Source organism: Coffea arabica, chromosome 9c (assembly GCF_036785885.1).
Source record: "Coffea arabica cultivar ET-39 chromosome 9c, Coffea Arabica ET-39 HiFi, whole genome shotgun sequence".
Lineage (NCBI taxonomy): Eukaryota > Viridiplantae > Streptophyta > Magnoliopsida > Gentianales > Rubiaceae > Coffea > Coffea arabica.
This window is the reverse complement of record NC_092326.1, coordinates 7,593,526-7,665,614: the sequence shown is the minus strand read 5'-3', so window position 1 is coordinate 7,665,614 and position 72,089 is coordinate 7,593,526. Positions and strand designations below refer to the sequence as shown.

The following is a 72,089-nucleotide window of genomic DNA, read 5'->3' as shown; positions in this document are numbered from 1 at the left end:
ATTTTATGAATTCCGACTAGCGTTGAACTAGCGGAAACGTATATTCATCCATCACATTCAATCATGGCTATGAAAAGCGAGTACACATGCCAAACACTCATAAACACATAGCACATAACATTTAGCATGCTCGACTAGATGCAAGGCCCTAACAAAGCAAATTAACACGTAGCAACTAAGCATGCAAGACACATAAGACAATTAAAGCCCTAACTATTACATTTGCTAGCTAGGCACATGACTTCGATAGGTTTTCATTGAATGCTCCTCCAAGCCCTATCTATTACATTAGGGAGACCCTACTACAATCTAAAAGGGGGAAAAGGAATAAAGTAATTAAATCCCTAACTATTACAAGCCAAGAGGTGTACACATACCCCATAAAGAATAACTTAAATAAAAAGCAAAAGTAAATGACATAAATAAAAGAAATTAAAGAAAGGCTAGGAAAGCAAAGTAGACATGTATTTCTCACGTAGCACGTTGGTTCACATAGGAGAGACAAAAAAGATAAAAGAAGTTATACCTCCCTTGAATTGATGCCCTAATGAAGTGAACTTACTAATTTACCCTCCAAAATAATAAAAATGTCAAGGTACCACTGAAATTATCAAATAATCATATGAAATGGAAATAAACATGAAATAAACATGAAATTTCAAATAGAACATTCAAATGAAAGTGAACGACCCCTATTCATCAAATTGAAATAAACAAGAACCTAATTAAAAGAAGTAAAAAAAACTGGAGGCATCATTATTTCAAATATTATGGGTCCCAAAAAGCAACTAGATAAAAATCAAAGGCTCATGGTGAGATCTACAAATCAAATACTAAAATTCATAAACATAAGTGATAACTAATTTACTACGATGAAACAATGAAAATTTCCCAAATTTTATTAAACTCCAAGTCGAAATCATGGATCTATCGAAATTTATTAAACTTCAAAAAATGCATATAAAATTCACCAATGATCAACTCAAAAATCATATAAAATCAAATAAAAAAAACAAATTGATCTTTAAAGGGACCAAAATGATTAACTTGTCCAATTCTTCGGGCCATGATAGAGTTAAGCAATAATCAAGAGGTCATAATGGAATTATTGGAAATATTCCATGCATGCAATGAAAGGCTAAAGCCTTCTTTACTTCTGCGATTCACGCATGAAGCTTTCATCAGATTTTGATTCAACTACATGTCTTTGGTTGGATGTTTTCCAACCCAACATCCCAATCCTAAACCAAGCAACAGGCTACATAATGATCACAATTCAGATGACCAGAAAACATGGAAATATATCATGCCAAACTTCTAAAATTCATGCAGAAATGGTTTCGGCAGCTTGTTGGTTTGCTTTTCAGCAAAGTGTTCAACATGGTCCAAGCATGCAAATATGCAGCCTCAACATCCAACCTTCCATTGCTTCCCTCCAACACAAGATCAAACATGAAACTGAAGTGCAAAACTCAACTAGCAACCAAGGGAAAGGAAACGCAGCAGAGAAAAGAAAGAAAAAATGCAGCAGCTTTTGCTTGCTGTGTTTTTGAAAGGAGGAACTTTTAAATAACTTGGTAACTTCAGCAATTTCATACCGTGAGTTTCTAACAAACTTTCAGTTTCAAAATACATCAGAAATGGTCTACATTCACGCTAAACTCTGACCCAAACAAATCAGGAAACAAGTCGCAAACTTCTGCATTTTCTAATTACAACATTGCCGCAGCTTTATCTAGAAGAGCAGAAAATTTTACAGCCCAAGATTCACTATGTTCACCATGAATGCACACCTAGACAAACAAACAAGGGATTTCGGGGATAGAGAGGGGCCAAAACATGCATTTTCCAGACATGACAAAGAAAACACCAAACTCCAGCTAATGCGTCAAAATGCAGCGATGGGCAAGAAGCAAATGACATGTTGCGGCAAGCTTTCAAACACAAACATAACCACACTATGATTCAAACAAACCACATAGGCTTATCAAGGAGAAATCTGTAGAAAGACTCCTACAATACCTCATCAGAATTAGATGCTGAACACATAAACGAAACAAAAAAAACTGAGTTGCAGAAAGGCTAAATAAAACCCAAATTCGTTCATGAAGATCCTGCATAAATTCTAATCTCCTCTTTGCAATCCACCATTCGTACGTTAAAACCCCAAACAAAGTCATGCAAAATCTGGGATAATGTTCTGTAACTTCACAACCATGACATTCAAGGCACACACGACTAACAAAATTCAACCAAAGACGTAATCTTTCGAACCAGCACAGCACTTTCTACTACTTCCAACGTCAAACAGATCAAATGTTTCATTCCAACGCAAAATTATAGTAGAAGAGTGGAACTTTTAGCTGCGGAGAAAGATAAAAGAAACGGTTACCTTGAGAATCCTGACACCAGATTTATGGAGACCCGTGAGCTTGCTGCGACCTTGATGAAGAATCCGCTGCTGGTTCCTCCTCTTTACTTACATAACTCTGCTTTCTTCTTTTCCTCCCAATCAGAAACTAGTCGCTCCTTCTTCTAACCCTCAGTCTTTTCTTGCTTTTCTAAACCTCCGCCATCCAGATTCTATGCTCTCTCTATCTCTCGGCCCTTTCTCTCTAGCCCCTTCTCACAGCCGACCCTCTCAACTCCCCAGACTCCCTTGCATTTTTTCTATTTTTTCAACCGTCAGCTTGCTCCCAAAACCTCTATCTCTCTCCTTCAAGCTTTCTCACTCTGTCCGTCCCCTCTCAAAACCTCTCTTGCGGCTGCCTTTCTTTTTAGCTTTTATACCAGAATCCCCAACCCTAAACAACTTTCCTCAAATTGCAGCTGAAGGGCTGCCTGGTCCTCTGTTTGCAAGCTGCGGCAATACGCAGCTTGCAGAAGCATTTCTTTTTTTTTTCTTTTTAAATTAATTAAAACAATATTGATAATAATAAAAATAAATAACAAAATAATTTAATTAACCTTGGATAAAACAAATAAATTAGAAACAACAAAGTGTAACTTTCCATTTTCCTTTTGTTTCATTTTCCTCATTTTTCACTTTTCCTCTTTTTCCTAAATGAACCAAACAAAAATAAAAGATAAATTAAGTAGAAATGACTAAAATAGATAAATAAAGCCAAATAAAACAAAATTTCTATTTTTCCTTTTTCCCCTTCTTTTTTTTCATGATTTTTTTAAATCTTTTTCATGATTTTTCCCCTTTTTTCTCTTTTATGCTAAAATGTCCAAAAATGAGATTAGTAAAATCAAACTAAAATAAATATAAATAAAACTAATAATAAAAAAAAATAAAGTCAAAAATTTGGTGTCTACAATTGAAAGGATACAATAAGGCACTAATGAGACTAAGAGATTATGATCTCTTCTCGAACAGCTCCATAGACAAGTATTGGAGAGTAAGGTAAGACCTGAAAACTCTATATCAAGAAATAGAGTCTCCGTATCTTGTTTTATTCGTGAGTAATGGTAGTAAATTTATGGAGATTTAAGAGCTCACCTATGTTTAGCAGAGAATAGCTAAAATTTATATTTCGGGACGACCTCTAAGCGAAAGAATGAAAGAGTAATATGGCTCGAATTTCCATTATGAATAGCTACTCATTTTGATCTTTTTATTTGCCTGGTAGGCTAGCATCTGAGTTAAGCCAACTGGTGAGATAACAACTTTGGAAGAAATATGTAAGGAAATGGATATTCTTCGAAATGAGGTAGAATTTCAAAAGAAATTGACTGACTAGTGGGAAGGACGGTGGAAACAAGAATACGCAGAGAAAACTGATCTGCTATGTAAAAATATAGAACTGGAGAAGGAATACAAGGAAAATTCTCAAACTGGTCGAGCCGTAACTTTTCACACAAAATGTGGATATTGTGGCAAGATGAATCACACTGAGGACAAGTGCTAGATAAAGCAAGGAAAGTGTCTGTGGTGCGGTAGTATCAAGCATAAGATTTCGAATTGCCCTGGTAACCCTAACAAAAAGAGGAAATACTCAGCAGCCAGCTAGGCTCGCTACAAAGCTATCAAGTGCCAGATGGAAGTAATTAGTACTAATGGTTATGAAGGGGGTTCTAGTAGTGGAAGTTTTACGAGTGAGGATGTTTTGACTACACTCGAGGGATAGGGGTTGTAGTACCCTAAACTAGACTAGCACTTTTGAGGATTTAATCTTTTGTATAAAGGAAAATCTTTTGTTATTTTGTATCTTGGCAACTTGACACGTTTTGGTACAATCTTATTGTTTTCCTTTTCCTTTTGAAATGATTTGATAAACCTATCCCAAATTGATACAACTATTACGATTTTTCCATGACATATGGAGATGTACCTTGTTTTTAATTAATCTCACGGTTTATATATATACAGTTACATTTTGCCCTATACCTTTAGACTGCTAATAAGACATGAAGAGTAGTAGACGTGATCGAGATTGTACATGAGAGGGGTGGCAAACTTGAGATCTTGGAGATGACTTGGGACCGTGACCGAATTGAGAACTTGGTGTTGAAATTGAAACCCAATGTTTGATTGCCAATTTAATGTATTAATACTACGAGACTTGGGTTAGTGAAAGAAATCCTTGGTAGATTTGATGAGCATAATGATTGAGGGATCGGATATCATTTGTGGAATGGAAGCTTGAGGCTATATATATATATATGTTTATATATCGGTTAATCGAGATTTGAACGATGTGACCGTTAAGAACAAATACACCATTGTCTCACATAGCCAGGGATTTTGACCAATGGTAAGGAGCCGTGATATTATTCAAGTTGATATTATTGAAGTTGAATCTAAAGTCAAACTATTGCCGGTTGAGGATCCTAAAAACTGATGTGTTTAAAATCACTTCCAATTCAAGATAGGGACACTTTGAACCTTCAATTACGCCGTTGGGTTGTCCAATGCACTAGCAACAACTATGACCTGAATGCATCGGGGTTTAAATCGTAATTGGATTAACCTGTGGTGGTATTTATCGATGATATGTCGGTATACTCTAGGGTTTGAGAAAATCACGAAAAACGCTTGATGATAGTTTTATGAGTCTCGAGAAAGCACCAACTTTCGTTAAGTTCAATACACGTGAGTTCGATTGGAAGAAATAGCTTTTCTAAGTTATACAATATCTAAGAAAGGAATTGTTATTGACTCAGCTAAAGAAGAAATTGTTTAAGAGGAAACGACCAGAAAATCCTATTGACATTTGGAGTTCTTGGAGGTAGCTGAATGTTACCTTTGGTTTATCAAGGATTTTTCTAGGAGTGCAAGACTTGGCAAGTGACTTGGGATTCTAAATATGAGGAAGAATTTTAAAAGTGAAAGGTGATTAACCGATGCACTTGTGTTAGCCTGCCGAGCGGAGGAGGTAGAGTTGTGATTTAACCAGATGCTCTAAAGGTAGATTAAAATGTATACTAACGATACCGGATGAAACGATTGTGTATGTCTCTAGAAAGTTAATATATCACGAGATGAAGTAGCCAACTCATGATTTGGGATTAGTAGCGGTAATAGTGGCATTAAGAGTGAAGACGTTACCTATGTGAGGTAGACATAAGGCCATTATGTTGTCCTATGACCTAGAAATTTAAAATATCTAATGAGGAAAAATCAAGGTTTGTTTGCTAGTTGAATGAATAGAAATTGTGAAGAATGGGTTGGAGAACATAAGTTGGTGATTCATTTGGTAGACTGAACCGTTTATTATCCCAGGTGTGAATTTCGAGGACGAAATTCCTTTTAAGGAGGGGTGGATGTGAGGACCTGAAATTTTTCTTATTTTTATAGAATTACTGGCTTATTTAAATAATTATTCACTCATTTTCTCCGAATTATTTATTTTTAACCATTTTAAATCCATTTATATGAAACAACGTCTCTTTTATAGTTTTAAAGCGTTTTGTTGGAAAATCTATTTTTGAAAATTCCTTTAGTTCGGAATAACGAGTGCACGTTTTCGAGGCTACACTTGAATCGGGAGTGTATCAACATTGGAGAATTAAGAATGATCAATAATAGATCAAGAAAGATTAATTGAGAAATTAATACTAGACTCATGTGAGAACTCGTAAAATTCTTATTTTAAAAATCCTATTTTTGGCTCATTTAATTATTTATTTGGATATTTGCCCCGAATATTATTTTCTATCCTTATTAGACCTAAATACATGGAATTATAGTTTCATTATATTTTTAAAGTGACTTGTTTCAAAAATTAATTTTTGGAAGCTCGTTTAATGAAAATAGTGAAAACATGTTTGGAAATTTTAACCGATTGAGAGTACAATAAGCTCGAAAATTTGGAGACATGTACAATGGATCTAAAATAGATAATTTTAGGTTTAAGTACGCAAGTGATAGTTAGTGGTACGATCGTTATAAGAATTTCTTGAAGGTTTTACTTTATCGCGCCTAAATTGGAAATACGCATTTTCACACGTGCGCTTAAATGAGGGTCTTTAAACCCTTATTTTGGGACAATTAAGAGTGAATAATATTTGTGTGAATATAAGTGCATTAGAGGTTCAGTGCACTAGTGAAACAATGAGAGAGAAATCGAGCCCAAATGCGCCCTATTGAGAGTTGACATTGGGAATGATTTTGCACCACACATTGTATCTTCCTTAGGAAGCTAATATTGGACCAAACACTCTCTCTCTTAGTGTAAGGATCGAAAACAACCAAGAGACAAACAATGCAAATATCATAAACGTAATAGTAAGTAAATAAAAAGGAAGGAATTGCAAACCAATTAACCACACAGCTCCTCTTGAGCTTGTAGATTAATTCAACCAAACTTTTTCAAGTTGATGAATTACAATCACTCTTGTGTACAAAGGAAGGTTCACCTCCTCCTTGTCCCGAACTCCACTCGGTCAAGCCAGGACGTTTTACTATCCCTCAGGACAACCCTCACAGAGTTACACTCATGAAATATTCACTCACAAATGAAAAGCTTACAATGAACCTCACACCACTAAGACTACAAATCTTTTTTGAAGAGTATTTTCTCACTAAAATCTCTCTAGATCTTTTGTATCTTCAGTGTGCCAAAATTGTTTGAAGTGTCTTACCAACCACTATTTATATAGGACCAAGAAAGTGCCTCATTAATGCTTCCAACGGATAGAAAGTAGCTGAACAGTTAACTACCCGTTGGTAGTGTTGGACGTTCGATAGCCCTGTTTTATGCGTCCGACAGCAGGTAGTGAGCTTGAGAAATTTTTTTCAATTCTTTCGGACGTCCGGTAGGTTGGTTTTCTGCATCCGAAGGTATGATGTAAAACTGGAAAATTTTCTTCAATTCTTTCGGACGTCCGGTAGGGTGGTTTTCTGTGTCCGAAGTGACGCAACGATTATCGGACGTCCGATCCTGACTTCTTGAGCGTCGACAGCTTCAGCATACTTTGTCCCCTTTCAATTGCACTTGTTCATGGAATCAAATAACTTCAAAACTGAAAGTATATCTTGAAGAAATATTAGTATCATCCATTTATTTTGTAACCATCAAAAGATAGGGATCAAGATCAACATTCTCCCCCTTTTTTATGATGACAAAATAATGGATGGAAAGAAACAAAAATAAGTATAAGCTCCCCCTCAATCATCGCATCCAAAACTTATAATTTTAGAAAAACTCCCCCTTACACATAGCATCCATCTCTCCCCCTTTTTGTCATTATAGGATGAGAGTAAAAAATCAACCATCATAATCCAGCAACTATAACAGAGTATAAAAATAGAAAAATGATAGCAATCACCAACATATCACAGAGAATTTGATATCAAAAGAAAAATCAACATATGACAGAGAGTTTTAACAAAGCAAACCATTTTTAGATCAGAATTGTTCTTTTCTTTCCCTTTTGATATCATACAGATTCAGTAAAATTTAAAAACTCAGATCAAAGTATCAGAAATATCAAAAAAAATATCATGAACAAGAATCACTGCAATGATTAACAAAATCTCCTACTTGTTAGAGTTAGCATCATGTCTAACTATCCACATGCATTTCATGCCTTTTTTTATATTCTTTCTCACATAACAATCACTTTTCATGTGACCTTTTTGACAACAGAAATTACACATAACCAAAGAGTTATTCACATGAACGGGTTTAATAAATCTGACTTGCCTTTTCCTATGGATAGCAAATTCGTTGGAATTAAAATTTAACATATTATTTTGAAAACGGACTTGTTTCTTGTGTTTAAGCAACTTATTTAGACCATTCATTCTTCTTTTCAAATCACCTTTTTCCTTTTTGAATAATTCACAAAGTTTTATTTTTCTATCAAGTTCAAAATGTAAAGTAGTCTCACTCTTTTTGAAGTAATCATTTTCAGCTTTCAACTTTTTATTTTTGTGAAAAAGATTTGCATTATCTCGAAGCAAAAAACTAATTTTCTGTTTTAATTCCTTGTTTCTAGCATAGGATTCTTTCAAACTATCATGCAATTTTATAATGAAAGATTCAAGATCATTATCAGTTTCATCATCACTTTCAAATTGAGAGTTACAAGATGTTACCTCATCACCTCCAATGGCCATAAAAGCCAATTGAGCAGATTCTTCATCCTCTTCAATTTCACCATCGGAGTTGCACTCATTCCATGTGAATTGAAATTTGTTGAATCTTGATTTTCTTCCTTCTTTCTTCTTCATCACTGGACATTCACTTGCATAGTATCCAGGTTGGCCGCATTCAAAACACTTATCAGTTTACTTTTTGTTAAAATCTAGCTTCCCTTTGTTTCTTAGGTTGTTGAACTGATTTGGGAGTGAATTGCTAGGTCCACCTTTTCTGAATCTCCACTTGTTGAGTATTCGTTTGAAACTTCTTGTGATGAGTGCGATATCATTGTCATCACCTTCTGCATCTTCTTCATCTAGGGAGGTAGAATCATCTTCATCTTGAGATGCCTTTAGAGCAATGCTCCTTCTTACTTTCGCATCCTCATCCTCTTGCATTTTGGATTTAAACTTCAGCTCATAAGATGTTAGAGAATTAATAAGAGATTCAATAGGCATGGTATTCAAATCTTTAGCCTCCCCAATAGCAGTCACTTTATTTTTCCAATCATTGAACAAGGCATTCAGGATTTTTCTATTTTTCTCACCAAGAGAATATTCTTTTTCAAGCACCTCCAAATCCTTAATAAGGTCATAAAATCTACAATACATCTCATCAATGTTTTCATGAGGTTGCATCTTGAACGATTCATACTTTGTAACTAGAATGGACTTTTTTTGTTCTCTAACATTCTCACTACCTTCATGAATTTCTCTCAGTTTATCCCAAATTTTCTTAGCTGACTTGCAGCCTTTGACTCTAATACATTCATTTGAGTCTAAAGCACAATATAAACATTCATGACTTTTGCATTTAATGTGAGATGAACTCTATCCGCAGCAGTCAGTTCACTTCTTATTTTTGGTCTAGATTTCTGAGTATTTTCATCTATAAGAGAGGCATCATATGGACCTTCACTAATAATAAATCACAATTCAATATCAATAGATTGCAAAAAGATAATCATTTTTTCTTTCCAACTCACATAATTTGACCCATTAAACATAGGTGGTCTAATGACAGAATGTCCTTCAAAAAACATAGCATTATTGGTTGTCATCTTTACTCCAAAGCCGATTGACCTTAATCTCAAGGAGACCAAACTCTGATACCAATTATAAGGATCGAAAACAACCAAGAGACAAACAATGCAAAGATCATAAATGTAACAGTAAGTAAATAAAAAGGAAGGAATTGCAAACCAATTAACCACAACGCTCCTCTTGAGCTTGTAGATTAATTCAACCAAACTTCTTCAAATTGATGAATTACAATCACTCTTGTGTACAAAGGAAGGTTCACCTCCTCCTTGCCCCGAACTCCACTCGATCAAGTTAGGGCGTTTTACTATCTCTCAGGACAACCCTCACAGAGCTACACTCATGAAGTATTCACTCACAAATGAAAAGCTTACAATGAATCTCACACCACTAAAACTACAAATCTTCTTTGAAGAGTATTTTCTCACTAAAATCTCTCTAGATCTTTTGTATCTTCAGTGTGCCAAAGTTGTTTGAAGTGTCTGACCAACCACTATTTATATAGGACCAAGAAAGTGCCTCATTAATGCTTCTAACGGATAGAAAGTAGCGGAACAGTCAACTAGCCGTTGGTAGAGTCGGACGTCCGATAGCCCTGTTTTATGCGTCCGACAGCAGGCAGTGAGTTTGAGAAATTTTCTTCAATTCTGTCGGACGCCCGGTAGGTTGGTTTTCTGCATCCGAAGTGACACAACGATTATCAGACATCCGATCCTGACTTCTTGAGCGTCCGACAGCTTCAGCATACTTTGTCCCCTTTCAATTGCACTTCTTCATGGAATCAAATAACTTCAAAACTGAAAGTATAACTTGAAAAAATATTAGTATCATCCATTTGTTTTGTAAACATCAAAAGATAGGGATCAAGATCAACACTTAGTCTCTTTCTTGGCCGAATTCTCAGCTGCAAAACACAACACAAAGTTGTCATTTCTCACCTTCAATTCTTGCACCAAACCTTCATAGATTCACACCAAAATTGAAGACCACTTAGCTTGTCACTTGGAGAGTTCATCTAGCTATCAAAAGAAGGAGTTTTCACGATTTTCTTGAAGCTTCTAAGGACCGAAAATTCGGCCTTGGTTTTCAACTAAATTAGGCAATGATCCAACACTTTAATCTTGGTTTATAGAGGTTGTCTAACACCTTTAAGCTCTTGTATCCATATGGGTGGTTGTGATTGGTGGAAAATTTTAAAGGTGGGCTCTATGAACATCCACCCTTGTCTTGATGGCTGATGTGATGATTAATGATGGGTTAAATGTTGGTTTCGTACTCAAAATGGTAGATTAATGGTGTATTAGTCGTATGAACTTCAAGAGATGCATGAGGGAAAAAGTTCTAATTCCGCCCTGCCTTGAACATACCTATATTTCTGAAATTTTGAGGTTGTAACGACTTATTTATGATGTTTATATGATGTATAGTTGGTGTATAAAATTTCATTGAAAAATATTGAGGTTTGGTTGGTCAAATAAATCAATTACACAAAACTAGTAAATCTGGAACTGTTCCCGAAATACTCTGACCAGTTTTCGTGTTTCGGCCATAATTTGGTATTTCGATGTCGAAATCAAGTGCCGTCACCGGCATTTGAAACAAGACATTCCTACCTTTCCGACGCTATAAAATGCATGTTCTGGTTCCAAGTATGTGTGCTGAACCAACCACTTAAAGTCGGCTATTCTTTTTCTCTGTTTTACTGGAACGAAATGCTGAGGCTACAACTTGTGGCTCGAATTCGAGGTAGTTGTGTGCTGAATTTCCTAAAGATTTCTTCTGTGAAATTTTATCTCTAAGAATGTGTTTTCGAGCGCCATAAACCATGCCCAATTCCGAGTGAAGTTGAGTGATTTGTGACCCAAATACGGAGGCTGCCCTGCTTTCGAAAACCCTGACTTTTGGACAGATTCGATGCAAGGTTTGGTATAGATTTGCTAACTGAATATTTTGGTGCTAAACACTTACCAAATGTACCATGAATGTTCCTTAGGCCTTGCCTATACTAATGAGCCATGTTTGAGGGATTGTTCCTTGACCAAATATTTGGAATGGAAAACAAAAGGGTCAAGGCAGTTTTGTCTTAGAATTTTTTGAAACTTTGGTTGTTTGATTGACTACCTTCCCGAAGGTATTTTTCCATGAAATTTGATAGATGGATACTCTTTATATAGGAGTATTATACTGCCAAAATTTGTAACAATCCAAATCCATTTTGATACCTAACTAAAGTTCCAAAGTTGGAAGCCCAAATCCGGAAATTGTTCACCAGTTATGGATTTTTTCCTAACTTTGAGCGACCGTATCTCGGTGTTCGAAACTCCAATTCTTGATCTGCTTTTTCTGTTATAAACCTTACTTACAACTCTAATTGAGTTACAAATTTTAGAGGCTAGCTCGTAACGTGTGAATTTTGCCGAATTTCCAAAGTTAGCGAAAAACCAACCCAACACAACCTTAAGTACTCTGACACAGTAACTTTGAGCCCATTTTTGAATATTTTCCATTTAGAATCATGGAAAAGTGTCTTCTAAGAAATTTTATTACTTTCAAAGAGATTTTCAACGGTACCAAGTTTTCCAATTTTTGACATGTATAATGTGAGATACGATTTTTCAAAATATCGTATCAAAATTGAAAATTTTCCGAATTCCAAAGGAAGGGAGTTTTTAAGCACTCCTTATTCCTTCGATATTACTTGAACGTTTTATACTTGATTTTTCAAAATGAAAAGTCGATCGCTCTTGTACTTTAAGAAACTCTAGTTGAATCTCGATTTACAAGTAATTGAGATTCGTTTTCATAAAATTTCCTTAGATTGCACTAGTGTACAATCTTTTTTGATAATTGGGATATATGAGTGATGCTTCACTATTATTTACTCAGGCGCATACGAGGACCTTCAAGAGAATCCTACAGTGAACACTTGAACTTTCGAAAAATATTTTTTCTTGATTTACTCGGTGAGTGCCAAGTGTATGACTATTTCAACTCTATAGACTTGATTCATGCTTGACTTACCTGATTACATGCTTAGCCTACCTGGTTTTGAAAAATAGAATCGAGTGTACTTTATCGCACTCGTTCTCATTTGAAACAAATGACTCATGTTTAACATGGTTTGCCTGGTTTACATGACCTGAAATACATGCTTAAACCTGTCAAATACTTGAATACATGACATGGTATGCTATGGCTGCATACGTTGTTGGAGTGAATCTTCTCGACACTTACATGATACATGGGAGACGCCCAAACTCATAGGCCGACCTTGGAACTCGAGTCGGCATGGGTTTGGTCGTGAATCTCGGTGAGCCATGAGATTTACATGATAAGCTTGATCTATTGAGAAATCTTGCTTGGCATACTCGTGGAGTATCGCCTTATAAATGTCGTGCGAGCCCGAAGTGGTGTACGGTGGACCGATGAGAAGTAAGTGGTGATCTACAGTTTGGAAATATCAACCCGGTTGACGGAGAGCCATCACGGGAAAATGTACGAATGAACTCGCAAAGCAAGTGGAACTTAGCTCCTGAGAGCTACCATATCCTTGAATTGTTTCTATTTACATTTTGTTGGCTTTATAAATTACTTGTAATTTATTACTTGATCTGCTATTTGGACTTGTTACCTGAACAACGTTCTCGCATGTGTGTTCTTGGCCTCACGAGCGTTTTGCTTACCCTGTAGATTTATTTTCCTTAACAGATTTGAACTCGGAGGTGTACTGGAAAAACCCTCCTGATGTGCTTTTGTTTAGGATTTCTATTATATTTTGGCTATGCCCTTGATTTTGGGTTGTACTTATGGAATTGAAATATAACTTTTGGGGCGTGATGTATATTTGGAAATTATGTTGTACTTTGAACACCCGACGTGCGGGTTGGATTATGGATGACTATTGTTAAGCTTGAACGCTTCCGCATTTACTGTATTTAAGTTATTTACTTGTGTTGTGTAGATCGATAATAACCTTGAATGGAATTGCTTGAGTCCTGACGAGAGCTAGGTAGGCGTCCCGCGGATACCCTTTGGTTCGCCTTAGGAAGAAGTATGGGCATCACAGTTGGTATCAGAGCTTAGGTTTTAGATCTCTGTAGTGTATCATAGACTTAAAAGTTTAGGATGCCGGACTGTGGAACAGGTTAGGAAGTTAAGTGACAGCTTGTGAAAATGAAAACTAGAACTTAGGTTTGAATTAGTGGATGGTAAGAAGTCTTGATCTTGTGTGATACATGTGAGATAGTACGAAATGATCAGATCTAGTTTATTGAATATATCTGGACCTACATGGGTTTTACTTTTAAGGGTAAGTTATGGAAGGTAAGGGTGATATTAAATGGTCTTGGGATGCCTTCCGGTGGTCCATTATCGAGAAAGACCTAAGGGAGCATTGGAGAGATAATCCAATTCACAGAACTAGGACTTTATGTAATTTTCAAAGGACTTGCTCGCGTCCAAATAATGGGGTGTTAATAGTGGTTGATCATTAAAAATTACTATCCGAGGAAATTAGGGTGATTCGAGGGGATAATCGGAAAATGAGGGCAATTGCGGATGTCTAGACTACTATAATTCTTGAAGTGGAGATTGAGATATTTAAGGAGCGAGGAAGACAAAGGCTCCTTGTGAGAAGTTTTAAAAGGTTAAGACCCGACTTGTTAGGGTAGTGCCTAAAATTAAAGATGAGATGGATAAGTCGATGGTTGGGTGTGTTACCTTGGTTGAACAAATGGAGAATGACAAGATATTAGATAAGGGACATGGGATCTAAAACTCCTAGTGCTGGAAATGAAAATGATCCTACGGAGGTAGTGAAGACTTTTGGCCTGTCAATCACTAAATTAGTGATTTAAACTATTTTAATAGTTATGCCAAAAATAGACGGGGTGACGCTCGCTTAAAAGAGCATTGCATCTTGTATCTTGTTTTACTATATTTCCTATCTTTTGAGGCAATTAAACGTTACTCATGACATGTTTGACTTCACTGCTTTATGAATTCAAATCCATGATTGGGTTGTACACGTTTGCGATTATTTTAGTGTCTTCCCTTTTTCTCTTGTATTTGTTTGGCGTGATAAAGATGTCACTTTTCAAACTCTGTTTATGTGCACTCACTTTATGTCATGCCTTTAAACATGTTACATTTATGGGTGGCCAAAGGAGTGGAAAAAAAAAGATCGAGGGTGAGGGGTTAAGCAACTCCAAACCCAATGGGGCAATTGTAGAGCGACTGCTAGACTGAATCAAAACCCTAGAAATGAAGGAAAATAATCACGTGGTTATTGCTACTAACTGGATGATTGATGTCCTAGCACGATTAGTAGAGCATTAAAGCTCTAAACCAATCAACTACTCTGGGGATCAAGAGAGATGTGAAAATGAAATGATTCTTGATGTCCGCCTATCTACGTTTTACGGAGAACCTAACCTCGAAATAATAAGATTGAATTGAAAGGATACAATAAGGCACTAATGAGACTAAGAGACTATGATCTCTTCTCGAACAACTCCGTAGACAAGTATTGGAGAGTGAGGTAAGACCAGAAAACTCTATATCAAGGAATAGAGTCCCCGTATCTTGTTGTATTCGTGAGTGATGGTAGTAAATTTATGGAGACTTAAGAGCTCACCTATGTTTAGCAGAGAATAGCTAAGATTTATATTTTGGGACGACCTCTAAGCGAAAGAATGAAAGAGTAATATGGCTCGAATTTTCATTATGAATAGCTACTCATTTTGATCCTTTGATTTGCCTGGTAGACTAGCATCTGAGTTAAACCAACTGGTGAGATGACAACTTTGGAAGAAATGCGTAAGGAAATGGATATTCTTCGAAATGAGGTAGAATTTCAAAAGAAATTGGCTGACTACTGGGAAGGACGGTGGAAACAAGAATACGCAGAGAAAACTGAGCTGCTACGTAAAAATATAGAACTGGAGAAGGAATACAAGGAAAATTCTCAAACTGGTCGAGCCGTCACTTTTCACACAAAATGTGGATACTGTGGCAAGATGAATCACATTGAGGACAAGTGTTGGATAAAGCAAGGAAAGTGTCTGTGGTGCGGTAGTATCAAGCATAAGATTTTGAATTGCCCTGGTAACCCTAACAAAAAGAGGAAATACTCAGCAGCCAGCTAGGCTCGCTACAAAGCTATCAAGTGCCAGATGGAAGTAATTAGTACTAATGGTTATGAAGGGGGTTCTAGTAGTGGAAGTTTTACAAGTGAGGATGTTTTGACTACACTCGAGGGATAGGGGTTGTAGTACCTTAAACTAGACTAGCACTTTTGGGGATTTAATCTTTTGTATAAAGGAAAATCTTTTGTTATTTTGTATCTTGGCAACTTGACACGTTTTGGTACAATCTTATTGTTTTCCTTTTCCTTTTGAAATGATTTGATAAACCTATCCCGAATTGATACAACTATTACGATTTTTCCATAACATATGGAGATGTACCTTGTTTTTAATTAATCTCATGGTTTATATATATACAGTTACATTTTGTCATATGCCTTTAGACTGCTAATAAGACATGAACAGTAGTAGACGTGATCGAGATTGTACATGAGAGGGTAGGCAAACTTGAGATCTTGGAGATGACTAGGGACCGTGACCGAATTGAGAACTTGGTGTTGAAGTTGAAACCCAATGTTTGATTGCCAATTTAATATATTAATATTGCGAGACTTGGGTTAGTGAAAAGAAATCCTTGATAGATTTGATGAGCATAATGATTAAGGGATCGGATATCATATGTGGAATGGAAGTTTGAGGCTATATATATATATATATATATATATATATATATATATATATATATATATATATATATATATTTATATATCGGTTAATCGAGATTTGAACGATGTGACCGTTAAGAACAAATACTCCATTGTCTCATATAGCCAGGGATTTTGACCAATTGTAAGGAGCCGTGATATTATTCAAGTTGAATCTAAAGTCAAACTATTGCCGGTTGAGGATCCTAAAAACTGATGTGTTTAAAATCACTTCCAATTCAAGATAGGGACACTTTGAACCTTCAATTACGCCGTTGGGTTGACCAATGCACTAGCAACAACTATGACCTGAATGCATCGGGGTTTAAATCGTAATTGGATTAACCTGTGGTGGTATTTATCGATGATATGTCGGTATACTCTAGGGTTTGAGAAAATCACGAAAAACGCATGATGATAGTTTTACAAGTCTCGAGAAAGCACCAACTTTCGTTAAGTTCAATACACGTGAGTTCGATTGGAAGAAATAGCCTTTCTAGGTTATACAATATCTAAGAAAGGAATTGTTATTGACTCAGCTAAAGAAGAAATTGTTTAAGAGGAAACGACCAGAAAATCCTATTGACATTTGGAGTTCTTAGAGATAGTTGAATGTTACCTTTGGTTTATCAAGGATTTTTCTAGGAGTGCAAGCAAGTGACTTGGGATTCTAAATGTGAGGAAGAATTTTAAAAGTGAAAGATAGTTAACTGATGCACTTGTGTTAGCCTACCGAGCGGAGGAGGTAGAGTTGTGATTTAACCAAATGCTTTAAAGGGTAGATTAAAATGTATACTAACGATACAGGATGAAACGATTGTGTATGTCTCTAGAAAGTTAATATATCACGAAAGGAAGTAGCCAACTCATGATTTGGGATTAGTAACGGTAATAGTGGCATTAAGAGTGAAGACGTTACCTATGTGAGGTAGACATAAGGCCGATTATGTTGTCCTATGACCTAGAAATTTAAAATATCTAATGAGGAAAAATCAAGGTTTGTTTGCTAGTTGAATGAATAGAAATTGTGAAGAATGGGTTGGAGAACATAAGTTGGTGATTCATTTGGTAGACTGAATCATTTATTATCCCAGGTGTGAATTTCGAAAACGAAATTCCTTTTAAGGAGGGGTGGATGTGAGGATCTGAAAATTTTCTTATTTTTATAAAATTACTGGGTTATTTAAATAATTATTCAATCATTTTCTCCGAATTATTTATTTTTGACCATTTTAGATCCATTTATATGGAACAACGTCTCTTTTATAGTTTTAAAGCGTTTTGTTGGAAAATCTACTTTTGAAAATTCCTTTAGTTCGGAATAACGAGTGCACGTTTTCAAGGCTACACTTGAATCGGGAGTGTATCAACATTGGAGAATTAAGAATGATCAATAGTAGATCAAGAAAGATTAATTGAGGAATTAATACTAGACTCATGTGAGGACTCGTAGAATTCTTATTTTTAAAAATCCTATTTTTGGCTCATTTAATTATTTATTTGGATATTTGCCCCGAATATTATTTTCTATCCTTATTAGACCTAAATACATGGAATTATAGCTTCATTATATTTTTAAAGTGACTTGTTTCAAAAATTAATTTTTGGAAGCTCGTTTAATGAAAATAGTGAAAACATGTTTCGAAATTTTAACCGATTAAGAGTATAATAAGTTTGGAAATTTGGAGACATGTACAATGGTCCTAAAATAGGTAATTTTAGATTTAAGTACGCAAGTGATAGTTAGTGATACGATCGTTATAAGAATTTCTTGAAGGTTTCACTTTATCGCGCCTAAATTGGAAATACGCGTTTTCACGCGTGCGCTTAAATGAGGGACTTTAGACCATTATTTTGGAACAATTAAGAGTGAATAATATTTGTGTGAATATAAGTGCATTAGAGGTTTAGTGCACTAGTGAAACAATGAGAGAGAAATCGAGCCCAAACGCGCCCTATTGAGAGTTGACTTTGGGAATGATTTTGCACCACACATTGTATCTTCCTTAGGAAGCTAATATTGGACCAAACACTCTCTCTCTTAGTCTCTCTCTTGGCCAAATTCTCAGCTGCAAAACACAACACAAAGTTGTCATTTCTCATCTTCAATTCTTGCACCAAACCTTCATAGATTCACACCAAAATTGAAGACCACTTAGCTTGTCAATTGGAGAGTTCATCTAGCTATTAAAAGGAGGAGTTTTCACGGTTTTCTTGAAGCTTCTAAGGACTGAAAATTCTGCCTTGGTCTTCAACTAAATTAGGTAATGATCCAACCCTTTAATCTTGGTTTATAGAGGTTGTCTAACACTTTTAACCTCTTGTATCCATATGGGTGGTTGTGATTATTGGAAAATTTTGAAGGTGGGCTCTATGAACTTCTACCCTTGTCTTGATGGCTGATGTGATGATTAATGATGGGTAAAATGTTGGTTTCGTGCTCAAACTGGTAGATTAATGGTGTATTAGTCGTATGAACTTCAAGAGATGCATGAGGGAAAAAGTTCCAATTCTGGCCTACCTTGAACATACCTATATTTGTGGAATTTTGAGGTTATAACGACTTATTTATGATGTTTATATGTTGTATAGTTGGTGTATAAAATTTCATTGAAAAATATTGAGGTTTGGTTGGTCAAATGAATCAATTACACAAAACTAGTAAATCTGGAATTGTTCCCGTAATGCTCTGACCAGTTTTTGTTTTTCGGCCATAATTTTGTATTTCGATGCTGAAATCAAGTGCCATCAGCGGCATTTGAAACCAGACATTCCTGACTTTCCGACGGTATAAAATGCACATTCTGGTTCCAAGTATGTGAGCCGAACCAACCACATAAAGTCGGCTATTCTGTTTCTCTGTTTTACTGGAACGAAATGCTGAGGCTGCAACTTGTGGCTCGAATTCAAGTTAGTTGTGTGCCGAATTTCCTAATGATTTCTTGTGTGAAATTTTAGCTTTATGAATGTGTTTTCCAACGCCATAAACCATGCCCAATTCCGAGTTAAGTTGAGTGATTTGTGACCCAAATACGGAGCCTGCCCTGCTCTTGAAAACCCTGACTTTTGGACAGATTTGATGCAAGGTTTGGTATAGACTTGCTAACTGAAATTTTTGGTGCTAAACACTTACCAAATGTACCATGAATGTTCCTTAGGCCCTGTCTACACTAATGAGCCATGTTTGAGGGATTTTTCCTTGACCAAATGTTTGGAATGGAAAACACAAGGGTCAAGGCAGTTTTGTCTTGGAATTTTTTGAAATTTTGGTTGTTTGGTTGACTACCTTTCTGAAGGTATTTTTCCATGAAATTTGATAGAGGGATACTCTTTATATAGGAGTATTATACTGCCAAATTTTGTACCAATCCAAGTCCATTTCGATACATAACTAAAGTTCCAAAGTTGGAAGCTCAAATCCGGAAATTGTTCACCAGTTTTGGATTTTTCCCTAACTTTGAGCTACCGTATCTCGATTCTCGAAACTCTGATTCTTGATCCGCTTTGTCTGTTATAAACCTTACTTGTAACTCTAATTGAGTTACAAATTTCAGAGGCTAGCTCGCAACGTGTGAATTTTGCCGAATTTCCAAAATTAGCGAAAAACCAACCCAACACAACCTTAAGTACTCTGAAACAGTAATTTTGAGCCCATTTTTGAATATTTTCCATTTAGAATCATGGAAAAGTGTCTTCTAAGAAATTTTAGTACTTTCAAAGAGGTTTCCAACGGTACCAAGTTTTCCAATTTTTGACATGTAGAATGTGAGATACGATTTTTCAAAATATCGTATCAAAACTGAAAATTTTCCGAATTCCAAAGGAAGGGAGTTTTTAAGCACTCCTTATTCCTTCGATATTACTTGAACGTTTTATACTTGATTTTTCAAAATGAAAAATTGATCGCTCTTGTACTTTAAGAAACTCTAGTTGAACCTCGATTTACGAGTAATTGAGGTTCATTTTCATGAAATTTCCTTAAATTGTACTAGTGTACAATCTTCCTTGATAATTGAGATATATGAGTGATGCTTCACTATTATTTGCTCAGGCGCACATGAGGACCTTCAAGAGGATCCTACAGTGAACACTTGAACTTTCGAAAAATATTTCTTCTTGATTTGCTCGGTGAGTGCCAAGTGTATGACTACTTGAACTCTATGGACTTGATTCATGCTTGTCTTACCTGATTACATGCTTAGCCTACCTGGTTTTGAAAAATGGAGTCAAGTGTGTACTTTATCGCACTCGTTCTCATTTAAAACAAATTACTCATGTTTAACATGGTTTGCTTGGTTTACATGATCTGAAATACATGCTTAAACCTGTCAAATGCTTGAATACATGACATGGTATTCTATGGTTGCATACGTCGTTGGAGTGAATCTCCTCGACACTTACATGATACATGGGGGACGCCCAAACTCATAGGCTGATCTTGGAACTCGAGCCGGCATGGGATTGGTCGGGAACCTCGGTGAGCCATGAAATTCACATGATAAGCTTGATCTATTGAGAGATCTTGCTTGGCATACTCGTGGAGTATCGCCTTATAAATGTCGTGCGGGCCCGAAGTGGTGTACGGTGGACGGATGAGAAGTAAGTGGTGATCTACGGTTTGGAAATATCAACCCGGTTGACGGAGAGCCATCACGGGAAAATGTACGAATGAACTCGCAAAGCAAGTGGAACTTAGCTCCTGAGAGCTACCATATCCTTGAATTGTTTCTGTTTACATTTTGTTGGCTTTATGAATTACTTGTAATTTATTACTTGATCTGTTATTTGGGCTTGTTACCTGAACAACGTTCTCGCATGTGTGTTCTTGGCCTCACGAGCGTTTTACTCACCCTGTAGATTTGTTTTCCTTAACAGGTTTGAACTCGGATGTGTACTGGAGAAACCCTCCTGATGTGCTTTTGTTTTGGATTTCTATTATATTTTGGCTATGCTCTTGGTTTTGGGTTGTATTTATGGAATTGAAATATAACTTTTGGGGCGTGATATATATTTGGGAATTATGTTGTACTTTGAACACCCGACGTGCGGGTTGGATAATGGATGACTATTGTTAAGTTTGAACGCTTCCGCATTTACTGTATTCAAGTTATTTACTTGTGTTGTGTAGATCGATAATAAGCTTGAATGGAATTGCTTGAGTCCTGACGAGAGTTAGGCAGGCGTCCCGCGGATGCCCTTTGGTTCGCCTTAGGGAGAAGTGGGGGCGTCACAAAGAAACTATTAGCCTATTGATTTTTAGGAGTTCGATACAAATGAAACTTGGATTTTAGAAGAAGAACCTCCAACTTTGACTATAGCTGAATTGGAAACTTTTAGGAATGAATTAGTAGCATACGATATCAAAAGAAGCTCACAAAATGGTAACTAGATATTTTTACTTGTCTACATATGAGTGTTTAGTGTCTATCTTTTGTTTTATTTTTTAGATAAAATTCTAAATCTAGATGAAGTAGATAGTGTTGATAAAGATGATACCAATAAGGAAAACAATGCTAAAGGAAATGAGCTCAATCAAGACTATATGGATGTTCTAACTCATGTTTGTTATGAATTTGGTTGTAGTTAGGAACCATGGAGATGAATAGTTCAAAAGATATGTTGTTGTTGGTTCAATTTGTGATCCTTATTTTTCCTGTTCAATTGGAAGCTTGAAAATTACAAGTTTGCACTTTTGTTTTATGTTAATGGATAAATTAGAAGCCTAGAGCTCTCTCAGTTCTTTTTTAGGATATCTCCTTAATCTTTGGGATATGTAATATAATGTTTTAAGATGATGCAATGTAACTTTGAACAATTGAAATTCAGTAGAGTGGTTGGCTGGACTTCACAAGAGTAATTTATAATTCTACTATATTGTATAATTTTAATTATTAGTAATGTAAATATTTAATTATATTATTTTTAGGACCTGATGGTTCAACCAGTCGACCTGCAATTGAACCATTAATCCGGTGACCTGGTCCCCTCTTCGGGTTGAGTTTCGAGTTGGGTTTAATAACTATGTATATATACCCTCTCAAACTTTTATTGGCAAGACAATTGACACACTACTTTAGTTGATTTTTACTAAAATTTTTGATATAAAAATTGGTCTTAGTTTCAGCTTAAAAGAAAAAGGAAAAATGAATCCTCTTTCTCTCTCTCTTGCTGAAACCCTAATTGTGAATTAGGGCTAGTTTTTCTCCCCATCTTTTGTGTGTGATCATCTAGGAATTAGCTAGCACAAAATCTAGTAAAAGCTAATCCAGCCTTGGAGATTCTGGCTAAAGGGTTCGTATGGATCACCATTAGAGACCGAACATTTAAGCGGCTACACGGACCTCTTGCCTCCCTCTACAACAAACAATCCAATTGTTCGTATGTTTTTTCATTCATTGAGGTAACACACTTGAACACCCTTTATAGCTGCATGAGTTTTATCAAGGTTAAAAGTCCTCTGAGGAGTTAAAAAATTTAATTTTCGCCTGCTTTTATCTCTATGATTCTTTACAATGGTACCAAAGCCAACCTTGATAAAAACATGTGACTTATTTATTTAGTTGTCATAGATGTTGAATTAGATTTAGTTATATGCAATTCAAGAGTTGTTTAAAAACTAATGTTTTGATAAAAAAAAAATTTAAAATTTCGAAAAGGTTTCAGGTTTTGAAAATTGTTCATTGGATAATTTTTGTGAAAAAGGATGTTTTTCATAGAATTGATTTTGTCATAAAATAAGATTTTATGCTGTCTAAATTTTCAAAAAAATTGAACAATTTTCTTGCCTAGAAATTTGAGAAAAAATTGTATTTTTTTATCAAATTAAATTTTTGGTTTCATGAAGTTGTTAATTTGGTTTCTATGGTTAATTATGAGATAATTAATCAGGCTGGAACTTTGATTTTTAAATGATTATGGGTTTTTTTATATGGATTGATATTGCTGAAAATTTTGTAACTAGAACATGTGTTTATATGTTTTTCAATGAACAAATTTTTAGCATAATTCTTTTAAAAAATTCAGCCATGATTTTGATCAAAAAATTTTGTCATTAGATGATGCAAAGTGTTATTTAGAAATCAAATAAAAATTAAAAAATTTGATGAGAAAAGGAATTAAAGTAAAATTGGAAGCCAACATGAATTTCTTAAGAAATAGGATTTCCTAAAAAAACAAAGGTTTCTAATTTTCTTTTAGTAAATTTAATTCTTCTAAATAATTTGGAAGCTATAGCTATATTTTATTGTGAATAAAATATAGAATTCCAGATTATTAGAGTTACCAAAAGTTATGTTGCTCAATTATGGAAAATACAAAAAAAAGGCTGCTGGATATCAGCCACTAATTGTTAGGCAGGCTATCACTATCTGTCGCTATAACCATTGTGACAGATAGTCTGTCGCTAAAGAAATTTTTTAATTTTTTCAAAAAATTAAAATTATTATTTGATTTTGATTCAACTAATTCTTAAATATCTTGAATTGAAGTATTTTGATATTAAAGACTCGCATATACGATGATATTTGATTAAAACTAAATAAATTTTATACTTTTATTTAATAAAATATTACATGAATGCATGATGGATGATTATGGATAAAATTAATGTGATTGTGTATGGTTGATTGTATGGATGGTTTGAATTATTGATATTTTTTAAATACGGCCTACACGTCCTACCATTTTTCTTGAAATTCTCTGTGTAAATTCTTTTCTCATCTTACACCCCTTGACTGTAACTCAAGATTTCTCTTAAATATTTGTAATGTACTTTATTTAAGCATAGAGAGAGGATGAAGATACAAATTGTGAGGACCCGTAAAATTTCCTTATTTTATATTATTTTATTTCAATTCTTCGCATGTATTTCTTCACTATACTATACTATATTATTTCCGGAGATTTTTATAAGTGAATATAGTTTTTAAATCATTTTTCTAGTATAAGTGAGCTCATGTTGAGTTTGAAGTGTATTATGGACGTGGGACCCGCTAGTGCGGTAAGTGCGATAAAATTTTGATGACTAAGTGAAGTTTTGCATAAAGGGATATTATTTGACAAGGTGTTAGGAGTTAATTAGAGATTAACAAGATAGATTAGTCTTGGTAGACAAAAGAATGAGGTTAAACTCTAGAAAGCCAAGTGTCGCGAACCCATTGGAAGTTGGACTTGACCAAGTCTTTCTTACCTTTACTAAACCAAATTTTTGACCAAACTTCCTCCATTTTTCCTCTAGCTTGGCCGGCTGTTTTGAGAGAAAAAAACAAGAGAGAAACTTCATTTTTCAACTCCCAAACTTGCTTGAATCTTGAGTTTCAACCGTTAGTTTTGCAAACTAGTCCCTAAAAGTGGATCTCTAAGGAAGCTTAAGGGTTTTTGTGGAGTGATTTGGGAAGATAAAGGTGTTGGCAGCCTCTTTGCATAGGGTTTAAGGTAATTTTGGCTAGCAACTTCCCTCTACTTCATATATGTGTAAACTAGTAGTTTAAAGTTGTAGTTTTGGTAGATTTATGGGAAAATTTCATGGATTGAAATAGTGTTATGGAATTTTCAGTTTTATTGGGGAATTTTTGCCCTCATATGAAGCTTAATGATTAGCCATGGTTTGATAGCTTTGTTATGTGAAATATTCAAGCTTTATAAGTTAGTTTAACTTGCCTAGAGAAATTTCCAGCAGTGATAGTGGAATCTGCCCTATTTTTACACTGCATGTTTGTCCATGAGAGAGGTTGAATTAGGTCTTGATCAAAAGATAAAAGTTGTAGGTAATTGAGTTAGCTAGCTACTTGTAAAATTTCAGCTCAATCAGAGTACTGTAACTTGTGAAATAACTAAAATACCCTTGACTGCCCAAATGCCCTATTTCACGGACAGTTTTCTGTTTTCTCTGAGATTTCAATTTTTGACATTGAAAATGCAAGAACTGGGCGTCAATATCTTCATAGAAAATGTAGGTCTATGTTTTAGCTTCGAAACGCCATAAAATTTGCCTCAATCCGATAAGTGTTGCTTTAGTTGTGACTAAAATGCCAAAAGGTGAGTGGAACTTGATGATTTTAGAATTTTCTTTGCTTGACATGATATTCGTGATCTAGGGCTTGGATTTGAGCAAGGGAACTATCTATGATGGATCAGGAGCTTGATTGTGGTTGGTTTTTGGAGCTTTTATTTGATAATATGAAGGGTATTGTGGCCCTAATTAAGGGGTGTTTAATAGCTTATGATTTATAGGTGCAATTGTGGTTGAATTGAGATGTGATTGGTGATTAATTGTAGGGTGGAAAAGTAGAGAGTTAAGGGAAGGTGCTGTCCAATTGTTTAGGCTGCTTGGTTCGTTTAAATTTGAGTTGCATTTTGGTAGAAATGAAGGGTTTTGAGGTTGTTCGTGTCCCTAGGACCAACTATTACCTTTTTACTACTAGTAGTTAACTCGGAGAGGCATACGACTTGTAGTCGATCCTCGTTTATGTATTCCGTTTACTGGGTTTGTAGATGGGGAAACCATAATTGTTTTACCATGGTTATTTTAGGGTTTCTCGGTGATCAAAGCCCTACTTTAGGTGAAAACTTTTGAAGTTATCTTCACTTGAACTGGTGAGTGTACCACTCCCTTGATTTGTTGCTTAACTGGTTTAATTGTACTTGAAATTTGTGACTTGAATGACTGTGAACTCTGTTTATTCTGAATGAGACGAGGGTGTACTTTATCATACTCGTTCTTTTGCCTGTGTGACTGTTTATTGTATAAACTGGAATCTGTTACTGTGCTTGATCTGATGTCGTTTGGAGGTGTATCCAGCGACCTCCTATTAAACCTAAGCTCAATCTCATGGGGAGTCAATTGAATCGAGTTAGCAAGGGCTTGGTCGAGGAAAATTGACAAACCATGGGAACTGTTCCTGGGGAATCTTTGGGTATTGGAGACTCTGAATTTCCAGTATACTCAAGTATTACCACTCACTATTACTGTTGAGGTGTTTGGGCCCGGCAAGAGGTATGTTTGGTGGACGGAATTTGGCGTAAAGTGGTGCTCTACTGGACTGGTTACTGTACTTGAAAGTTGACGGAGTGTCAACTACTACTTGATCAAGTCTGGTGAAGAAAAGGGAATTTGACTCTTGAGAGCCACTTGTATCCTTTCTATTTGAAGTGTTTGTTCATTTCCTTATCTAGTGTGTATATTTGCTTGATTAAAAGTGAAGTTCCATGATTCTTGACCGCTTGTACTTGTGGTACCTCATTGAGCGTAAGCTCACCCCTTCCCGTTATCTTTGTTTTCCTTACAGGGTTCCAAATATTGAGAACCATGATTTTGGAAGAAAGAGTAGAGCTAGTTATAGTCATTCTTTTGATTAAACTCCTCTGTAACTGAAGCCCTAGTTTGTATTTTGTATAAGTATGGATATGATAACTTGCACTTCAAGTTCACTTGTTGAAGACTCCAATGTACATGTATAAGTGTTTTATCATGTATCTTAAGTGTTTTGTTTGAGATTGTATGTTCTATGGCTTTGGTGAACCTTACTTGTGCTCATTGGAAACTGAGCAAGTGCGGAACTTGAACAAGGCAAGAAAAGAAATTTGGCGGGGAATTGCAAGGAATCCGGCCGTATATCTGGCCAGATATTGGCCGGATACTTGGTCGGATTGTCAGCGGAAGTTGAAAAATTTTCATTTAGCCACTGCCTCGAATCTAGCCAATAACCCTGCTGGATTATGACGTGGCAGCTGTCCGTGTGATTTATTGTTGGAGTGTTACTCGAAGTTCAAATGTTCCGATGGGCTTGATGATCATGTTTTCGATTTAGTACATTAAATCTCCGATCGTTCGTTTTCTCGCGATTCTATCGCATTTTATGATGTTCGTTCTGTAGGGCTATGTGTGATTTGTCTTAGTAGTCCCGACGAGAGTCGGGCAGGCAGTTCGCTAACCCTTAGTGTATGCTCTAGGGGGAGGTGGAGCTGTCACACAAATGTATAGATTAGAATTTACCATTGTAATATACAATAGAGATAGAGATGGCACCAAATCCATCATGATAGGCATATAGGGCATGGAGATGTTTTGTCCCTAAATTTGACTATCTGGTTTCCTTTGATGTTACCTTGTTTCACTCAGTGAAATGTACCCTACCAGCAACATGTCTTATTATGAGATGATATCTTAGATAACTTGTTCGTCTCAGTGAAAGTTGTATGTTGTAGAAGCAAAGGTTGGGAAACACACAAGATGTGCCTTGTCAAGAATTGACAATTCAACTATCTAGAAGTTACAAATGTTACAATTGGTACTACCTACTTGTTTTAGTTAATTTGGCTTGTTCACCTCAGTGAAAATTAAAATAACTAAAATCAGGTTCTAACCCACTAGGAATTGTGTGTCCCCGGATCCATATTTGAAAATTATGAATTCTATTAACATATTGTGAGCAAAACCAAATATTATTTTTATGTCATTTTTTTTGTTTTGTTTGCGTAAATAGCAATTCTTATTCTATCTTTACTTTGTCACAGAATGACTACTACGTTAAGTTTATGTGCTAATCTTTTCAAAAAGAAAAAGTTTATAAGCAATTTTTTATTATAGATTATGGGTTAAATGTTGACCTAATGTTGCAGTAACTACCTGATGCATATTCATATGTCATGTTAATGTATCACATGAACAAATTAGAAAGCACATTACCCAAATTGTTGAATATGCTCAAGAATGTGACAACCCCACCTTCCCCTAAGGCGAATCAAAGGGTTCGGCGGACCGCCTGCTCAACTCTTGCCAGGACTCGTTTACTCTCTTCAAACCAAAATAAGATATAACCTCGAGGAAAAGTCAAATATCAAATCCCAAACTTGAAACGCATACTTACATTCATTTCTATCTCAAAATAATATACAATCCCAAATAAAACGAAGGTTCTCAGTTCTTAATACATCCAATCCTATCCAAGCACTAGCGCGAGAAAATAAAAAAAAATAAAAAAAACTAGTCCAGACTAGTCTGCACAGATCTCACGCTCTCGCTTGCATCCCATGTAAGAAAAACAAAACTAACGGAATGAGTTAAAACCCAGCGAGATTCCGTACGCATAATCAAAGCAAGTAAACAAGGACATTAATCAGATAATAACAAGTCATTCAGAAAACATTTACAATATAAAGCAATGATAACACATTCATTAAAAAGATACATGCTCACGTGGAACTATTCGTTCGTTCATTCATTCACCGACCATTTCCTTATTCCTCCAACATTAAAAATTTGCATTTGTAAGTGAAAACCCCTCTATTATTCTTGCCATTCATTCATTCATTTTATTTTCCCCCTACTGGACATTGGCCAGTCTCCACCAATCTTTGTGGTCATACACGAGTATACCAAACATTAACCCAGGGTCACCAATCACCCGACCAAGTCCACTTTTGGCTCGAGTCGACCGGTAACAAAGGGCAAAGGCCCAGTTCAGCCAAAAGGCTTACATTCATGTACAAGTAGTATTTAGACATTTAATCATTTAATCATTATAAATTTCATATTCATTTAGGTCAAGTGCGATAAAGTACACACTCGCCTAGCAAAATTCATTTTTAGAAATCATTGAAAACATTTAACATTTAATTTAACATTCACAAATTGTCACATAGTCACAACAATCCACATAGTCATTGGAAACATAACGTACAAAGAACACTCACCTATTTAAGCAAAATAACATCCAAAATTCCCTTTCGGATAATACCCTCAATCACCAAGGAACCCTAATAATCATCAAGAGAAAATGTTACAGTTAAACCATCCAAAGTTTAGGTGAACCAAAGAAAATCCGAATAACTACTAGTACAAAGTATAAGTATAGTTTTGGAAGTGAAAAGAGTACATTTAAACCAAAAAAAATGAGTAAAATATTTGTAAAACTTATGCTCATTCATAAAACTTTGAAATCTCCATTTGAGTCGAAGAAACGAAGAAAACGTGTTTCTATTAGTCGTAAATTTCATTTTTCCAAGGGTATAAGTTTCGGTTAGATTCTAACTTATATACCTCTAATAAAGAAGACTTGAATACCTTAGATGATTCAAGTTATATTCATCCTCAACCCTTACTCAAGTCGCAAGTACATCTACCTAGCCCTCGAGTGCAAATTTAGGCAGCACGCCCTTTGTATTTACCTATTTTCCAATAATTTATGACTTCATTATTTTCCTCAATCAGCCCCCAAAATCACACACAATTAATCTCATTACAATAGCCATTCAATAGGCTAAAAGTCATTCCATTACAAAACCAAGTTAGAAAAGTGACCGGAAATAAGGTGTAAGGTAAAGAACAAAATGACAGGTTTGACGTCTCTTAGCGTATCGATCAAAACTGAAGCTACGCTTATAGGATTGGGGTAAAATTTATACCGTTTGAAGCTAAGACAAAGGGCTATAACTTTCATGAAGACAACTCAGCCCGGTTCACAGTTTATCCAGGTCGAATTTATAGATTACAGAACCAGAATTTCACTATTAGACTGGTTAACAGCACTGTGTTCAAATGATAATAGCTCAGGTTACACAAGTCCGATTGAGGGGTTTTAGATGCGTTGGAAAGCTAAAACATATGACTACAACTTTCATGTTTTAGCCAACTGCTGATTTAGTATGGATCAAGGTGAAAAACGAAGCCAGAATGATGAAATGTCAAAACTGTCCGCAAAACTCTATCTATGGCAATCAAGGGTATTTTTGTTATTTCACATGCTACAGTACTCAGATTGAGCTAAAATTTTACAGACAGTTATAAAACATCATTTCCTACAACTTTCATGTTTTAAACTAAGCCCGATTCGGCCTCGATCATGGCCGAATGGAACTGGTCAGAACAGGGCAGATTACTACCCAATGGAAATCCTAAGCTGGAATTTATGCACACCAACCAGAAATTTCTTTAGGCAAAGTAACCTAGCACCTAAACACAAGATTTTTCATATATCAAAGCTAGTAAATCATGGCCAACCATTACACATCACCTGAGGGTAGAAAATTCTCTAAGAAAACTGAAAATTCCTCAATCATTACTTCAAATCACAATATTCCTCATAAAACTACATATTTCTCATTTCCAAACCACTAATATGCAATTACTAGAAGTAAAGAAGGATTTTCTTGACAATATACCTTATGACCACAAGGAAAAATGGTAGCTTAGACCTTTCTCTTCCAAAATAACTCCACCAAAGCCTTTAAGCTTCCTTAGTGATCACTTGTATGGAGTAGTTGTGATTTGGTTGGTTAATACTCAAGATTGAAGCTAGCAAGTGAAGTAGAAAATGAAGTTTTTTCTCTCTTATTTTGCTCCTCAAACAGCTGGCCAAGACCAAGAAAAATGGGAGAAAAATTGGGTCCAAATTGGTTTTAGTAAAGATGAGAAAGTCTTGGTCAAATCCAACCTCCAACCAGTTTGCGACACGTGGCACCTTAGATGTTTTAAACTTATCTTCTCACTCCCAATGGTTAATCTATCTAACTAACCTCTAATCATCTCCTAACACCGTAAAAAATAAATAACATTTAGCACAAAAATCATTCGCACTAGCAGGTCCCACGTCTATAATACACTTCAAATTTAACGTACACTAACTTATACTAGGAAAATGATTTAAAATTGTACTTACTTATCAAAATGCATAGAAAATTTAATATTTTAAAGGACAGTATAAAAATGTAAGTAAGGAAATAAAATAATGCTTAGAAAATGTGAAAATTTTCGGGTTCTCACAAAGAATGTTGAGGTCAACCTTAAAAAGGATAAGGGTCAAGCATCAATGGTTTTTTCGAATTCCTCTAGAGTTAAAACTAGAAGATCTAAGTCTAAATTCAAGAAAAATAAGCAAATATCCAAACCTTCCAAGGGTGTGCTGAGAAGAAAGGACAAGGCAAAGAGCAAATACTTCCATTGTAGCAAAGAGAGACATTGAAAGTGTAACTGTAAGGACTGCCTCGACAACTTTAAGGAGAAGAGCTTGATGAAACTTCTACTCAATGTGTGTATGTGATGGAGGTTAATTTATCTATTTCTATTAATTCATGTATATTAGATGCTAGAAGTGATTCTCATATTTGTTTAAATATGTACAAACTAAAGGGAAGTAAGATGCTAAAAAAGAATGAAGTGACCATACGTGTTGGTAATGGAGCAAGAGTTGCGGCTTCAATTGTAGGAACATATCATTTATTTTTACCTAGTGGACTTGCTCTAGAATTATATAATTGTTATTATATTCCTGTTTTGACTACAAAGATTATTTCTATTTCATGTTGAGACATGGAAAATTTTTTCATTAGCAGTAAGAATAATATTGTTCTTTTTTGAATAATAAAATTTTCTATGGGAATGCTCCTATGGAAAACAGTTTATATATTCTAAATATGACAAGTTCAATCCCCAATGTTAACACTAAAAAGCAAAAGTTAGATGATGTCAAACAATCATTCCTTTGGCATTGTAGATTACATCATATAAATGAGAAACGCATATTCAAATTAAACCAAAGTGGTTATTTGGACTCATTTGATTATGAATCATTTGAAACTTGTGAATCTTATTTGCATAAAAGATGACCAAATCTCCCTTCATGGGTAAGGGTGAAAAGGCAAGCGAATTGTTAGGACTAATACGTAGTGATGTATATGGTCCTATGATGGTTTATACCAAAGGAGATTTTCGTATTTTATTACTTTTACTGATAACTACTCAAGATTTGGATTTGCATACTTAATGAAGTACAAATCTGAATCATTTGAGAAATTTAAGGAGTTTAAGAATGAAGTAAAAAAATAGCCTAGTAAAAGTCTCATTTAAAGAACACCTCTGAGAATGTCACAAATGAATGGAGTGTTTGAGAGGAGAAATCACACCTTATTAGATATGGTATGATCTATGATGAGTCATGCAGGTCTATCAAAAATGTTTTGGAGACATGCTTTACAAACTGCCTCCTATAATTTAAATCAAGTATCAACAAATTCTGTTCTTTCTACATCATATGAAAAGTGGAAAGGTAGAAAATCAAATCTTTCACATATGAAGATTTGGGGTTGTCCAACTTATGTGACGCAGAAAATGTCAGATAAGTTATAACATAAATCTGATAAATGTTTATTTGTGGGGTATCCTAAGAAAACTAGAAGATACTATTTCTATCGCCCCACTGAGCAAAAAGAGTTTATTGCTTGGACTACTAATTTTCTAAAAAAAAAGTCTATTTTATAAGAAGGTAATGGGAGCAAGATAGATTTTGAAAAAGTTCAAGATGTGCAAGTAGTGATGAACAGTTCATGAAAATGGAGCAAGCTACTGATGATGATGAGGTGCAGCAAGAAGCTCCAAACATATAAAGTTTTTGTAGGTCTAGTAGAGTAAGTCATGCACCTAAAAGGTATGACGACATATTCATTTTAGAAGAAGATAATACTTCAACAATTTATATAGATGTTCTAAAGAGTAAGGACTTCAAGACAGGACTTGAAGCCATGAAATCTGAAATAAATTCCATATATGACAATAAATTTTGGACTTTAGTCGATCTACCTTAAGGGATAAAAGCCATAGGACGTAAAGAGGTCTTTAAGAAAAATACAGATATTGATGGTAAGGTGGTTATCTATAAAGTCAGATTGGTGGTTAAAGATTACAATAAAAAAACAAGGTGTTGACTTTGAGGAAACCTTTTTGTCCATAGCCATGCTTAAATCCATTCGGATTTTGCTTGCCATAACTACACACTTTGATTATGAAATCTGTCAAATGGATATTAAAACTACTTTCCTTAATGGAATTCTTCAAGAGAAAGTGTACATGACACAATTAAAATTTTTACACCCAATGTTGCTAGTAAAGTAATCAAACTACAAAGATCTATTTATAGTTTTAAACAAACATTTAGGAGTTGGAACCTTTATTTTCTTGAGGTAATCAAAGGGTTTGGTTTCTCACAAAATCAAGATGAACCTTGTGTATACAAGAAGGTTAGTGGGAGTTCAGTATGTTTCCTTATGTTATATTGGATGACATATTAATAATGGAAAACGGTATATCTATGCTTCTAACTGTAAAGATATGGTTGTCAAAGAATTTCTTCATGAAAGATCTTGGAGAGGCAATCTACATTCTGAGAATGAGGATTTATAGAGATAGGTCAAAAAGATTGCTTGGCTTTTCACAGTCCATATACATAGATAAGATGATAAAGAGGTTTGGCATGGAGAATTCTAAGAAAGGATTATTAGCAATGTCTCATGGGATGTATTCTTCTAGGGATATGTGCTCTAAAATGAAAAATGAAAAGACACGCATGAATAGAACATCCTTTGCTCTGGCAATAGGTCTATCATGTATTTTATGATGTGTACTAGATCTGATGTTTCCTATGTTTTAAGTGCTACAAGCAAATACCAAATAAATTCCAGTGATAGACATTGGATGGCCATGAAGAATATTCTCAAGTACTTAAAGAAGAACTAAGGATACAATCTTGTTTTATGAAGGAGGCAATTTAAAAGTGGAGGAATACATTGATGCCAATTTTCAATCTAATAAAGATGATAGCAAATCTCAGTTTGGATACATGTTTACTCTAAATAAAGCTGTAGTGACTTGAAAAAGTTTCAAGCAAGAGATTACAGTAGATTTTATAATTGAAATTGAATACATGGTAGCAGTTGAGGCAGTTAAAGAGGCTCTTTGGATGAAGAAGTTCATCATTGAAATTGGAGTGGTTCCATCCTTTAAAGATTCAATACTTTTATATTTAACACTAATGGAGTTATTACTCAAGAAAAGGAATCAAGGTGTCATCAATAGTCAAAGTACGTTTTAAGACGTTTTCACCTGATTAGAGAATCATTGGTATAAGAGATATAAAGATTGAACGAGTCCCCATAGATAGGAATAAAGCAGATCTATTAACTAAATCATTGTCTCAAAAATAACATGATAGTCATGTGAGCTCATATGGCCTTAGACATATAAGTGGTTAGTTTTAGTGTAAGTGGGAGATTGAAAGTATGTATGTCCTAAAGACAATCACTTTTAGGAATTTTATATGTATTTGAACTATTTATGCATTAATAAATGATATTTTTATCATATTGATTGCTTGTATATATTTATACTTGTACGATAAAGTCCCTAGGAGATTGAAAGTATGTATGTCCTAAAGACAATCACTTTTAGGAATTTTATATGTATTTGAACTATTTATGCATTAATAAATGATATTTTTATCATATTAATTGCTTGTATATATTTATGCTTGTACGATAAAGTCCCTTGGATAAACTTAATCAATAAAATTATAAGTGTTATAATGGTGAGGTTCATTTGATTAAATACAAAGTTTATTCTTAAATATTTCTAGTTAAAGTATTAATAAGAATGGGACATAGTCAATACAATTAAACTAACATATATTAAACTGCTTCCATTAGAAAAGTAGTAGATCTCATCTACTATGGTGTGTGAGACACTCAAAATAGTATATGGATACTTGACAATATCAAGTTTACTTGATTGATCCCCATAAAGATTTCTTTTGTGCCAAAAGAATTAATCTTTAACTGATGTTTTATGTAAGTGATTCTTGGATTTGAGGTTATCATGGTACCTTGAGCATGGATAACTATACTTTATTTGTTATATGATTGTTCCCGTAAAAGGGAATGCTCACACCATTAGCATATGGGTATATACTTAAAGTGTGAAAAGATAGTGAATAATCTTTAACAATTTACCACCTCTTATGTAAGAGGAGTGATTTCATTAATGGCTACTTGTAAAAATATAACTCGAAATCTTAGTAATAAGTGAATGAGTCTAAGAAAATACTTGTTCTTTTCGATGTTATATTTTGGTATAAGAAAAGAACATTAATTATATAATGAAATTGGCACGATTCATTCCATGATTAATGCGAGATAAGTGTGGTAAAAGAATACTAATTACATGGTAAACATTCATTGAAAGGTGATGCCATCCACTTAACTTTTCTCATTACTTGGATGGTCATGATGCATTGTTAGATGCCAATCTTGATCTATAAGAATGAGTTGGTTGGTTAGTTGAATCAATGATAAATTAAAAGTTTTAATTTATTTAGTTCTTGTTAATTAAGAACTATAACTTGTTCTTATTACCAACGTATTTGAGAACGTAATGGGTCATACACGTTAAGAATTCCCTTAGCTAGATTAATTGAATTTCAAGTAAGAACCTGAAAGATAAGTTTTATAACTTATAGTTTAATTTCTGAGACAAATTAAACTTGAGGGACTAATGTTAAAATTATGGTTGAATCTCCCAATACAAGGAGTTGTATTGGGGTAAGGAAACCAATTCTTTAGGAGACTAGTTTCAGATTTTCACTATATGTATCTATACCCTCTTAAGCTTTTGCTGGCAAGACAATTGGCACCCTATTTTAGGTGAAATTTTTGCTGAAAATTCAAGAGAAAAATAGGTCTTAATTTCTGCATAAAAGAAAAAGGAAAAATCAGTCCTCTTTCTTTCTCTCTCTCCCCGAAACCTTAATTGTGAATTAGCGTAAGTTTTGCACTGCATTTTTTTCGTGTGTGATCGTCTATGAATTAGCTAGCACTAAATCTAGCAAAAGCTACTTCGGCCTTGGAGGTAGCTAAAGGGTTCGTGTAGATGACCATTAGAGACCGAGCATTTGAGCAGTTACATGGATTTCTCGCCTCCCTCTACAACAAACACTCCAATTGTTCGTGTGCTTCCTTGTTGATTGAGGTAAGACATTTGAACACCCTTTATAATTGCATGTGTTTTATTAAGGTTAAAGGTCTTTTGAGGAATCAAAAATTTTAATTTTTTACTGGTTTATCTATGTGATTCCTGACAAGTTCCACACTGATGTGTCCTACAAAAAGGTTTGGTATGCCCTACGCCATGCCTTTGATACTGTGTATGGCTAGTGGCCTGCCTTAATAGCTCGGCTTCCAATATATATGCAGGAATTAGTGACGGTAAATCTGGGCACAACTGTCATTTAGGAACATCATCCATAGAGCGCTATTGGCTGCACAATTTTTCATTACGTCTTCTAGCTGTTTGGCCCTTTAATCGAGGCATTTTCACATCTTAAGCCAATCGTATGTGTTGGCAAGATGTTCACGAAGATCCGTACAAGGCAAAATTGCTAGTTGCCATCGGGTTTAATGGTTGTGACTACCAGCTTCCTCTAATTTTTGCACTGGTGGATGAGGAAACGAACCAAAGTTGGTTGTGGTTCATGTGCTAGTTCCAGCATCTTCTATGCTGCTATTTCGGACCCATGCAGGGGAATACATGCAATGTGTACCTTGTCGAAGTGGAAGAAACCCGTTGCCATCCACCAATACTATTTGGCCCATGTGCAAAGTAATTCTACACAAAAGTTTAGAAACCAGAGATATGCAAACTCTTAATAACCAAGTGAGTTGACAGTGACTAGATAATTCGTATATTTAGGATTCCATAACTTAACCTTGTGGCCTATCTGTTTAGGTTAGATTTAAGAATCTTATATGGCCTCCTAGTTTCACCAACCAAGCAAAGAAATATGAAGCATTCATGAAACAGATCAGGATGTTGAATTAAAAGGCATACAACTGGTTGAATAGCATAATTTTTAGGGAAAAAAATTGTGCAGATGTAGTTCATTCTAAAAAGAAATTTTAAAAATTATGTTTAAAAAAGTGTCTGTTGTAGCACAATCTTGTGCGGCGACAAACACATATTCCTTAAAAAATTGTGTTTCAATAATTTTGTATAAAAAATTTTCTCTTAGAGAAAATCGTGTCTATTACCACATAAACTTGTGCGCTAATAGACACATTCTAAAAAAAAAAGTCTAAAAAAATTGAAAAAAATAAAGTGTGTCAAATACCAAGTTTGATACTTGAAAAAAAAAATAAAAAACAAAAGGGTCGCTGCATTTGCCTATTTCGATGACATTAATGCTAGAAATACATCTCAAATACTCCCCATTTTTTAGAAAAATTTATTTTTGCGGATTAGTTTAAGAAATTTGCCCTAGAAAAGAGTAGAATAAATTTGGGAAGAAAAAGAAGAATTCTAAATTTAATTTGTTTTTGTACATTTAATTCACTCTAATTAATTTTTACAACATGCATTAAAAAAAGAAGGTCATTTTCTATCAAGTTTATTATTTTTATGGTTTGACTAACATGTCAGTATTAGACGCTCGTTAAGAGAGATTTTTTTGAAATAATGTATATTTACATGATAAATTAAGTATGATTCAAGTGTCTTAACAAGTACCAATTGAACACTAGTTAAAAAGTTTCTTATAATTAAGGTAAGTTGTCCTTAGGAATCTATACGTGGGCTTAAAACATTTAAGTTAGTCAACATACGTAATTTGGGGACAACAGTTGGATTGTAATATTTGATTAGAGCTTGCATTTTGGCAACATGATGTACGTATGATTCTTATGAGTTGTGACATAGAGATATATAGCCAAGTCACAAATTTGTCACTCTTCAATCACTAGTCTTGTCTAGCTTGCTAGATATAGTTAACTGGCTGAACCCGTTTTGGCATTATAATGCAGGTTTTTTATTTTTGAGGTACATTATAATGCAGTTTGATTCTTACGGTGATGATATATACATATCCCCGCGTCACAAATTTGTCATTCTCTAATAATCCGTGGTCTTCCTTGCTATGGTTGATTGGAATCATCTAGATCCACACATGCTGAATAAAAGTGACATATAGAAATTCATCCATTTGCTTATTTTGGAATTGAAAATATGCAAAAGAATAACTATCAGGATCGAAATTAAGGGCATGAAAAAATTTTATTATAAACTCGTACTATAGTACTACATCTAGGGGTGTATATTTAAAAAAAAAAAAAAAAAAAAAAAAGAAACCAAGAAAGCTGCATCGATCCAACCAAAAAGTAGGATAACTAGGTCAAAATCTAAGAATGGTTCAAGTTTTGAAATAGACAGTACGTTACCCTGAGGTACATGCATTACATGTATGATTGGCTCGAATTATGTAGGTAACAACAACTACACGAGAAGGTTAAGGGTATATATGTCCTAATGAACATCGTTTGTATGTTCATTGGTCCTGTTCTATGCAATATTCTAGGATTTAATATATTTATCTTATGATTATTAAATAATTCTTCATCTCTATTAATATCAATTATTTATTCTAATGTTCTTTCTGAATTATTAGAAGTTCCTCTACCTAACATCCTACCTAAAAATGATTGAATTCCTATATTAACTTGTTCATTCACAGGATGATCCCTAATAGTTCTACTTGTGCCAGGGAAACTATTTACTGTTCGTGTGGTAGTCATTTGGTTAGGCCAAAACTATATGCTTCCGTTCTTTTTCTTACATTTAAATCTACAGGCTATTCACTAATTTTTATATTTTGAATCTTATGTATAATTTCTTCTAAATCTTTACTGTAATCTTTATCTATTGGATTTTTAACTTCTCTTAGACTTTTTATCTTTTCTTCTAGCTTATCAATCCTCTAATGTAACAATACTAACAATCCTATTATTGTATTATTTTGTTTAGGATATTCTTATTTTCACTATTAATTCCTAGATATTCAGTAAATCCTTCAAGATCTTGGTGATAATTTTGTGAATATCGATATGCTTCTTTATAATATTTGTGTCCTTCTAAATTCATTAACCAAGAAACCAGAACCCCCAAAATGGAAACAGACTTAAATATATATATATATATATATATATATATATATATATATATATATATATATATATATATAGAATATATATTGCAAAAAAGATGTATGTTTAGTTTAAATGTACAAAAACTTTTTGAAACAGTTGCATCGATAATAGTCCTTGCACTACTTCTGATTGACTCGAGTAAATAATATCCAAAGCTATGCTTGTAACCACTTAGCCAACTTTGGAAATTAAGTGGTTCATTGTAGACTTGTAGTTAATTTGACAACTTAAGCTTAAGTTTATTTACAAGACGATATTGCTTCCCCCTTTGCTTGACTCGTCCTCTATGTTTCTTTGCCTATTTCAATAAAAAAAAAAAAAAAAATTCTCTGCCTCTTCCCAAATAATGGGCGTCAACTAGCTCGAGTTCAATGATTAAAAACTCACAAATCTCGGGCTCACAGTCGGCTGTTTTTATTGATCAATCTCCAAAACAAGTTCTAGCTAGTCCAAGCTCACTTATTCCTCTTAATTTTTTTCATATTCAATCAATTGATTGATTGACCGAGTGGACTCTCATAATTTTACATGACATAATTATATAAGCTTCTACCATGCTGCAATCTTTAATAGTGACAGATAAGGTGCCCTAATCAAATAAACATAGCTAAATTTTTATTATAGTTAAAGAAAATAAATTCAATAAAAAAATCTCATGCAACTTGTAATTAGAAAAGGAAATAGTAATTCTTATATGTAATACCATAAATTGGTTTTCATATGCAAAGTTTGAGAAACAAAAAAAGGGATAGGTAGATTCAATATTTATAAGAAATGTGCAAGTTTTAAAATTTTGTAAACAGTGAATAAGTTGCTACTCTTTAATGTGGTTGCATTTGGATTGATGGATTTTACGAAGGATTTGAAATTCTCTTAAAACCTTCTAATTATTTCAATTATTTAGGAGGTATTTCAATTTGTAAATTGCAAATTATTACAATGTTTTAAAATATATTTTAATAATTAGTGAATTATAGATTTAAATACCTCTAAAAAAATCCAAACAACTAAGAGTGATTTGGATATATTTCAATTTCTTCATCAAATTTCTCAATCCAAAAGAAGAATTTAAAAGAATTTAAATTCCTTCATAAATTTAAAGAATTTATGTTGCAAGGAAAATCACGAAATCACCCTTATGTGCATGTATTAGCAATCTTACATGCACAAATTTTTTTTGGGGGACAAGTGGGATGTTTTGAATTCAAGATCTCCTATTTATAATTCCTCCCAACTTACCATCCAATCCAACCTTCTCCTCTTGCATGCACACTTGAGTGTACATATGTGCACATATATAAATTTAAATGTGCACATTTGAATGTACACATTTATTTATCAAAGTGCACATTTCTATTCAATAAAGTGCATATTATTATGAGAGTAATTTGATTACTTTAAATTTATTAATTATTTTACCCATATCCGTTCACAAAATTTTCAATATGTAGATCCTTGTTATCAACTTTGAATCTTCCAATTCTCTTTGTCCAAAATTTCTTCATTTTTAGGTCATAATGATTTGGTGGAAACAAGTGATTTGGAATGATGAATGCTTTGATTATGTACTTTGTTGGTGGACTTCTAGAGCATTAGATTATTTGTTATAGTAATATATTGCTTACCGTGGATACTATCGTAAAAACCTCTATAAAGTAGTACTTGACAAATTAATAACTTCTATGAAATAATAAAATTCACAATCCCGAATCGAGCTAACGCGCTAAATTAATAATTTTGATAAAATAATAAAACAATAATTTTTTTTGAAAATCTTACATAACCCTATGGTCCCAATCATTTTATAAATTAATAATTCACTAAAATTGCATATCATATTTTCCTAATATACGAGTCGATTGTTGTTTATTTTTTCAGAAACCCATTACTGTAATTGTTTTTTGGTCCATATGATATATTCTTGACTATACTCATATAATACTTTACATATTTCATTATTCATGATTGATTTATGAACACCTTTTAAATGGGAAGTCAAAGTTTAACAATGAGATAGGTAAGAAGAATTTATAGTTGTTTATTATAAAAAGACTTCCTTGTCATTTATATAAATAATATATTAATCTGATTCATTGTATGTATTTAATAAAGTTTAAATGCAAAATGCACCTGTGAACTTTACTTGGCTAGTGACTTGCCCCCTAAACTATCAATTGTAGCGATTTGTACTTAAAATATGGTGATGTGATGAATTTGTTCTAATTAAATGACCAGCTACCAAAATTGCCCATATCACTCCTTCCCTTCTCCTCTAACCCCACTGGTAACCTTCCTCCTCCTTTTGCAAACCATACTACCAAATTGTTATCCATTCCATCCTCTATATTAAACTCTCTCATGGATTATTCTTCACCTTTTCCACCCAAATTAACCTCTTCAAGCCCTTGATATTACAAACCTATCATCACCTTCCTCCCTTGAGTGCCTTCTCTTTGAATCTTCATCATTTATCAAGTTCCAAAATCACAACCCACTTCAAAATTACCAACCTTCATTGCTACTAGCCAATCTCCCGACACTTTTTGATTCAAGAGGCCCAAATCCCATCATTGCTCATCCTTTTAATTTTTATAATCGTCTATGTTGGGTGTTTTTATTTTTATTTGCTGCATATTGAAGTTGGACTTAGTGTGTGATTGGTTCTACATATGATAAGATTGTGTTATGGGTTTTGCTACTTTAATGTTGGCGTGGATTTATGAGGTGTACCTTCAATTTTTTGCATAGGTTATTGATGGGTTTCTAGCCTTGATGCAAAGTTTTTGTTTTGCTCTAGTTTTATTTAATCTAGTCTTGACTTTTTCTTCATCTATTATGGTGGTTCAATGGTAGGTATTTTGGTGTAACGATATCGGCAAGAGGTGTAAGATTGTTCATGGTTGAATAAAAAAAAAAGGACAAAAAATAAGATGAAATGGATTAATGAAATGGGTAATCTAGGTAACACATTATTTGTGGGGTTATTGTTTTCCTTTCAATAAAAAATTACTTATCACATTCATTTAATTGGAGCAATATGCTGAAAATTCATAGTATAAGACAGTAAAGTGCTAAAATTGATAGTGTAGGGGACAAGTTGCTAATTGAACATAGTTCAAGGGCACGGGAGGTGTATATATAGGTTATTAATTTATAGAGGTTCCAAAGTTTTAATTTATAGTGATTTTACTATATACTTAAATTATCTGCTAGGGCAAAATTTAGTGACCTGTGGAGCGCTCTTAGAAAACCTCTTTGCAAGTAGTTAGAGAGGTTCAAATCTTAGACTTAGTAGTTGACAATGGGCATGATATCGGCAATCAGGTTAAAATATTATTGAGGAAATAGTTATTTGGACTTCTTATAAGTCACAATGCTAATGTATTTGTAAGTCTAATTTCTATATCTTTTTATTTTTTTTTGACCAGTACAGTAGGGTTATGTGAAATTGTGTATCTAATATACTGCCTTTTTTCTTATAAGTATATGATTCAATAGAATTATGATTAAATATTAATTTTGTTGCATCAGTGTAAATGGGTCAGTCAAAGTGCAAATGGAACCATTAACAGGCCCATGTACACCCCTCCCTATCACTAATGTAGGGGGTGTGCAAAATTAAAAAATTTTGATTTACCGACCGAATTCGAATTGAATTCGAAATTTTCGAAATCGGTAATTCGGAATTCGATACTGAAATCAGAATTTTCGATTTCGAATTATGTGAATTTGGTTCGAATTCGGTAATGGAGTTTTTGAAATCGGAAATCGAAATCTAAATTTTCGATTTCAATTTCATTTTATAATATATATATTAATATTTATTTATTTATACATATAATAATATTTTTTATTTCAATTTCTTTTTATAATATGTATATTAATACATATTAATATATATAATAATATTTTTATAATATATTTATATATAATAATATTTTTTATAATATATGCAATATAAAATTTATATTATATAACAATGCCTCTAACAAAAAAGAAAAAAAAGGTAAAAAAAGGTTTCCAAATTCGATGAATTCGGAATCGAAATCGAAATTGAAATTGGTGAATTCGAAATCGAAATCAATCGGTAATTCTTGTGCCAAAATTTCGAAAAATTTCGAATTACCGATTTCGAATTCAATGCACATCCCTACACTACTGTATAAAAATTCATTTTCTAGCTTCTTGAGCAGTCCAACTAATTCATTCATTAAAATGACAGTATGAATGTATCATGCAAGCCATCAACGGTTACATGAGAAAGCATCCCACAAAACAACTTTAGCAGGTCAAGAACTACTAAGCTACTGCATATTTCCAGAACCGATAATTATTGGCAGAGTCTCACGGCGAAGAACAGCTTCATTCGACTTTTTATTTCTTTCTGCTGCATTTTACTTTGTCCCTTTTTTTTCTAGTTGCAAACAGGAGAGTTTTTTGAATTTAGGATTTCTGAAACAAAACTTGATAGATATCTCAACAATGAAAAGCATTTCAGAAGGTCTAGCAATGCTTTAGGAACCCACTGTGGTTCTCAATACGTCTAAATAATGCCTATGATATGGAGAGATATGAAATGAAACATACACCACAAATCTCCAATAGGAATGGTTTATCAGTATTGTTAAAGGTGGAACAACATGAATGCAATTTAAGATGAATACAAAAAATATGAGATTATGGCTTGATTCTCATTGGTAATGATCATATTGTCTTTCCTTCAGCTGATTATTGATTAATTAGTGCTGAAATTTTCTCTATTTAAACATGAAAAACCATTTGTAGTCCTGCAGAACTTATTAGCAGGAAAAAAACAAACGACCAAAAGAATTGCTTTCAAGGAAAAGCAGGAGAATAACAAGAATAAAGGAGAAAGGGTCGCGACCCCAAAATTGCGACCCCGTTTGAAAGGTGGATTTTTTGAGTATTTATTTAAAATTTTACTATCGAAGTTGTAAAAAAATTTTTAGGATGAAAAACTTTTTTCTTTCTTTTTCTTTCTTTCTTTCTTTCTTTTTTCTTTTCTATCCTCTCTTCTTCTTCTCCCTTCCCCCTCCCCGACACCTCTGCCTCTGACGTAGAAGAACCAGCAGCCATGGGAAAATTTTTTTTTTAGCTTTTTCTCTCCCCCTCTTCTCCCTCTCCCTCTCCCTCTCCCTCTCCCTCTCTCCCTATCCTCCCCCTCCCCGTCGCCCTTCAACGCCAGAATAGGTGAAGCCATGAATTTTTTTTTTTTTGGCTTTTTCTCTCCCCACTCTCATCCTCCCCCTTTCCGGCCACCCTTCCCCTCCCCCTAGTTGCGATCTGGTCGTGCAGCAGCCTGCAATTTTTTTTTTCCTTTCTCTTCCCCTCTTCTCCCTCTCCTCTCCCCTCCCCCTCGCACTCCGACTTGTATTAGAACTTGAAGCCATGGGATTTTTTTTTTAGCTTTTTCTCTCCCCCTCTCCTCCCCTCCCCCGCCACCCTCCCCCTCCCGCTAGCTGCGATCTGGTCGCAGCCCCCCTCCCCCTTTGCGATCTGGTCACACGACTAGATCGTAGCTAGTAGGAGGGGGAGGGAGAGGGGAAGAGGGAAGAGGGAAGGGGAGGAGAAGGAGAGGGGGTGAGGGAGGGAGAGAAAAAAAAAGAAAATGAAGGCCGGTACTGATTCCGGTGCCGGAATAGGTGTCGGCGCCAAGAGCGAAGGTGGAGTTGGTGGCTGGCGACCGGTGACGTGGTAGGTTGGGTGAGGGAGGAAAAAGAAGAAAAGTTGAAAGGAAATTTTTTATGTATTAGATTTGAAGTGTGTAAATTAAAAACTTTAATAAGTTTTTTGGGGTTCCTGTAGCAAAAGTTGTTAAAAAACTAGTAGCATACAAACTTGCAAAAAACTTGAGGTTCCAAACAGGGTCTGCATTTTATAAACAAAACCATAAATAAGATAATATGCACAAACAGAAATTTCCAGTTGCTCCACAGACAATTTACAATTGTAAATATCACTATATACGCCAGAATTAAAGACAAGATGTCAATCAATGTTTCAACCATCTCTTTCTCCACTTTTCAGTCCCTCATTTTCTTCTTTTCTAGGACTTCTTCCACGGAGCAACACGCCGCCCATAGTTCGGCTAGTTGAACATCACCAGGAATTGGTGGCATTTGTCACCCCAATAGTGATAGCTATTAATGCTAGTATCGACTGTGCGGTTTGGAAAAAAAAAAAAAACACTTCGTGAGATATGGTTATTGCCTGGCCTTGCAAAAACTATGTATGTTTTAAGAAAATTGGGGAATGTTTTAAGACAACAAATTAATATGTAAATTCAGAGAAATAAATACTTTGATAAGATTGTAACAAGACTTGAGATGCAGAGAACATGACAAGTTCAAAGATAAAACTTGAGACATTTCCAACAAGACATGGCCCAAATGCATAGCTGATTTGTTAACCAAACAACTGACCTTCACACTCATCCTTATGATCCTCATTTCTATGATTCTAATAATTTTCACTTACTTGTAGGGAACAACATTTGATGTCATATAAATGTAACTCCAATAATACAAAACCTGGCCCTACTATGACTGAGATTTCATCATGTCTCAATGCAATAAAAAGTCGACACACAAATAAATCATATCAAAAGCTCCAGCAGAAAGAGAAGCGCCAAAGAGTGTCATGCATTAGTAAGGACAAATAAGACAAAAGTCCAGTCATCTGCAAAACAATCGAACACCAACAAAAATAATTAAAAAAAAAAAAAAAGATGATAGGTCCCCCCCCCCTTTTTTGGGTAACGGATGCTAAAAGTACACAATTGTTTAGTCAATTTAGAAAACCTATTCAACCTTCTACTCTTTCATGCAGGACAATTAAGATTCTACCCATAACTTTAGCTAATACAAAGAAAAAATGCAAATTTAAATCCATATTCTTAAAGACCATAACAATGTTAGCTTGGTCGGACTATTGTTGTTTAGTATTAGTGGCTCTGAAGGACTAACTTATTCAGTAAACAGACAAAATTACACATATAGCATTATATAAATATAACATAATTACAACGAACTTGAAGATACAAATAAACATTATTTCAGTGGAGGACGGTACCAAAAAGGAAATCAATCTTAAGAGAGAAAAAAACTTACAGCCAATGTGCAAGCGATTAATCCAGGTTTTTCTCTGTAATCCAATCGAACACACAACAAAAGAAAAGCTCCAATGTACCAGGGAATGGCACCAAAGAAAAAGCCAAAAATGAACCTGGTAAGAAGACATTAAAGCAGAATGAGACAAACAGTTGACTAGAAACTTAGCAATACCAATTACTTCAACCAAATACCATTGATGCTACAGTACAATTAAAAACTTAGTAGCACATTAATCTTTTGTCACGACTCAATGATGGAAATCTAGCTTGGATTTAATGATATCCCATGTCCTAAGGTTCGAAAAACTGCCTATATCTGTTGGCCTAACAGTAGGTAAACAAGAATCCCAAAAAATAGTTTTCGTAAAAATTCAGTACAAAAGCAGTATGCAGAATATATGCCATGAATAACATCTTTTAAATGATTATATACCTGCATAACCCAATAGATTTTTTACGTAGATAAAAAACACAAGAACCTACCCAGAAAGCATTTTATCTCTCATATGTCCTCGTGTGCTTTTAACATTCTTTTTGTTGATTACCATTCTCTTCCAGATAAAACAGGATATAGGAGAAAACTCTTATGCATAGATTTATTTTAGCAATAGATGTTGTCTTTCTTCTTTGACGTTATTTCATGCAGTACATTTCAAGTGTCCATGTCTAAAAACAAAAAGTTTATCCTTCTATCTCCATAACAAGCTAATCCAGTAACTATGCACATTAATTCATTTTCTAAAGGTCTTTCAAGGACATACTTTTTCTAAATGGTGTTAACTGAACATTCTGTGACCAAAATATTAGGTAAGGGGCACGCTTTAGTAGGGCTTCATTCAGAAAGTTAAAGTACACTTCAAATGCCACTGTCATCTTCTAATACTACTTTGAAAGTTCAAAGCTCGTTTTTCAAAACAAGGAACAAGATATGCCATGAATATGAGGTTGTAATGCAACTATGGTCTTTTTCAGCACTCAAAAACTTGATTTATGTTCGCTGATCTGGACAAGACATTTCACATTAAAATGGTGTCAGTCATATTTCCAATTCACGATAACTCGTGTTGTCGATAACTCATGTTATCGTTGATGTGACTGACTCAAAATCTTTTACCTAGGAATAAATGGAATACCATCAAAGTGGTCCTCATAAAAATTAGAGAAAGGGGATGGACTAAAGCCTAAGCTAAGTTATTGTGTGTAAAAAAGATGCTTCCAGTTTCAAAAGATCACTTCTGGAGAAAACCTACATCAGTAAATCAATTCTTATATAAGCATCTTTAAATGCTTGAAAAGCTCCATAATTTATATCTCGGTTTGCAGAATGTCTACCAACTGAAAATTTTTAACAATAAAAAACACAAAAGTCCTTTTCTAGATATTTAGACCAACCCTTAGGATAGACTACTTAATCATGCAGGACAAATTACCATTAGATGCAAACCCACAGCTAACCAACCAATATTCAGACTTTCTAGAAGTACTGGGTTTGATGATACACCATTAGTGAACAGACAGTGGATCTGGACTCAGAATCGAAGCATGTGAATTTAGCGTTCCCTATGCTACTAAAGCCAAATAAGGATATTCTAGAATTTCAAAGCATACCCCCATTACAATATATATAAATGTATACGCTGTCCTCAAAGAATCAGCAACACACAGATGGAGGCAAACAAAGAGTCAAAATGGAAACTTACAAGAACCATCCAATTCCAATACCACAGCAAGGCAGCCGATGCTCTCTTATAGGCATCCCTTCGACAACAGCATAACCTATACAAAACAAAATATTAAAACAACAAAAGATACAGACTTTAATATACAAAGAAATTGCTACAACGCCAACCAAAGAACTAATCAATTAATCTTTCACTTCTACAATGTTTTTTCATGATGGAAAAAATTGAATATATGAAATGATCCAAAGATCACAGGCCTAATTGGAAGAATTGACAAAAAAACCCTAATAAATAAAGAAACAGGTAAAATTTGCGAGTTTAATCGTATACTAAGAATACCGGGAACGACGCCTTGGTAAGTATGATGATAACAATAAGGAGGAGAAATGGTGGTGCCAGGGGGAGGTATGGGTTGAGGGAAACCGAAGACCGGCTGAGACGGCGGAGGTGGAGGAGAAGAAAACGGTTGTTGAGAAGTGTTGACTCCTTGGAAAGTACCATAATGATATTGGCGATCAAAAACCTGCTCGTCGTCTCTCCTGGCGGAGGTGGAGATGGTGATCGAGACAGCTTCGTCCTTCTCTGCTCCTCTGCTCATTTTCGCGATTGAGGATACAGAAGCAACGACGTTTCTGCTTGGTGGCGTTGATGTCGACGGCTATTGGGAGATTCTAGAATGGCCTGGGTTGGCCATGTTTTGTTTCTAAATTTGGGCGGCTTGTACCGTGATTTAGCTTAGCTGTTAAGCTTGTCCGTAGAACGAATAATTGAATTAATGCTTCGTTAAACATATAAAACTCAAAAAAACAAATTTCCTTTTTGTTTGTTAGTTTCCCTTGTCATCTTTTACTATATTCAAATTCTCACTTTAATCTCTAAATTATAAAATTATTTTCTTTTAGTCCCTCTAGCTAAAAATTATTCCTTGACTCTACTTTAGTCTCTAGAATATAAAATTAGCCCTATTTTAGATTTTATTTCAGCACGGCAGATTTTATATTTTAGAAACTAAATTATCCTATTCTAAAGTTTATTAACCGAGGTGAGGTGAGAATTTGAGTATAATTGAAGATGTGAAGTAACGGTTGATGCCATTCCACATTCGATCAAGATGCAATGTCAGCCCTCGTTTCAAGCATTTATTGACTCTCTTTTTAATATTCTTTTCAATTTTTTTTTCGCAGTACTTGTTTGCTATTGATTTCTTTCATCAGTATTTAGATTAGACAAAAATCACTGTTCGATTGAACTGGATTCCCAAATACCTTGACTCGTCAACAGCTTCTTGTGGTATGAAAGAATCTAAGAACAACAAGACATTTTTCTTTTTCTAAAGAAAAAAAAAGGAATGATAAAGGAATTTTTTCTTTTTTTTTTTCCTTTCTTTTCAAGATAAAGGGACAGTTAGAATGATAGTAGGCCAATAGGCAATAAGTGCACAATGATTTTTTCTTCAAAATGGTACGCGTTTAATAATGTAATTAAGACGTACATACAACTATGAAAAATGATTAAAAAAATTCTCATGAAAATTGTTTCTACATTTTATCAACGAATATGTACCAAATTATTTCACAAACAATGAATTCCTACCAGCATACATGATACAACTCCTCAAATGCTTTTTCATAAATTAAATTTTGAAATCATTCAGTCGATTAATGATTTACAATTCATGTGCAATTTTGTACACAACATTATAAGAAAAATTTGAGAAGGACTTACCTTTAAGAGGTGTAGATGCAATTATTCAAAATCTTGATCTTTACAATAAAGTCCTCAGAGACCTTCTTATTCCCACAGGATACCCCCGAAATCAATTTCGCAAATAAACCACAGAAACACGCTGCTGGATCAGTATCTCTCTTTTGCACACGCACACAATAATCTGGGAGGGGAAGAAATGGGCGAGGACGGAGGAGAGGCGAAAGCTGCGGCGGGGGCGGGGGCGAAGAGGGTGGTGGTAGAATCACTAGGATGGTTGACGGAATCCTCAATTATGCCCAAAAAGCACAGGGCAATTGAGGGCGTTGGAGCGTCGTCGATATTGGAGCTCAAAGCTCAACTTTACAAGTCTCAGGAGGAATCCAAGAGGGACCGCCTCTCAAGGGACCCCATATATACTTCCGACCACCACCATCTCGAAGTCCACCGTGCTAAGAAGAAGATCACAGCAGACGATCCTTTTTCGCACAGAAACTCCGGTGTTCAAGCACGCGCTGCCAAGTAAGAGAAAATCAACACTATCACTTTCTTTCCTTTCCTTTGTTGGGGGGGGGGGCCGTTATTTTGGAGAAGCATTAGGGTTTGCGGATTTTTAATAGTTATGGGGTATTTGAGTTTGAGAGATGTAAAATTGGGTAATTTGGAATGGAGGATTTTTATAATTCTTTTGTCTCATCAAGGAACTTGATTAACTTTTTCTATTAATTAGGAGTTTTGTAGGGTTTAAGAACTTGAAACAGCATCTCTGCCCTTGATTTGATAGCTATTCTATCTATTGAATGAAATAGGGATTTTTTGGTCTAAGTTGGGGGCTGCTTATGTTATTGAATTGGAGATATGCAATTTAACGGTGCAATTGTTTGACATAGTTTGATATATACATAAAGGAAGGGAATTTGGAGCTTGGATTTGAGAATCTAATGCTTGGCAATTATAAGAAGATATTTATTGTTTCTTTATTTATGTTGGATAAGCTTATGACAATTCATATGCCCTGAATTCATTAGGAGACAAGTCTTATTGGCATGTGAATTCAAATTTGATCATTTAGAATTTAGGATTCATGAATTTAGAGGAGAGGAATTGTCAATATTAGGATTCATAGTCTGTTATCCTTTTCAATATTAGAGCATATATGCATTAAAAAATGAAAAACCAGAAAGCGCGCAACTCAGAGATTTCTGTATTGAGTGCATTTTTGTTTCCAATTAATTTCTGTCTGATCTTTTCTGGTAATGGAGTGTAGGAACTTCATTTCTGTAAAAATAGTGCTCTATGGTAGTCATTAGCTATCGGTATATAGTGCATTGTAGTCTGTCCTTCATCTTTTTTGTACATTAGCAGTCCGGCCCAACCGCACTACTTTCTTCTCCCTTTTCCCTCCTCTTTAAAGCAGTGCACATAGTTTTATGCTTATGTTTCAGTTGTCATATGCTTCTATGTTATAATTACTCCATTTTAAGCGTATGTTTTGTGCGTGTGTATGTAAGACAGAGAGAGAGAGAAGGGGGAAGGGAGAGAGTGAAAGAGAGATCTGGGTTTTAATGTTGCATTTTGGTCACTTCATACTTTTCTCCATTATCATAGATCACCCAATTAAATTCAACAATTTATGTCTTTCTGAATCATCAATAGGGATAAGCTGGAGTTAAAAGCTGTCAATGATGGATCAGCAAGCTATGCAGCATTGGAGAGGAAAGCTGAGTTGTATGAGAAGCTGGTCAGGGGAGAACTTTCTGACGAGGAAGATAAAGAGAAATATTGTGTTGATTTTTTCAGGAAGGGACTTGAGCATGATGAGTTGCAGCAGCCTCAAGGGAATACATCTTCTAACACGGAATGGCACGATGAAGATGGTGGAGATGATGGTTCTGTGGTACCTATCATTAGACCTGTTGGACTTGGACAGACTGCTGCCACTGTGGACAGAAGTGAACATAAGCGTTTTGTCATGTAAGTTCAGAAATTCCTAAGCAATTTATCTTCTAAGTTGGAGGAACCGCTAAATGTGTTATATTCACAGCTTAAGTAAATTGAGAAGAAAACTAGATCATTAGATTGCCTGTTGATTGTGGATCCTTCTGTTCTGCAAGCAGTAATCTTTATAGGGGAGTACATGGGATAAACTTTTATTAACATTTTTGAGTTTCATGATTTTTTTTAGCCTAAAGAAACTGAAAATAGAGTCTACTCCAACTCCCCCTTCTGGATGGTAGTGATGCGTCCAATACTAAAAGTTAAAAGCAGAAAATTTGAAACAAATAATTAATGTTTCTCTTTTTTGCTGGTTGGTGTATAGTTGGTTACTTGGTATGCCAACAATACACACAAATCTAATTTAAAGATTAAGGCGTGGTTTCTTCACTTTAGAAAGTTAAAGACCAGCATAAACTGTATTCTTCCGTCAAAGTATTAGAATGAAAAACGGGCCCTTCTCTTGGGTCCTGTCTGCCAACTTCATTCAGGAAGACAACTGATTCTCTGATGGTTCAACAAGCTTTTGCATGTATGTGTATGTTACTTTTAGGATGCTTCAAATAAAATAAGCATTTTTCCCGAATTACTCAAATTTGCTGATTTTTTAAATTGAGTAGCACTTTGGAGATGCTTTTTCAAATGGTTTTTTATTTTCTTTTCAGTTCTTTAAGGAGAAAGATGTCTTTTCAATTTTCCCACAGCTATTTGCCTACCACTTTTATTTAAATTTTAAACAAATGGATGAAGCCCCATGTATAGGTACTTTTGTTTTAATTGCTGTAACAAGGCTAAATTGTAGTTTTTGTTCACAACTTAAAAAGGATGGAGTAATGATTGAGACCCCAATGATGGAGGCAATTAAACGATCCAGCGGAATGTGTTCTGCGCAATGTTCCTTTTGTCAACACCGGTTGTAATTAATGTCGCAATTTATACAGAGGATTTTTATAATTGTGCTTATAAGAAGTATGATGTCACTCTGCAAACAAATAATGTTATAAGAATTACATTTGAAACATGTGAGTTTAATTGCAGTATAGGATTTGGCTAGGGAATGGGGCATCCACGATCCTGAGATATTGTTCATGTTTGAAGATTAAAATGCATAAAATATGGTTGCTTAAAGGAAATTGCAACAAATATAGAAGCACACACCCATTAAAATTTGGTTGCTTTTAGAACACTGAGGGAGTATAAATTTTGTAAGAGCTCCTTGAACTTTTTAACTTATTTTCCTAATGTGTTCACAGAAGAAATTCAAGATTGCGTTTCCCCTCTTCTCTGCTTTGTTTGCACGAATATGTATTCATTTTTCTGGAAAGGGTCCTTTAGCCGGGGGGAAAAGGGGTTATATTGTTCAATATTGTATTCTGGGGCTTTGAGTAGCTGCCTCTTTTTTTTTTTCTTTTTTTTTGCCTTGCCTAAGATTTTATATCTTGGAAGCTATTATGGAAGATGGTGCTCTTTAATGCCGAGTTGTATCCTTATTCTGAAAGCAGTGACAAATAATTTGGCAGTAAATCTGGGGAAATGGGGGAAGCCGGGAGGGGGGGGGCTCTGTTTTAAAATAGATGTTGTACTTTCACTTTCTTAATAGGATGTTTCAGTTGTAAATTCATTGAAATGCTTTGCTTAGTTATAAATTAGTAGCTAACTTGTTCCCTAGCTTTTCGTTGAATTTAAACTACCTAGAATAAGGTTTCAGTGTTTGCATTTGGGTTTGTACAACTGCGCTCTTGAGCATGCACTTATAATGTGTGGCATGTTAAATTAGGACATTTGTTTTGGACTGGTCTGTACGGTATTTTGTGAAGTTCTTGGGGAGAGATGTGCGATGCTGAATTAGAAGTTTTGTTATAATGAGGAAAAGCAAAGGAACAAACAGAGAAAAATGAATCAAAATTTAAGATGCTGTAATTTTTTATGTTCCCTGGTGAATGTTATTCGTGAAATAGTATGGCGTATATATACAACTTATCTTTTGATATTGTCCTTTACTGTTCACATTTTCAGTTATCTTTCAGTGGTTGATTGCAGCCAACGAGGATGATTTGTGTGTGTGTGTGTGTGTGTGTGCTGGTGGTTGTGTTACTGGAAATGGGTGCTCAAATCTCTTGAATTTGTGTAGTCCGAAAGTTTTTGTTATAATAGCCCATATTGAAGTTCTTGAAAAAGGAAAAGAAGTCCCAGGTGATAAATTGCTAGATGCTAGAGATCCTTGTAAGCGCTACAATTTCATATTGTGGGATATAACTAACCATTATAAATTGAGGATATTCTATAAAATAGCTCTTGCTGTCTCGTTCCAGATGATATATTTGGATATCTTGTTTGTCATAATTATGAACCTTCTTTTTATTATAAATGTCCGACATATTATTACTATATTCCCCATAAACTTCCCACTTCTTTTGTTACTCAGGGAAGTGCATGAAGAAGCAAAACTGGCGAGGGAAAAAGCATCTGACCTCAAAATTAGGAGGCAAGAGCAAGCTGCGGCTCGTCAGGAGAAATTAAAGCGGGCCTATTTAAAAAAGCAGCTTGAAAAATTGAAAGCTTCCTCTAAAGGAGACCAGATTTGACCAACATAGGGTGAAAACTAATTTCATCTGCTTAAAAAAGAATTTTAATCTTTTTAAACGCAAACTCAATCGTTTGAAAATGGTCTTTTATATTTCATTCCATAACTACATTTCTAGTTATTTAGTGGCATTATGTGAGTTTCAGAATTAACTACTCAAGCAGAATAATTTTGTCTCACTGCTACTCACCATTTACTTGTAGTATATCTACAACTCAATGATCTGAGCTGTTTGGTTTACAGATCTGGAAATTGATCATTACCTGGTGTTAATGAGGGATTGAATGAGACTGAAGTTCATCCAAAGTCAAGTCAGTGTTCCCATGGTGAAAGCTGGGGCATGAGATCAAGCCTTGAAGACTTGTATTACTATAATCCCAGTACCTGATTGCCAGTGAAGGCTATACCTGAGATCGTCCATTTTGTCTATCCATTGTTAAAGCATCAGCAAATTTATGTGTTTAGGTGCTTTCAGTTCCTTTGATCATATTCCAATTTGAGGAAACTGGCGACGAACTTGTTGAAATGGACTGTGCCTGGAAGACCAACTGCATTCATATTTGGCCTGATGACGGATAGAAAACAGATTACCTGTATAGAAAAAATGCAAAAGAAGTTGCGCAACGGATGGTCCTCTGAACGCGAGGAGATGTAATTGTTTTTTATTGGTTTAATGATAATTGATTTCATTGGGATGGTTTTTGGGGATGATAACCAAGGGGTCTTGTCTTGTTGGTTTAAAAGTAAGTTGTTTAAACTGAAGCTATTTTTTTGTATTTGATCAGGCTTTTTCTCAAACTGAAGCTGATTATAGAAAAAAGGAGCCATGAGGCGTCGTTGTAAAATACCTTCTGCAATCAGAGAAGTTTACGATTGAAGCAAACTTCCGATTTTGTAAAACAGATTTTCTGAAATCACTTTGTAAAGCGGTTTAAGAAAGGGAAACAGATGTGAATGTAGTCAGGCTCCTAGCGCGAGAGATATGTTATGTGGACCTTATGAAAGGTTCTTTAATTAGCATACAAGTAGAGAAGTGTTAACTTTGATGATATAGAATGTTCTTTCTAAAATTGTTACATATTACAGGAGTGCATCATGGCGATCATAATGTGTACGTTGCTTAAGATGGCTGTTAGGAAACCACATCTACATAGACTACATTTGAGCTTATTTAAGATGGTTTTGTAATCATTCTTGGTTAGCATAGATGTTTATGAATAATAATTCAAGTAAATTGCTTTGTTTTGCTTCCAGATTACCTTCAACATCAAAGTACTACATGCTTTTAGTATTGGTTTTTATAATTTTCACTTTTCCACATTTTAAAAGCAACCAGAACTAAGGACAGACAATGGTTTTCTCATAATTGCACAACATTAAGATTGGAATAGAGTATGCCAATGCAAGGCAATAAATTATTTCTCTGATCTTCGGTTATGCAGAGGTTATATGCCTTGTTGGATTGTGGGTGATGGTGGACAATTTTGGAGTTCAAAATGTTAGAAGTATTAGGGCATCTCCAACGGCGGTGTAATGTCTGACATTGTAATGAGTTATTACACGGCCATCCCATTGTGGCCGTGTAATACCCATTACACGCATCATCCTCATGATGCGTGTAATGGATGGCCCCTATTACAAAATTAAAGGGCCGGACAAAATTTTGGCCAGCAACTTCGATCAGGTTCATTTTTTGTAACGGTAAATTTGCAACGTTAATTATTCAACGGTCAGATTTTAACTCTCTATATAAACACACAATACATATGTTTTTTTTTTTATATCCCACTATTCTACTCTATTATTTCTTTTACTCTCTCACACACTTTTACTCTCTCACTCATTTAATTCAGTTTTTGTGATTATGGATGAAAATTTTAGTAGTTTTACAAATATGTTAAATGCTCCAAATATAGAAAATTCATCATCCTTACAGAAACAAAACCCCCAAAATTTTCCAAATTACCCATTTTCTGGTATTCCTACAAATGTGCAAAATTATGCAATTTCCCCTAAATTTATCCACTTCCAATCATCCATCAAATTTCCAAAATCTACCAAATTTTTTTATATCCAATTCCCATGTATCCTCCAACTACTTATTTTAATCCAAATATGGGAAATCACTAGACATCGGGTATTATAACTTTGGTATGGGTTGTGGAGGCTTATATACTCCGTCGGAGATAAGGAAGGATTTTGATTTCGCCGGCCAACAAGAAAATGCTGCATCAACGGAATCAATGTCGGACTCTCGATTTCCACCATATTCAACACAACGTGGGGTGGATAACATTACTCTCACCAATGAGTCAATGAAATAATCTGATTATAAACGTGTTCCATGGAGTGTGGATGATGACAAGATGCTTGCAAGTGCTTGGCTCACAATTTCTAATTGTAGCATTGTGAGTAATTCTCAAAATGATGAGAGTTTTTGGAAACGGGTCACGGACTACTTCAACGAGAATCGGCAATTTGGGCCGCCAAGAAAATATAAAGCTGTGAAGTCACATTGGCATTGGTTGAGTCGAATGGTCAATAAATTCAACCAATACTACGACAAATTGGTTGGAGAACATCATAGCAGATGGAATGATGATCAAATCAAACAACATGCACGAGAGCTTTTTCACCAGATTAAGAATAAGCATTTTGTACATGAACATGTATGGGTGCTGTTGAAAAATGATCCAAAATGGAAAGCAAATACTCCTATGCAGCATTCTTCAAAAAAGGTAAGGACTAATGAAAGCAGGGCATACACTTCTTCATCTAAATGTGGATACAAGTTTTTACATCGATGACAGTGAAGTACGTGAAGTTCGTCCACTTGGTCAAAAAGCAGCAAAAAAGGGAAAGAGAAAGGGAAAATAAAAAACGAATGAGCAAGATATGGGTAGAGAACTTAGTCAAATCCGGAGGATGTTGAAAGAACACAAAGAAGAAAAATTGCAAGCTATGGAAAACTTAGCAAATAAGTTAGACAATTATAATTTCCGAAGTGATTATGAAATCCTATTAAAGGATACGACAGGCATGTCCAAGCAACAGCTTAAAATTCATGAGCATATATGTTCCATCCTAAAAGCCAAGTATAATGTTCCTTAATTTAGTTTTAATTTCATGGTCTGTAATGTAATTTTTGAATTTTCCATTTTGCATTTGAGTGCTTAATAATTTGTTTGCAATATGTACTTATAGTTAATTTTGCATTTTACTATTTTTATTATAATTTTAAAACTAGCTGTTGAAAACTAGCCGTTGGAAACTAGCCGTTAAAAACTAGCCGTTGGAAACTAGCCTTATATATATATATATATATATAGTGAGACTCCACATATTGAAACCATAAACTCAACACACTCCAAAATGTCTCAATATCCTGATCCCTCTCTTATAGAAGAAGTAAAAAAAATTTTAGCTGATGAAATGGAGGACGACACAGAGGATCAAATTATGATGTTGTTGGAGCAGTGGCAAACGTACCACACTACTTCAAGTTCTAATATGCATCCATGTAGTCGAAGATATTATGATCGAGAGCGGGGTGTCGGGCATGTCCGACTCTTTAATGATTATTTTGTTGACAATCCAGTTTATCCTTCACATATATTCCGCCGACAGTTTCGAATGAGAAGAGAATTATTCCTTCGAATTGTGGAGTCCATTACAAATCATTCTAAGTTTTTTCGAATGAGGATTGATGCAGCAGGCAAAAAGGGACTTTCTCCTCTTCAAAAAATCACGTCAGCTATCCGACAGTTAGCATATGGAGCACCGGCTGATCAGTTGGACGAGTACATAAGGATGGGTGAAACCACTGCAATTGAGTGCTTGTCACAATTTTGCCGATGTGTGATTGATATTTATGGGGCACAATACTTGAGAAGGCCTAATGCTAATGACATTGAACGTTTACTTAATTTGCATGTCGAGCGGCATGGCTTCCCTGGCATGCTTGGTAGCATTGGCTGCATGCACTGGCAATGGAGGAATTGCCCTGTGGCATGGAAAGGTCAATTTGCTCGAGGTGATCAAGGATCTCCCACAATAATGCTAGAAGCAGTCGCATCAGCCGATTTATGGATATGGCATGCATTTTTTGGTGTCGCGGGGTCTAACAATGACATCAATGTGCTCAATCAATCTCTACTATTTAACGACGTATTGCAAGGATACGCTCCTGATGTTCAATTTATGGTAAATGGCACCCAATTCAGTAAAGGGTATTATCTAGCAGATGACATATATCCAGAATGAGCAACATTTGTTAAAAGTTTCACATCTCCTAGAGATCCAAAGAGGATCAAGTTTAAACAAATGCAGGAGACTGCAAGAAAAGACGTTGAGCGAGCATTTGGAGTGCTCCAATCTCGTTGGGCTATTGTACGTGGTCCTGCTCGATTTTGGCATAGAGCAAAACTCAAAGATATAATGTACACATGCATCATATTGCACAATTTGATTGTCAAAGATGAAGGAGATGCAATAAGAAACTGGGATGCTGACGATGATGATCCAAGGATTTCTGTGACTCAAGGTTTGGCCGAAAATTTTCAATATTACCTTCAGAGGAATGCGGAATTATGTGATCGAGAAGTACATCATCAACTTCAATCAGACTTAGTTGAGCATATTTGGGAACGATTCGGAGGCAATAACAATGAAAACTAGTATTCATTTTGTTATTATTTGTATTTTATTTGATTTAAATTATGAAATATTATGTTATGGAGTTCAACTAATTACATTCCGAATTATTAATTAAGTATGGATTATTATGATACTTTCACATTTGAGGTATCAAATATTTGTTTAATTTTCTGCATAATTATTTTTCAAAAAGTAACAATATATTATTTTTGAGAGATAGAAAAGATATATTGTTCAAACTTAAAAATTAATAATATCATTTTTAGAAAATAAAAAATTCAACAGGTAAAAAATTTAATGAAAGTTAATACTTTATTTTTTAAAAATAACAAAATTATTTTTAAAAATTACTTTATTTATTTATGGGATATGAGTTATGCATTATTAAAATAAATATTTGATTTAATTGTGGACCCATGCTATTACACCTTGTGGAGTGTAATCCATTGTGAGTGAAAGTGTAATAAAAGAGGAAAAAGCGGAATGCTGACGTGACATGAAAGCCACTGTGGATGCCCTTAGTAACTTATCACATTTTTAACATTTGGTGTTCAAATAATTGCCATTAAATGTTTCTCTGAAGAAGCATTTATGATTTCCATTACTGTTGAACTTAATTGTTACAGTGAAAAATGTTTTGGCTGTCTTTTTATTCTCTATTAGAAATGGGATTAGGATTCTATCCTATTCAAATTCAGTTTCATTGCTAAAAGATACAAATTAAATTTCATCCCAATTCCAAGTCTCCCATTCCGATGAGAAACAAACATGGCATCTGGAGTTTGTGCGCACGCGCACAGAGACGTACAAAATCTAACCATTTACCCCGCAGATTTAGCATGAGAACACTGGTCTGCCTTGCTAACCCACACCTGGAACTGATTAGCATACAAGGTTGTCAACTCAGATTTTCTTTCTACATTTTTGTGCGAGTTGAAGCGCCATCTGGGCTTAAAGCTTTTGTATTATTGTCTCCATGTGGAGTTGTCTAATTTTATGAGCATCTTTTGCAGACTGGTCATTTATAATATGAGACAATCATATCGAAGCATCTTTGTTTTGCTTGAATAGAAGTTCAATAGGTGCAATGGTACAGAGACATTTTTGTTATAAATTGCAGTGGAAATGTGCTTCCAACCCGAACAAGTAATTATTCAAAGATTACTTGTATGATTATTCACGATATAATACTAAAAGGGACCATTGTCTCTATATAATAATAGCAATAACAATAATAAAGAGAACAGTGTGTGTACCGCATATAGCTGTAATTGCACCAATTAGACCAGGCTAGACAGAGCCACAGAGGACTCAACTGAGGCATCAAGAGCTTCTGACAACCAAAACACAGAATAGCTGGAAGATTCTTCTTTTTCCACTTACCATTTCCTATAAAAACAGCCCTTTCCATGCCATTTCAATCACATCAAGCCTCTTTACACTACCAATTCTCACTACGGGCATTTCTTTCAGCTTATTCAGTCACTTTGTTAAGCATGAAGAGTGGGAAGGTAACCATGGCTGTGACCATTTGCATCATGGTTTTTATGGCTATTGCCACCATTGGAGCAAATGCTGATCACCGTGAATTTGGAGCTCCTGCACCATCACCTGGGCTGGAGAGTTCAGGGGTTGCTGTATATGCTCCTGTTGTACTGGCAGCCATGGCTTCTTTGGCTGCCTGGCTGCTTTGAGTTTTCCCCATTTCTTTCTGAATATTGTAAAATGGGAGTCAGATTATCGCATTCTGTTACCAAATCAAACTTTTGATCATTCAGCCTCCCAGGCTTTTCAGCTAGAAGCTGCATTTCAGGTTCCTCAGTTTAATATGATTACCTTCTTATTAATTGTCTTATTTTATAAAATGTCCAACCTAAACTTGGAAAATGGACCAATATTAAGATTTTTAAGGTACAAGCATCAGAGGAACCATCTTTAGCATGAATTTCTCTTGATGTTCTAAGCAGAAAATGTGACATGTTCAAGGACAGACACGAATAGCCTTCTATGGTTTTTTTTTTTCGCTTTCTATCCATTATTATGAGAGGTGAAAGGTAAACCGTAACTTATCCCTGCAAATGCAAGACTTCAGAAAGGAAACTAGAGGATAGATACGGGAGCAGTAGAAACTATGGTAACCAAGCCAAAAGTTGAGAAGACTTTATGCTGATAGATAGGAGAAACATTAGAAAACAGAGACTACAAAAAGACTGGTAGATGAGTATGAACAGAGTGTGTCACTGTGAATGTGGAACAAAGGTCATGAGCTGCATGACTTGCTCATACATCAGACTTTCAAATGCAACTGAATTCATCAGACTTCTCATTATGCCCCTAATGAGTTGATGGTACGAATAGAATGATATATCTACCACAATCAGCATGACATACTATATCATAATTATGGTTAGTCATGGTGGGCATTGGTTAGAAAGGGTTACAGCCGGTTTACTTCCATTCTATCCAATATATAGGCCTCCAAGTGAAGCAGGAGAAATCAGTCATCCCAAACGCGTATATTTGTGATTTTTACAACATGAGACCAGATTATATTCATATTATTTGGCGTTAATATCTGGGGTGGTCATTTTTTCAAAAATCTAGGGAAAGCCACATTGGTTCTATCCTAATACTCAAGTAGAACTTTTTCTGCTATCTTCTGACTGTAGGCTAACGTAACTAGTTGCCTAACTATAATAATAACTATTCTCCAGATAAGTACATTCCTCTATGCGTGAATCTTCTAGTGACATGTCATGTCTAATGCTTCAGGAGCTTGAAACTGAGCATCACATTCATGTATTCAAGTTGCTTTTTGGTCCCTCAAGCAAAACATATCAACCAGGTACAAAATCTTTCAGCAATTGTTTCAATCAAGGGACCAAGTAACATCAATCACATCAAATAATGTAAAAGTTCATCTTAATGTGGTTCCTTTCCCATGATAAACATTGTAGGTTTATTTCCACAGAACCTAAACTCATACAAGAGCCAAGTTTCTGGAAGGTACATTGATAGATGTTTTTGCAGGGACAAAGGTTACCAGACAAGGAAGCATGCTTAAAATTCTAAATACGCAACAGGATATACACGAATAGGGAACCAAAATTTGCAAAGAGACAAAAGATTGAAAAGTGAAATAGATTTTCATCTATTCTAAATTCAACCATGTAATCACCGCTGTTTTATGGAACCAAAGAGTTCCTCAAATGTCCGTTTCGCAGCTTCAGCACGAGCAACTATCTCTACAACTTTATAATTAGATTCTGGATGAAGCAATGCCTCAACAGCAACTTGAGCAACCTGATCTCTGGATATTGAGCCTTCATAAAGTGTGTCCTGTTTACAGGTTCAGGATTATGATTAGTACATGTACAGATTGGCATGATGGAATTGTCTTAAGTTCAATGTCTTACCTCTGGCTCCATTACTATATTTCCTGAAGGTGGATCATTCCTTAACCCACCTGGTCTTATGATTGTGTAGTTGATTCCTGATTTCCTGATGTATTGCTCTGCCTGAAGCTTTGCTATTAATACAAGTCCCAATGCATTCAGAATTATGTAGGCTGGATTTAATAATTGCCCCATAGCAGCACCATTTACTAAAATTGAACTAATAAGGATAAATCTATCAACCCCACGTTTTCGGCATGCTTCAACAAGGTTTACTGTGCCGAAATTGTCAACCTGCAGAAGTAGATTCATACTTCATCGAAGACCACCACGTAATATATTCCAATGGCAGAAAAGATAGGTAGCTAGAAACTAGATATATAACTATATAAGATGTATTGCAACCATAAATTGAATCTACAATGCATCTTCCACATGAAACAAACAAAAACTTTGTGAAATTCCTTCTCAAGTTACTGCTCTCAAGACTGCTACTATTTCTTTTCTTTTTTTTTTTCGGTTTCCCTTTAGTCTCCCGGTTTCTTTTTCTGTTTTTTCCCCTGGAAATAAAACCTGTTAACTTGAATTAAAAGTCACATTCTAAGAAATTAGAACATTTTCCGAAGAAAAGTGAATAGTTAGTTGTTTCATTCATCATGGTAGCCAGTAGCAGAAGGAAACTCTCTTAAGACACATAGCTCAAAGTTGAGACAAAGAATCTGTGTACGCCATGAACACGATTCAGCTCTACCTTCCTAACTGCAGTGGTAACTACTCCTTGTAAAGACAAGAATGTTGAAATAGGGAAACAGAACCCTGTCTTAGTCTTAATCACTTCTTTGTAAAGACAAGAAAGTTGAAATCGGGAAACAGAACAGTATTATTCTTGATCAATTCACCAACAACTCCCAGCCCTTACAGTAACTGAAAACTTTAGGTCACAAGTACTTGTGAGCAAGATAAAAAGGGCAATTCAATTGGAAAAGGAGAATTTTGCTCTCCTATTTCAAAAGAATCATTCAAGGTAAAACATTAATGAAGAAGGATACTTTAACTATGTCGTCTGGCATGTGATAGATGCTCTATAACCTACTAGTAATCTAACCTAGTCTCAGAACTGCTTTTGAGTTTCTTCCTTGAGATCTTGGCTCGGCTTAACCTTTATATTCCTATTTGGTACCAGACTCATGATTGACCCACTTCTCTTTGCTTTGTCAGGGTTATCCCTAACTCCAAATGCAAAATTCAGACGCTCACTTCCTAGTCCATTGGGATCTTGACTCACTTTTACTTTCTCAACTCCCTTATACTGTTGAGTCCTAAGTATCAAATTATGCTTTTACCTCTTCAATTGCCTCATTTCACTTCGAGTTGGCATCCCCCGCTTCTAGTTTGCCAATGAAAAATGTATGGCTACTGCAACCATTATGAGATATTTCAAAGATCCTATATTGTTGGATCAAAGCTCCATAAACTTAATCAGGAGTCAAGGGGACTGTTTGATGTCCTGAGTTCATGTTACACCAAGCACATCCTGCTGGAGTAAGTAATGCACATGCCTTTTTGTTTGCATCCCTAGAATTATTCACTCATATTTTAACTTTCTAACCCCAAAATTTTATAAACAATAATCTGTTGGACCAATATTTCTATAGGACATGTGAAAGATGACGTGATGACTTTTACCAGCAAAAAGTTGAAATTGCCTTAAGAGTGATAGCTATAGGCATTAACCTTCCATGGAGCCAATAAATCCCATGAACGTGGAAAGCCTGTTGCACATATTACTGCATCTGAATCATCACCAATGGCATCAGCTAGTTTTGCTGAACCCTCTGTTACATCTGCATTTATCTGAAAATGAAATGGCCACCAACATCAGAACTGCAGACTGTACAAAACTCAACTTAATGGTATACCGTCTCTCATTTTTTTTCTTTTTCCTGCATCTAATGAATTACCTAACTTGTTGATCTTTATAACCAAGAACTTAAGTAATTGTGACTCCATTATGCAACATTGTAGAATAGAGAAAACGCAATAGGCATGCTCCAAATTACTATTGCAACTGTAATGTGTGCCCCATAAACTTGAATCAAGATTGCTCAATCCAAACTTCTGAATGGTAAAGATCCAATTAAGGATACGGATAACTTCTAATAGTAAAGGTCTGTGACAGACATGACTGGCTTATCAGGAAACCAAAACCAGGAATATCCAAAACGTAACAATGTTAGAACTTCAAGCCGGTTTCACTGAAAATTATTTATAGAATATGAAATTTCCTTCACACTTTCTGAATATTGTTAAGTAGCCAATTGGTTCTTAAAAGACACATCAAACAGTATAGCATATGATCTCATGCATATTGTGAGACTGTTTCTGAAAAGGAAAAAAAAAATCTTAACAGTGCATACAGATCTCTACTGTAGTAATTTTGTCAAGAAATACTACGAGATGAGAGCCAGAAGAATCCTCTTCCAATTCCACTTTGTGGTGTGTGTAATCAGTTAATTATCTCATTTTCTTTTTAATCACATTAAAAAAGAGACATACTTGAAAACTACAACAAAAAATAAAGTAGCTTATTGCTCTGCGTTACCTTATTTCACAACTCCAATTCTACAAAACAAATTAGGCAAAAATTTGTATATGCCAAGAGTACTGAAGCAAACACTCACAAATTGAAGATCAGGGTTCGCAGAAAAGGTTGTTTTGGCCTTATCAATATCCCGGACACCAGCCTTGACAGCAAAACCTCTAGCCAAAAGCTGCTTAACTATCCTCTTGCCGGTGCTTCCAGTGGCACCAGCAACGAAGATTTTCTTCTTTCCACCCCTGCTGCCCTCCTCGTTCTCTTTCACTTCACTACTACCTTCCATCTATAGCCAAACAAAAATGGAAACTCACTTACCATCCATGTTCAGACAAACTTGCAAATGTACATGCTCTTTAAATTGATGACGGAATTTCAATTTTCAGGATCATTCTTTCCTGTATTTTTAAGAATTAATGTCGTATGCGAAAACTTTAATGGGGTGCAAATGCAGATTGAAGAGCATATAGGGAATTATTCATACCAACGATGCTTTGAGGTCGATGGACCGAGTTCTTCTTCTGCAAGGGGAGAGGAAGATAGAAAAGGTTTTGTTGGTGAAAGGAAAAGCTTGAAAGAGAGAGGTTTTGAGGAGAGTTGTGGCCATTTGTTTAGCAACAACGGTACTAGTAGATTCTATTAGCTTATAGACACCAGTAGATTACCCGCCACATCTTTTCCTAGATTAGCACTGGTACATGTCTCGCCGTAATCAAGGGTGGAGGTAACAAAATTACTGCACAGTTAGTAGGCGGATCAACGGCCTCCACAGTTACGGAGTTACCCACCCTTGACGACTCGACGTAAGCATGTCAATAAGTAGAATTTGAATTGTATATTTTGATTCACATCTAATCTCAATTCTTTGATTCAAATCTGGTCTCATTTAATTTAGTTAGATTCATATCTAAACTGAAAATTCAGATTGATCAATCCTTGGTTTTGATGATTAATAAGTCAAAATGATGATTTGAACAATATTTTCAGTGAAAATTTTGCGAGAACAAATATTCAAACATTTGTTCAAAGAAAGGATGAAAAACAAGAAGGAATGAAGATTGTCACTCAACATCGGACACAGTTTGGACACCGGCTAGTAGGATCAGACGTCCGAAGGATGAAGAAAATGTTAACTCTGATGATCGGAGGACTGTTCGGACGCACAACCCACATATCGGATGTCCCGACAATTGACTAAACTCTCTGTACACATCCCTTAAATGGTATATTCAACTATCAGATATTCAAAACTTCCAATGAATACCAACTCAATAATTTCGGATGCAGCTCCGACGCATATTGGAATGATCGGATGTCCGATAGCTCCAAAAACTAATTTTTTTAATAGCTAGTTTTGTTACTATTTGAGAGACTTTTGGAGCAAAATTTCATTATCTATAGATACCCTTAATTCTAAATATTATAAAGACTTTTGCCTACGTTGAGTACAAACTTTGTAAGAGAAATTTTGAGAGAAGATACTTTTTGGGTGTGCACTCATTGTGAGATTGAAAAGTGGAAAAATTCTTCATTGGTTGGATGGGCATTCAATTGTAGCTTAGAGAAGGTTTAATAGGGAGAGTAGTAAATCCCTTTGAAACTAGATTAGGGAAATTTAGTCTGAACAAAGGTGAGCCTTTCTTTGTACAAGTTGGTTTGCTTTACCAACATTGGGAGAAGCTATTAATAATTGTAGTTCTTAATTGATTTGAGGCATTCAATTGTAGTATAGTGAGAGTTAACTTGAGTGAAGTTATAAAATTCTTTGACTCAACTAAAAAGCGCTTAGGGTGAGCAAAGAATAAACCTTTATATGTACAAGGTGGTTTACTTCACCATCAATTAAAGAATCTACTAATGAAATCAACTCCAAATTTGAAAGAAGTTTGGGAGTTTTATTTGGTTTCTAATTATTTTCACTTTATTGCTTTCTTTTGCTTCTTGTTTTTATGGTTGAATTGCCTTAACTTTATTACTATTTTATTTGCTTAAGTGTGTAATCATTTAGGCTATTTTGGGATAGTTAAAATTGGGTAAATTTTGCTATAACTTAATTAGTTTTTATACATCTAATTCATCCTAGCCCCTCGTAGGTTGTTTCGGATTTTACAATTGGTATTAAAACTTGGTCTCCAAGAGATTAAGTTCAATTGGTTTAGAAGAAAATCATGGCAACCAACTTATTATTTGGAACAACTATACATGAACCACCATTGTTTAATGGTAAAAATTATGATGTGTCAAAGAATAGGATAGAAAGCTTTATTAAATATATTGATTTTGAGTTGTGGTATGTTATTATGGATGGTCCTTATAAAACTTCAATCCACAAATAAAGTAAAAACTAGAGAAAGACTAAAAAAGAGTTGAATGAGAATGATAAAAAAATGTTGGCACAAAATGTACGAGTTATGAATATTCTTTATAAAGTTTTGGATAAAGATGAATTAAAAACAGTTAAAAGTTGTAAAAGTGCTCAAGAAATTTGGAGAAGATTATAATAAATCTATGAGACTAAAACTCCTTTTTTTTTTTCACAAAACCTTGTACACGGGGGAGGGATGCTAGGGCTAAATTTTATTAAATTTAAAAAAAGAAAAGGAAAATGAGAGGGACATAAACCTAACCTCCAATACAAGGAAAAGAAAAAATTCCAAAAGGTAAAAAAGGAGTACTACTCCCCTACATGTAAAAATCCTAATTTAAGTGGGAAAAAAATGTTCAACATCAAAATCTTGTGAAGAGGAAAATATTGATGATGTAATTATCCAAAAGGTTATTAGAAATTTGCATGAAACGTTAAGAAAAGCTAATGAATTGAATAAGATTTTAAAATCTCAATTAAATAAAGGGAAAATCGTTCAAAATGTCCCTAACATTTTACAAGATGACTTTTTTCGTCTCTCACTTTTAAAAGTGTAATTTTACGTCCATTACAAATTCACATTGGCCAAATTTGGTCCTTATCTAGATTTCCGACTAGTTTTTTTATCGGAATCCACCACGTGACTTGCATGTGATCATTTTTTAAAGGCAAAATTGTCAAATCAAATTTTTACATAATCTGATTCATAGTCCCTCACATTTCACAAAATGAATTTTTTCGTTCCAAACATTTTACAAAATGAATTGTTTCATTCCTCATATTTCGAAAAATGAATTTTTCCATCCCTCACATTTTTCAAAATGAATTTTTTCATCACTCATTGATCATGTGTATGAATAGTTTTTTTTTTCTATAAACCCACATATATGTTTATTTGATTTTACCTGAACAGTATGAATATCATGTAATTTATCTCTATTGGATTTCATCTAAACATGCTAATCGTAGTTATATACATGCTATTCAATAGATATACATAGGGGTTTAAAACTATTTTGTTTGAAACCCATGTATATATTTATATGATTTCATTATTTGAACCTATTCAATATTTGTGATCTTTCTCTTTTGGTAATAATTTATTTATTGAGTTGTATAATAAGGTCATCTAATTAATGGGTCCTCACTTGAATTCTATAATTGTGTTAACAAATTTCAGTTTAAATCTGAAATTTCTACTCGATACTTTTAAGACCAATAGTTGAATTACTTACCTTGTAATTGTCTTAAAATTTGAAAGTGCAAATCCTTTATTTCTTTTGTCATACTTTTCTTTTGTTTATTTTTCTGTCCAAATTTAATTCGATATAAACACTCGATAATATTTAGGATTAAATGTCTTCTTTATTTTCAAATTTCGAGTAAAAAAATGGATATAAGTGAAAAACTAACAATTTTTTTAAACCCATGTATATATCTATTTGATTTCACTTGAGCAGTACGAATAGTATGTAATATATCCCTATTTGATTTCACATACTATTCGTACTGTTCAGGTGAAATCAAATAGATATATAAACATGGATTTAAAAAAAGTTATTCACACATATGATCAATAAAAGATGAAAAAATTCATTTTGAAAAATGTGAAGGATGAAAAAATTCATTTTATAAAATGTAAGGGACGAAAAAATTTATTTTATGAAATGTGAGAGATTATGAATTGAATTATATAAAATTTGATTTAACAATTTTACCCTTAAAATATGATCACGTGCAACGCACGTGATGAATTGTGACAAAAAATTAGTCGAAAACCTAAGCAGGGACCAAATTTGACCAATGTAAATTTGTAAGGGACGTAAAATTATATTTTTAAAAGTAAGGGATGAAAAAAGTTATTTTACAAAATGTGAGGGACGTTTTGAACGATTTTCCCTTAAATAAATATACATTAGAGAAGACACTAATTAAAGAAGAAAATGAGAAGTTAAGACTAACTATTGATAACTTAAAAGAGCTTCAAAAAGAAGTTGAAGATTTTAACAAGGATTTAAAGAAAGAAAGTGCGAAGAAAAAAGTGAAGGTTTATGAATCTTTAAACGTTGAGCATGTAAATACTAAGAAAAGAATGAATGATTTAAACTTGTTTTTAACGGAGTTATCTTGTAAAAAAAAAAAAAGATTGAGACTATAAGTACAAAAGAAAGAAAATTTTGTTGTAAAAGTAAATATGAATCCAAAAAACCTAATGGTGATGAGAAGAATTTCTTCAAGGTTAAAATAATGTGTCCACCAAAAAATATCTTGTAATTATTGTGAAAAAATTAAACATTTGTCCTTTCAACACTATGCTAAAAAAATACTAGAAACAAATGCATATGGATTAAAAAAGAGAAGTCAATCAATGATAAGAAAGTCTCTATAAGAGTTCAAATGAGAAATAATATTAAAAGTACAGCATACTCCAATGAATGCAACAAAAGAATATCAACAAACCATTTTATAGGGAATACAAGTATTTGATGTGATGGTTCTATGTATAATGGTTGTGAAGAAGTTCTCAATGTATCTGAAGATATCAACAATGCAAGATTTAAGAATTATCAATATGGCTTCTATTTATGGACATAAATGCATGCACTTATTATCCATATTAGATAATTGAAAATTTTTATATTTCTGGAAGGTATGTATGATTGTGTATGATTTATTTGAGAATTATTAGAATGAAATGCACAAAATAAAAATAAAAATAAAAATCAATGTCGGAGGAAATGATGCATTTACTTGGAGTTGATTAATTGTTTATTGGTTCAATTATCTTATGAGTTGAAGATTTGAACTCATTGTCTAATGAATATGGATGAGATTTGAGTGCCCAAATATTTCTTGAAAATTTGAATGAGATTAAACAATTATTTCTTGATTTTCTTAATATTCTAATGTCATTGAGTTGAAATTAATGAAGAAAGGAAAACAACAAAAGATTATAAAAAAACTTTGCGTTTGAAGTTGCAACGAAGTGAAAGGAAGAGAATAGAAGGTGCTACTGTGACGCCCCCACTTCTCCCTAAGACGAACCAAAGGATATCCGAGGGACATTTGCCCAACTCTCGCCAGAACTCAAGCAATTTCCGTTCGAGTTTAAAGCAATACTAGGCATCCCAATCAGATAAAATAACGTCAAAATTGTGAAAGCTTTCATACTTAACGATATTTAATAATTATCCAATCCTTACATCGGATTTCCGGAATATATCTCCAAACCCAAAATAAATAGCAACCAAGATGTCTAGTCAAAATATTGGAATTCCTATTACAAAAGTACATCACAAGGGAGTCCCTTCGGGTTTCATTCCATACCCAAATTTGTTAAGGAAAACAAATCTACAGGGTGAGCAAAATGCTCGTGATGACAAGAACACACATGCAAACACATAGTTCAAGTAGCAAGCCCAAATAACAGGTCAAACGATAAAGTGCGGGTAATTAACAATTCAAATGAAATGTAAAACAGAAACAATTCAAGAATATGGTAGCTCTCAGGAGCTAAGTTCCACTTGCTTGCCAGTCTCATGAGTATATCTTCCTGCAATGACTCTCCGTCATCCGAGTCGATATTTCAAATCTGTAGACCTCCACTAACTTCTCATATCCGTCCACCGTACATACCACACCGGGCCCGAACGTCATTTATAGGGCGATACTCAACGAGTATGCCAAGCAAGATCTCTCCAATAGATCAAACTTATCATGTGATTCTCATGGCTCACCGAGATTCTCGACTAAACCCATGCCGGCTTGAGTTCCAAGGTCGGCCTATGAGTTTGGGCGTCCCCCATGTACATTTGAGTATCGAAGAGGTTCACTCCAATATGTAGCCATAGCATACTATTTCATGTAATTCAAGCATTTGATACATTCAAGCATTTGAACTTTCGAGCATTTGACATATTAAAACATTTCAAGCATGAGTGATTCAATTCAAATGAAAACGAGTGCGATAAAGTACACACTCGACTCCATTTTCCAAAAATCTCAGGTCATCAATAGTAAATAAGCATGTACAAAGTTCACAGGAGTTCAAATAGTCACACACTTGACACTCACCAAGTAATCAAGAAGGAATGGCACTTGAAGTTCAAGCGTCCACCGTGGGATTCTCTTGAAGTTCTTCTTGTGTGCCTGAGCAATTAACAATGGACTATTACTGATAATCCTCAAGCAATGAGGAAGGTCGTACACTAATACGATCTCAGAAAATATCTCGAAAATCGGGCCTAAGTTTTCCTTTGAAAAATTGAGATTCAAGAGAGTTACAAGACTCGAGTAAAAACGGATCATTATCCTTAAAATCATTGGATGAGAACAAGTACGAGCAATTAGATTTCAAAACGAACGACCGAAGTCGGAACAGGATGGGCCACGTCACAATCCGGTCGGATTCCCGGCCGAGAGCAACCTCCATTTTTTTTTTGAAATCCCATCACCAATCCGGCCAATAACTGGCCGGATTCTGGTGAACAGTTTCCCACGTGGATTTCTTTCAAATGGTCACAAATTTTCAATTTTTGTTGAAATCTTTGAAAAATCATATCTCACTCCTTGGTTGTCCAAAATTGAAAATTTTGGTACCGTTGGAAACATCTTTCAGAGTACTAAAAGTTTCTAGAAGACATCTTTCCATGAATCCAAGTGGAAGATATTCAAAATTTGGCTTGAAGTTGATAACTGGTGTTATCAAGACAGATTGAAGTTGGTTTTCGGCCAACTTTGAAAATTCGGAAAAATTCACTCAATT

General features: G+C 34.6%; 3 protein-coding genes and 1 pseudogene across 8 annotated transcripts; 2 read left to right on the top strand and 2 right to left on the bottom strand.

Moving 5' to 3' along the window:
• Positions 1–45,085: 45,085 nt before the first annotated feature.
• LOC113707846 (large ribosomal subunit protein eL20z) lies at positions 45,086–48,790 on the bottom strand. Of its 2 annotated transcripts, none has more exons than XM_027230186.2 (4): positions 48,369–48,790; positions 48,048–48,123; positions 46,346–46,460; positions 45,086–45,395 (listed from the first exon to the last, which is right to left on the bottom strand). In XM_027230186.2, the coding sequence occupies exons 1-4, from the start codon at positions 48,625–48,627 to the stop codon at positions 45,336–45,338; spliced, it is 510 nt and encodes a 169-aa protein (XP_027085987.1). In that variant the 5' UTR covers positions 48,628–48,790; the 3' UTR covers positions 45,086–45,335. The 2 variants fall into 2 exon arrangements, with proteins under 2 accessions (XP_027085987.1, XP_027085986.2); XM_027230185.2 differs by lacking the exon at positions 45,086–45,395 and adding an exon at positions 45,519–45,914 and having other exon boundaries at positions 48,369–48,785.
• Positions 48,791–49,883: 1,093 nt separating this feature from the next.
• Positions 49,884–55,267, top strand: LOC113709133 (uncharacterized protein At4g18257-like). Of its 3 annotated transcripts, XR_003452563.2 has the most exons (5): positions 49,885–50,255; positions 51,390–51,707; positions 54,154–54,323; positions 54,556–54,963; positions 55,098–55,267. XR_003452563.2 is itself a non-coding variant. In XM_027231889.2 (4 exons), the coding sequence occupies exons 1-3, from the start codon at positions 49,933–49,935 to the stop codon at positions 54,311–54,313; spliced, it is 801 nt and encodes a 266-aa protein (XP_027087690.1). In that variant the 5' UTR covers positions 49,885–49,932; the 3' UTR covers positions 54,314–54,323; positions 54,556–55,026. The 3 variants fall into 3 exon arrangements, 2 of the variants coding, with proteins under 2 accessions (XP_071921098.1, XP_027087690.1); XM_027231889.2 differs by lacking the exon at positions 55,098–55,267 and having other exon boundaries at positions 54,556–55,026; XM_072064997.1 differs by lacking the exons at positions 54,154–54,323; positions 55,098–55,267 and having other exon boundaries at positions 49,884–50,255; positions 54,556–55,026.
• A 2,416-nt stretch (positions 55,268–57,683) lies between these two features.
• Positions 57,684–59,132, top strand: LOC113708361 (protein ALP1-like; annotated as a pseudogene).
• Positions 59,133–61,873: 2,741 nt separating this feature from the next.
• LOC113707881 (uncharacterized protein At2g34460, chloroplastic-like) lies at positions 61,874–65,638 on the bottom strand. 3 transcript variants are annotated; one of them, XM_027230264.2, is made up of 5 exons: positions 65,444–65,636; positions 65,045–65,245; positions 64,098–64,217; positions 62,385–62,657; positions 61,874–62,307 (listed from the first exon to the last, which is right to left on the bottom strand). In XM_027230264.2, the coding sequence occupies exons 1-5, from the start codon at positions 65,564–65,566 to the stop codon at positions 62,143–62,145; spliced, it is 882 nt and encodes a 293-aa protein (XP_027086065.1). In that variant the 5' UTR covers positions 65,567–65,636; the 3' UTR covers positions 61,874–62,142. The 3 variants fall into 3 exon arrangements, with proteins under 3 accessions (XP_027086065.1, XP_071921225.1, XP_071921224.1); XM_072065124.1 differs by having other exon boundaries at positions 65,045–65,357; positions 65,444–65,564; XM_072065123.1 differs by lacking the exon at positions 64,098–64,217 and having other exon boundaries at positions 65,444–65,638.
• Positions 65,639–72,089: the final 6,451 nt, after the last annotated feature.

Coding starts and splice junctions, on each gene's coding strand:
- LOC113709133 (XM_027231889.2), top strand. CDS start 49,933: ATGGGCGAGGACGGAGGAGAGGCGAAAGCTGCGGCGGGGGCGGGGGCG. Junction 50,256..51,389: donor GTTCAAGCACGCGCTGCCAA/GTAAGAGAAAAT, acceptor AATCATCAATAG/GGATAAGCTGGAGTTAAAAG. Junction 51,708..54,153: donor GAACATAAGCGTTTTGTCAT/GTAAGTTCAGAA, acceptor TTTGTTACTCAG/GGAAGTGCATGAAGAAGCAA.
- LOC113707881 (XM_027230264.2), bottom strand. CDS start 65,566: ATGGCCACAACTCTCCTCAAAACCTCTCTCTTTCAAGCTTTTCCTTTC. Junction 64,218..65,044: donor CGAACCCTGATCTTCAATTT/GTGAGTGTTTGC, acceptor TTTCATTTTCAG/ATAAATGCAGATGTAACAGA. Junction 62,308..62,384: donor ATATAGTAATGGAGCCAGAG/GTAAGACATTGA, acceptor ACCTGTAAACAG/GACACACTTTATGAAGGCTC.
- LOC113707846 (XM_027230185.2), bottom strand. CDS start 48,627: ATGAGCAGAGGAGCAGAGAAGGACGAAGCTGTCTCGATCACCATCTCC. Junction 46,461..48,047: donor ATTGGAATTGGATGGTTCTT/GTAAGTTTCCAT, acceptor TCTTCTTACCAG/GTTCATTTTTGGCTTTTTCT. Junction 45,915..46,345: donor TAATCGCTTGCACATTGGCT/GTAAGTTTTTTT, acceptor ATTGTTTTGCAG/ATGACTGGACTTTTGTCTTA.